This window comes from Lathyrus oleraceus, chromosome 1 (assembly GCF_024323335.1).
Source record: "Lathyrus oleraceus cultivar Zhongwan6 chromosome 1, CAAS_Psat_ZW6_1.0, whole genome shotgun sequence".
In the NCBI taxonomy this organism is placed as follows: domain Eukaryota; kingdom Viridiplantae; phylum Streptophyta; class Magnoliopsida; order Fabales; family Fabaceae; genus Lathyrus; species Lathyrus oleraceus.
In genome coordinates this window covers 458,755,166-458,827,254 of record NC_066579.1, presented here as the reverse complement: position 1 = coordinate 458,827,254, position 72,089 = coordinate 458,755,166, and the positions used below count along the sequence as shown (strand labels likewise).

The 72,089-nt window shown below is 37.9% G+C and overlaps 1 protein-coding gene and 2 non-coding genes across 3 annotated transcripts; 1 reads left to right on the top strand and 2 right to left on the bottom strand.

Moving 5' to 3' along the window:
- Nucleotides 1-27,571: 27,571 nt before the first annotated feature.
- On the bottom strand, nucleotides 27,572-27,645 carry TRNAV-CAC (transfer RNA valine (anticodon CAC)). Its single transcript has one exon. It is a non-coding gene; the product is annotated as a tRNA-Val (tRNA).
- Nucleotides 27,646-33,983: 6,338 nt separating this feature from the next.
- On the bottom strand, nucleotides 33,984-34,055 carry TRNAQ-CUG (transfer RNA glutamine (anticodon CUG)). Its single transcript has one exon. It is a non-coding gene; the product is annotated as a tRNA-Gln (tRNA).
- An 89-nt stretch (nucleotides 34,056-34,144) lies between these two features.
- LOC127115924 (transcription termination factor MTERF2, chloroplastic) lies at nucleotides 34,145-35,260 on the top strand. Its single transcript, XM_051047340.1, has 2 exons — nucleotides 34,145-34,842; nucleotides 34,999-35,260. Exons 1-2 carry the CDS (start codon nucleotides 34,208-34,210, stop codon nucleotides 35,051-35,053), a joined length of 690 nt encoding a protein of 229 aa, XP_050903297.1. The 5' UTR covers nucleotides 34,145-34,207; the 3' UTR covers nucleotides 35,054-35,260.
- Nucleotides 35,261-72,089: the final 36,829 nt, after the last annotated feature.

The window sequence follows — 72,089 nt, the reverse complement described above, 5'->3', positions numbered from 1 at the left end:
TTTGTTTGAGATTTTCTCCCCTGTTTGACCAAAATGTTGACCTTATGTGATGCATGTGCCCATTTGTTTTGTGAAATGCTCATACTTTATTAGATGGACATGAAATTTTACATGAGATAACTAGACATCCTAAGCTTTGCCATGGTTTTAGTCTCATTCATTTATCTTATGCCATCTCTGATTTATGATTTTTCTAAGTTGATGCATGATTGGTTGACTTCTTTGAGCATGTTCAAAATTGCTTTGACTTTCTGATTTTCATTGACTGCCTTCCACTTGTCCAAATGAGATGAGATTTGACATGCTTACCATGCTATGTGTTGTGATTGATCATGATTTATTTGGTGATTTTTGGAAATGTTTGAGTTTGCTTTTGATGCAAGTCTTTCTGTTGACTACTATGAGTTTCTGTTTGCAATGCTTTGACCTAAACTGTTCATGAAATGATGGTGATGATTGATATGAATATGAATCCAATTGGGATTGTTTCTGGATTGTTTAAACATGATTTTGGATACTTGAACTTTGCTGTCTTGATCTTTTCATCCCATTTTGACCCTAGGCTTGCCCTAGTGGTCCTGTTACTCACCTTTGAGCTTATGTTTTCAGGTTGATCAACAAATGACCAATGAGACCAATTCTTTTTGATTGAGTTTGCTTGAATATCATTGATTAACTTGTTTGTTTTGTAGGTGGCTTGGCTCACATGCCTTGAGCCTTGTGCCTTGCACATTCACTTGCTTATGATTAACTGTTGATGTCTGTTTCCTTTTGCTTTGTTTTGAAGTTGCATACTAATGTCTGCTTGACTATTACAGGTGTTTTTAGTTGCTCAGTTCCTTGTGAACTTTTGCTTTGCTTTGCTTGTATAAGCAATTTGCATTGAGGTATACTTCTAATCTTCATGTAGTCTGGAAGACCTGGCCTGTTACTTGGCCAGGCAACTGTCTGAAGTCCTCCTTAAGAGGCAATGTTTGTGTATGTTTAAATCTTGTCCCTGTACATAGTCAAAGACCTCCTAAGTGAAGAGGCAATTGGCAGAACCCAAGGGATATGCAACCTATCCCCTGCTATTCTGTGTGTCATCTGCTTTGCTCACACCACTGTGTTGATGCATTGCAGATACAAACCCAAGATCTTGTACAATTGTACAGTTGAGTCAGTATCAAATGTGTAGAAGGGTTCCCACTTTCTGAACCCACACATTCTTGTCTTGAGCTCTCCCTGACCAGGGATAAGAGCAATGAGGCACACACCTCATCTCCTTTCATCTGCTTCACCTTAGCCCCTCAATGGCAAGGTTAAGAGCTAACACTACCCAGTTCCAGTGGTTTGTTTGTTGAGGTTGATATGACCCCTCGACTAAAACCTAGCCTTGATGTTTGAGCCCCTTGTTGGTGTGTTTATTTCATGCTGTATGTGCTTGTGTGGTGTGATTGTATCCCCTAGGTTTGCTAGACTCCGCGTAGTCTCGTTTGCATGTCAATTAAGGTAGCACGGTTCCTTCGTATAGGACTTCCTTTCTTGCTTGAGCTTTCCTAAAACACAAACAAACATTATCCCCTCTTAAGGATACGTTAACTCCTTCTACTACAGGTGAGTAAGTCTCCAAAGGTCGAGCATCAGGTAGATTGCGCAGTGACGTTGTCCACTTAAAAAACACAAACCAACGGGAATAGTTTAGCCGAACTACGGCAACTCTGATTCTCATGTCCAGATGAGATACGTAGGCACGAGATGCGATGTCTTGTCGAGTTTGACTAACAACTAACACTAATGCTTTTCTCTCGCCCTCGTTGCGATTGAGACCTCCCCTTTCTCTTGCCCTAGTTGCAATCGAGACCCTTGCTTCCTGTGCAAGTTAGGTTTGGTGTGGCTTGCTTCCTGTGCAAGTCATGTTTAGGATAGGCTTGCTTCCTGTGCAAGTTAGCTAGAAACCTTAACTTAGGGACGATTTTGCATGACAACATCTAGGCTCGAGTCGTAGTCTCCCTAGTGTTGTGTCTCCCTCTGTTATCTGGTTAGGCTAGTCCTTTTCCCTGCGTAGGGGAACTACGTCGCCCTGATCCTCATACCAGATGAGGTACGTAGGCAGGAGATGAGCTGATCTCTCCGGGCGCCTTTTTTCTTTTCCGCCCTTTTTCTTTTTCAACCCTTTGTGTCTTAACCACCCTTGTGTGTGTTTGTTGGTTCGGATGCTGATGTAAGTCCAGTGATTGGCATTCGGGCTCCATGTTTGCCTTTGCGTGTGTTTGTTTGTGTGCGTGTCAGCCGAGCTACGAATGCTCTGATTCTCCTTCGTCCAAAGGAGATACGTATGCATAGGATGCGATATCCTAGCGAGCATGTGTCGTTTCCCCAGTCCGAACTACTTCGACTCTGATGTCTATGCCTGATAGACTAAGTAGGCCCAGGATGCGGTATCCTGCCGAGTCAGTTTCAGTCTGTTTTCTTGTGTCTCTTTCAGCCAGTGTGTGTGTGTTTGAGCAGCGTTTTAGCAACCATTTTTCCTTTCTATTGTGCGTGGATCCCGTAGAGTACTACGGATGCGTAGGGGTGCTAATACCTTCCCTTCACATAACCGACTCCCGAACCCATTCTCTTTGGTCGCGAGACCATGTTCTTTCCTAGGTTTACTCTGAGCGTTTCCTTTCCCTCTTTTGGGATAAATAACGCACGGTGGCGGCTCTGTTGTTCTTGTTTTCCCGCCGGTTTTTCGCGTAATGCGACAGCTGGCGACTCTGCTGGGGAAATAGAGAAGTTGACCTCTGCTGGTCCATCTTCCCTAAGCGAGTCTCTCCTAGCGCTCTCTAGGTTAGGGTTTTGGTTGCTTTGTGCTGCTTTATTTATTGCATTCATTTGTATATATTTGCATTTACTGTTTGCATTTATTGTTTGCATTAATGTTTGCATTCATTCATATTCATTTGCTGACTGTGCTGTGTTTCTCTGTTTGGGGTGGGAGTTACTCGAGGTAAAAGGCCCAATACCCAGGCTATGAGTGAAATCTAGGAAACCTAGGAATAAAGTGATTCATGGGAAGCGGGTGGTGTACGCCACTTAGCGGAACATTGATATCACGAGCAGTTCAGACCCTGGTGGGATATTATCGGTGCATACATCGGGTGTGCACAGGATGATATTCTGCGAAAGGTTATTTATGCTGCGTTTCTCTCGACCTTACCCTGGCCTAGATGACACCCGTGAGTGGGGGGGATTGATCATTTTAACAGGTACAGTTGGTGACTCCTGGTACTGATAGTGACTACGAGTTATATTTCTGGACGCCGGAGGTTTGACCCTGGTATTGATCAGAGGGTTCCGTTTATTTCGGATCCCTGGGCTGAATTTGAGGGTACTCGCTCAGATGGTGACTCAGTGCTCCAGACTTGGGTTCAAATGCCAGCTCCTCAGATGACTTTGGGGTTTCAGATGGTTCCTCAGATGCCAGTTCCTGCCGGTCATGTTGCATCATTTGCATCATAGCATGTTTATTTTCAAAAAAAATAATAACGCATGAAAAAAAAAGAAAAAAGTTAACTCGCATACGCATATCCTTTATCAGGATCATTCATGATAAAATAGCATCCGCATCCGCATCATGCATATCATGCACATAACATCCTTGCATTGCAGACATGTTTGGGAGAGACTTCTCACTTTGGTTCCTGACTGAGACAGGATTGCTGATCATCGTCCGCACCGCTACTCAACCAGATTGAATCAACAGAGGAGTATGGATCAGGTTCAAGCAGAATTGGCCGAGATGAGGGCAAACATGGCCCAGTTCATGACAATGATGCAAGTAGTTGTTCAGGGGCAAGAGGAGCTGCGTGCCTTAGCCCAGAGACTGGAAGCCATGATTCCACCAGCCCACCGTGCTTCACCAGTGGGTGTACCCGTTCATGAGAATGCTGCTGTCACTATTCTCGTCGATGATTATGCCGTGAGTGATGAATTGAGGAGGATCAGAATCAGTGAACAGCCTCTTGCTGCAGAGACTGTTAATGTCAGAGCAACCCGCGCTCCGGTTCGCCATCCTGGCTCTTCAAGTTCTTCCAGTTCTAAGAAAACATTCTCTAAGGCACCCAAAAGGGGAGAGAGTGAAACAAATGTTGTGCACCGTCGGAGGAGTGCAAAAAGCGGACAGAATCGTCAGGTTGCTGCTGTGACTATTCCAGCTACTCAACCCCAACAGCAGAGAAGGCCAACTCAGCAATATCAGCATCAACAACATCGTCCTCAGCAGCAGGCTTCCCAGCAAGCCAGTACGAGTAATGAGAGGAAGAAGATCATTTTTGATCCAATCCCCATGTCCTACGCCGAACTGTATCCCTCTCTGTTAGAGCGGAACTTGATTACTCCCAGAGACCCGCCGGCTATACCCGTCAACCCTCGGTGGTGGTATAGGCCTGAACAGCATTGTGTGTATCATTCGGGTGCTCCTGGTCATGATGTGGATAGTTGTTTCCAGCTGAAGATGAAGGTTCAAGACCTCGTGAGGTCAGGTATGCTGAACTTTGAGGACTTGGGTCCCCATGTTAATCAAGCTTGAAGATAACAAGTCCTGGGCTGGCGCCGACTTTTCTTCAGAAGGGTTGTTCAGAAGACAGAAGCTGCTGATGCAAGAGATATTGACAGTTGTCATCCCCGGTGGGATCTATCACAATTGGGTCACTGTGGGCTTTCCTACAGTTGTTCATAAGTCAGAGCAATAATCACTTTGTTTAAAAACCCTTCTCCCATGCCAAAAGGAGAAGTGATGACATTGTTGGCAACATTTTGTGCAATGATATTTTCATTCAAATAAATTCATGTTAAAACATTTGTTTTTCCATTTGTTTTCCCTTTTTGCTTTTTGCATGAAATTGGTGATCACAAAAAACCCTAAAAAACAAGAATTAAAGCAATCTTTTCATCTGCATAACGATTGTCTTGTTTGATTTTCAAAGTGCTTTTTATACTCAAAATCTTTATGCAGGTTGTTTCTCAAACCCATTGAACATAATGATCGGACGTCATCTCCCAATTGTGAATTCCCTGTATTCGAAGCGGAAGAAGATGATGTTGAAGGAATTCCTGACGAGATTTCCCGACTTCTTGAGCAAGAAAAGAAGATCACACTCAGCTGCATCTCGAGAATCAGCAGAACAGCCAACTGGGGCATTAATCAAAAAAAAAAAAAAAAAAAAACAAAGAAAGAGAGGGTGCACAATCAAAAGAAATCAAAAGAAATCAAAAAAAATCAAAAGAAATCAAAAGAAAGAAAAGAAGAAAGAAACAAAAGAAAAATAGCACCCTCAAAGTCCCAAGTTGACTGATGCTGAATGGATTCAGAGTCACTATGACCAAGTGAATCCGATCGAAAGGAAGAGATCAACTGCCATGTGTCATGGTCAGTCATATCAGCAGAGAGTGAAAAAGCATTCGACAAGAAGGTCAAGTCTCGTGTGTTCCGAGAAGGTGACCTTGTGCTCAAGAAGGTCTTGTCTTTCGTGCCCGATTCCAGGGGCAAGTGAACCCCCAAGCTATGAATGTTCATATGTTGTCAAGAGAGCCTTTTCAGGCAATGTTTTGACACTTACAACAATGGATGGAGAAGTTCACTCGTCCTGTGAATTCTGATGCAGTCAAGAAATACTTCGCCTAAGAAAAAAAGCAGAATAGCTCGCTAAGTCGAACACCCGCAAGGGCGACTTAGGCAAAAAGGAGCGTCTCGGTGGATCGAAAACCCGAAAGGGCGATCCAGGCAAAAGTTAGAGACATTTGAAAAAAAAAAGAATTTGCATCCCGCTAGATTGATCACCTCACACTGGGGCAATCTAGGCAAAAATTAGGGATTTGGCAAGTAACTGCATCTTGACAAGACTACGCTCTATATCTGTCATCCGTCAGGGATTCTCGATTCGTCGTCGACTGAAGCTCCGAATACATCGAAAATTCGGAATGGTAGAGGAAAGGTCATTATGTTCAATGTAGCCCTCTCCAATATATATCACTGATTTCAAAACTTGTACAGATCTATGGAGTCTCGCCCTTTGCAGACTACCATTCCATCACATCAATTTGAGCTTTTTATCCAGTTATTTGCACTCTTATTTGTTTCAACTCAACAAATGTTTTGCATGTTTTCATTGATAAAGTATCATTGTTTTCAAAATAAACAAATTTTTCAAAATTGTTCTTAAACAAAGTGAACATTCACGATGATGGAAGGATACTTGGGAGATCCACAGTGCTCTCCCAAGGGCGGTATGATTACCAACGGGTAAGACAATTGTTCGTATCTCGAGCATAACTTTATCTTTCTCCTGTCGAACCTCTTTTGGTTTCTCCTCAGCAAGGTTGCTCAGTGCAGTGTTGGTTGAAGTTGTTTATCTTCACGTTCCCGGCAGTACAACATTCTTCCTCCAAGTCCCTGTTAGCCCTATTGTGGGGCATTTCCAGTATAGGATTGTTCGAGCCCTACCGTGGGGCACTCCCAGCAAGGTTGCTGTTGAAATACTTTTATGGGGCAGTTCCCCAAGCAGAGTGTTTACTGAAGACGTTAGCGTTCCTCTATCCAGCAGAGCAGTCTTCTCCTCTCCCCGCAGGATGGTGTTGTTCCCTGATATCCCGGTTTCCAGCAGATCGCGTTTTCTCTCTGGTGTTTTTGGCCTTCCCTATGGAAGAAGAGTAGTACCGGGTGGTTGATCCCTGGACCTGCGTGTTGAGCATGTCTGTTTGTCAGCATTCATCATACATTTTAGGTAGAATGCATACATGCATAATCATGGCATTTGGATACTCATGTTGCAGCTGTTGCCGTGTATCTGTTGATATTTGCCTCCTGCTATTTGGTAATACAGATCTCCCTAGTAGTTTTTCCCCTAGCAGATGTGGGTGTGTCTGATCTCTCCATGTAGAGCCAACCCCTTAAGCAGAAAGTGTCTATCCTTTCCTGCCATTTCCCCACTGAGATACATCCTCGTGGATGACGGTTGTTTCCGTTCCCTCCCAACACACATTGGGATGGGTTTTCCCTATTGAGTTCTTTCCTCATTAGGATGAGTCTTGTTTCAGTTTGCCTTTTTGGATTGATCCTAAACTGGCTTCCCTGTTGGCTGTCTCCTATGCTTCCCTGGGGCATAAATGAATAGTTGCTCACTAACCGGCACTCATTCATCTTATCCTCAGCGGAATTTGTTGGCTTCTACCTACGAACCGGTAGCTGTAAGTCCTTTCTTTACGGTCTTCTACCCACTACCCGGTAGTTGTAAATCCTTTTTCTCACTCTGTCTCTCAGTAGACTGTTTGTTGGCTTCTACCTACAAACCGGTAGTTGTAAGTCCTATCTTTGTGGTTTTCTACCTACTAGCTGGTAGTTGTAAAATCCCACTTTCCTCCCCTTGTTGGAGTTAACCCTGTGTGCTCATCCTATCGATGACTGGTTACTTTTCCGTGGTTTTCTACCTACGAACCGGTAGATGTAATCCCCTCTTTGCGGTATTGATATTCTTTCCCCTCTGGATACTTGCCTTGATCAAGCAGTATTGTCCCCATTGGGTCTTCCCCTGCCTTTGGGTATTTGCTCCGAGTTAGCAACTTTATCCTCTTTTGATTGGTCATCTTTTGCATACCTAGTCCTGGTACCCTGATGCCTTTCTTTTCGGTCGATTATTCATTTAACAACCTGCAACCTGGTTATGGATAATCTTCCATGCGAGGTTATTATCTACGTTCTGACGGCTATAGATAATATATCTCATGCACTCTTTGGTCAATCTTTCGATTATTATCTCCAGCGGAGTAAGATTCGTATTCCTTGTGGAATCGAATGTTCATCCTTTAACAAGTTTGCCTTCGCTCTCTTCAGGATGTTTTCGGTCGTTTATCCATCTAACAACCTACAACCCGGTTATGGATAATCTTCCATGCGAGTGTATTATCTACGTTTTGACGGCTATAGATAATGTATCTCATGCACTCTTTGGTCAATCTTTCAATTGTTATCTCCAGTCGAGTAAGATTCGTATTCCTTGTGGAATCGAATGACCATCCTTTAACAAGACTGCTTTTCTAGCCCTCTTCAGGATGTTGAGTGTTTTTGAACATAAACTAATTCACATGTGGTCGGTCACCCGTTTCATACCTACAACCCGGTATCTTTGGTGTTCCTTCCTGTTTGCTCGCTGTAGTGACCTTGTTCCCCAGTGAGATCCCCTGCAAGTGTTCAGCCTTGCCCTGTCATCTTGTGGATGTTAGTGTCCCGTCAGCACCCGCGTGTGTTGTTTCTTTGGTGTCGGTAAACACCATCTTTCGGTGATTTCCAGTCATGCGTAAGTGTCTGGTCTTCTTTGGTGTCGGTAAACACCATCCGTCGGTGATTTCCAGTCATGCATAAGTGTCTGGTCTTCTTTGGTGTCGGTAAACACCATCCGTCGGTGATTTCCAGTCATGCGTAAGTGTCTGGTCTTCTTTGGTGTCGGTAAACACCATCCGTCGGTGATTTCCAGTCATGCGTAAGTGTCTGGTCTTCTTTGGTGTCGGTAAACACCATCCGTCGGTGATTTCCAGTCATGCGTAAGTGTCTGGTCTTCTTTGGTGTCGGTAAACACCATCCGTCGGTGATTTCTAGTCATGCGTAAGTGTCTGGTCTTCTTTGGTGTCGGTAAACACCATCCTTCGGTGATTTCCAGTCATGCGTAAGTGTCTGGTCTTCTTTGGTGTCGGTAAACACCATCCGTCGGTGATTTCCAGTCATGCGTAAGTGTCTGGTCTTCTTTGGTGTCGGTAAACACCATCTTTCGGTGATTTCCAGTCATGCGTAAGTGTCTGGTCTTCTTTTGATGTCGGTAAACATCCTCTTTCGATGTTCATAACGTCGCTCTCCCTTCCCTAGTGAAGATTACTCCTCTCCGTTGATGATTTGGTTGTGTTCACTCTCCCCAGTGAAGATTACTCCTCTCCGTTGGTGTCGATAAACGTCGAGTTTTTCCCGATCATCCGTTGATGATTTGGTTGTGTTCACTCTCCCCAGTAGAGTTTCCTCCTCTCCGTTGGTGTCGATAAACGTCAAGTTTTTCCTAGTCATCCGATGATGTCTAGTTGTACCCCTCTCCATGCAGAGTTACCTCTCCGTTGGTTTCGATAAACGTTGAGTTTTTCCCATTACGTCCGTTGACGTATGGTTGTATCTCTTCCAGTCATTCATTAATGTCTGGTTACCTCTCCGTTGGTCTTGGTAAACGTTGAGTTTTTCCCATTACGTCCGTTGACGTATGGTTGTATCTCTTCCAGTCATTCATTAATGTCTGGTTACCTCTCCGTTGGTCTTGGTAAACGTTGAGTTTTTCCTAGTTGTCCGTCGGCATCTAGTTGTGATTTTTATTCCCATTCATCATCGTTGTGATGTCTGGATGTGGCCGTATCCTTAAAAAAAACAAAAAAAACAAAAAAAAAAAAAAACAAAAAAAAAAAAAACCCAGTAATAAGTATCAAATCCCAGTGGACGTTTCCATTATTGGATCCCTGCATTGTGCAAATTCTACGGTTCTTAGTATTCAATCCCTGTTTACCCTGAAAGTCTGATAGCCATTGCTATCATCCATTCGGGTTCCCAGCTGATTGAATAGGGGCAGCTGTAGCACCTCAAATTTGCACCTATCATTGTACATACATTCTCATACTAGGTCATAACATAACATGGTCCACTGCATAGCATTGCATTGTCCCTTTTGCCCAAGTGCAAGCCAGTCAGAAGAATTAGGTCAAACTGATCAGGAGATCAGTCAACCAAGCAAGCAAGTGTGTTTCTCATTGAGCCAAGGCCCTGGGGTTGGTCCAACATGTTCACATGACTTGGGGATCCATTTGAAGTGTTTTGGTCAAGGATTGGACGCTCAGAAGCCATCAGTCAATGCACAATCAGTCAGAAACCCTAAAAAGTCAAACTTGGTCAACTGTGACTGATTTTATGGTTTTGATGGATGGATTTGGTTTGAGAGGGCTTATTCATGTCCAAATAGGCCTCATGTATCATGGCAAACAACATCATTGAAGAATTTGAAGCCAAACAGAAAATTTCCAAAAATAGAAACTGGACCTGTAATTTTAATTGCCAAAAATGGAAACTTCTTGAGCCTAAACTTACATCATGATACAAGCTTCAAATGAATTTTTGCCCAACATGAAAGTTGAAGATCTTGTTCTCCCATTTCCAAAAAGTCCAAGAACTCTCAATTCCCATGTATGGTTGGCAAGATATGATCAATTCATTTTCAAAAATTCTTGAACTTCAAAAGGCCATATCTCTCAAACCATTTGGCCAAATTTGGTGAGGTTTTTTCCAACAAGTCATATTTAACCTCCTCTTTCCAAAAATGTGACTCTCATGCACCAAAACCTCATGGATCAAAATGGACTTTTTTGACTCACTTGAATTATTTTTAAGTGAAGTGAAATTATGAACTTTTGATTTAACCATTTTTAATCCACTTTGCCATTCAAATATGTTCAGACATGTTAAATTGGTTGTGTTACAAGCCCAAATTCGTGGCCTTTACCATTACACCTCACCATTTGAACAAATGTGGCAACTTAGCAATTTGATTCATTAAGCAAAATGGTGATTAACATACATGGATTAAAACTTAAACAGACAATATATACTTATTTTCTGACCATTGTGAAGCCCTAGCTGCCTCCATAACAGAAAAAATATCACTCTCTCAAGATTTGGCATTTTTCTCCCATCTTGAAATTTCTGGAAAAATTGCAAAGAACCACGAGCCAGCTTTGTTGCTTTATCATCTACCATCAATCTTGAGCTCTTTGAAAACCAAAAACACCAACTGGAAGCTCGTTTCCCGTTCTGCTTCTTCAAGCTACATCAATGGCAAGTTTCGATTTAAGCTGGATTTGGGTTTGTTGAGCTAAACTTCTTCAACCATTCATCAATACCAACTATAAGCTTCATCTGTTTCGAGCTTACAACATCCAAACATCACTGTTTCACTAGTTGCCTCAAAAACAAGTAAATTTTTGATCTCCTTATTTCTTCAAATCAATACATGCTTTAGAAAGGTTTTTCCATGCTGAACTTCATGATGGTCTTGCTTTTGAAAATGGTTGATTATTTCTTGAGTTATGCTGTTTTTAAGTTTGATGTATGAACTTGTTCTTGCTCGATTCACTTTGTTTGAGATGATTTAGTGAAAATGGTACTTGGATTCATGATGTGTGTGTTTTGCTGAGTTTAATAGTGTGCTTGATTTCATGTTTCTGTGCAATTTCATTTTCACGATTTCTTGATGGTGAAGAAGACAACACTGTGCACTAAAACCCTAAATTCATTTTGCTGCCCAGAACTGTTCACGTTTTTGCATGGCTTCGCTACTGTTTCATTGGCATGGGCCAATCAGAACATTTCGTTGTTCTGCCTTAAGCGCCGCGTTTTGATAAGTGGCCCTGGTATTTACAAGTTTGCCATTCCCGTGCCCCATGTCCCATTAAATCCATGTTGTTTTATTTATTTATTTCATTTTGATTCAACATCTTACAAAAATCATATCATCATCATCTTTGATCCAAATTTCGTGGGAATTTTTGCATTATCTTCATCATGATCTCTACTTTTTTATCATATTTTTTCCAGAATTTTGTGATCATTGGATTTTATTTGGCATATTGGTTTGTAACATGTATCCATTTCTTGCACATTCCACCAAAACCTTTGTGAAATAGTCATGACTTATCCTATGGACTTGAAACTTTTTGAGCACAAACTAGACACATTCATGTTTATTTTGATGTAGAGTTTGTGAATTTCTCATTTCTGGATTGTGAGTTGTGAATTTTTGAAGTAAGGTGTGACAATTTGTGTCACACCATTGATGTGCAACTTGTTGATTTTTATAGCCATGCCTATTGACCTCCAAATGGATTGATTTTTTGCATGAACCTACTCTTATATGTCTAGTTTGTATGTGATTTTTTGTGGAATTGTTCATGGCATTTTCCATTTGTTTGAGATTTTCTCCCCTGTTTGACCAAAATGTTGACCTTATGTGATGCATGTGCCCATTTGTTTTGTGAAATGCTCATACTTTATTAGATGGACATGAAATTTTACATGAGATAACTAGACATCCTAAGCTTTGCCATGGTTTTAGTCTCATTCATTTATCTTATGCCATCTCTGATTTATGATTTTTCTAAGTTGATGCATGATTGGTTGACTTCTTTGAGCATGTTCAAAATTGCTTTGACTTTCTGATTTTCATTGACTGCCTTCCACTTGTCCAAATGAGATGAGATTTGACATGCTTACCATGCTATGTGTTGTGATTGATCATGATTTATTTGGTGACTTTTGGAAATGTTTGAGTTTGCTTTTGATGCAAGTCTTTCTGTTGACTACTATGAGTTTCTGTTTGCAATGCTTTGACCTAAATTGTTCATGAAATGATGGTGATGATTGATATGAATATGAATCCAATTGGGATTGTTTCTGGATTGTTTAAACATGATTTTGGATACTTGAACTTTGCTGTCTTGATCTTTTCATCCCATTTTGACCCTAGGCTTGCCCTAGTGGTCCTGTTACTCACCTTTGAGCTTATGTTTTCAGGTTGATCAACAAATGACCAATGAGACCAATTCTTTTTGATTGAGTTTGCTTGAATATCATTGATTAACTTGTTTGTTTTGTAGGTGGCTTGGCTCACATGCCTTGAGCCTTGTGCCTTGCACATTCACTTGCTTATGATTAACTGTTGATGTCTGTTTCCTTTTGCTTTGTTTTGAAGTTGCATACTAATGTCTGCTTGACTATTACAGGTGTTTTTAGTTGCTCAGTTCCTTGTGAACTTTTGCTTTGCTTTGCTTGTATAAGCAATTTGCATTGAGGTATACTTCTAATCTTCATGTAGTCTGGAAGACCTGGCCTGTTACTTGGCCAGGCAACTGTCTGAAGTCCTCCTTAAGAGGCAATGTTTGTGTATGTTTAAATCTTGTCCCTGTACATAGTCAAAGACCTCCTAAGTGAAGAGGCAATTGGCAGAACCCAAGGGATATGCAACCTATCCCCTGCTATTCTGTGTGTCATCTGCTTTGCTCACACCACTGTGTTGATGCATTGCAGATACAAACCCAAGATCTTGTACAATTGTACAGTTGAGTCAGTATCAAATGTGTAGAAGGGTTCCCACTTTCTGAACCCACACATTCTTGTCTTGAGCTCTCCCTGACCAGGGATAAGAGCAATGAGGCACACACCTCATCTCCTTTCATCTGCTTCACCTTAGCCCCTCAATGGCAAGGTTAAGAGCTAACACTACCCAGTTCCAGTGGTTTGTTTGTTGAGGTTGATATGACCCCTCGACTAAAACCTAGCCTTGATGTTTGAGCCCCTTGTTGGTGTGTTTATTTCATGCTGTATGTGCTTGTGTGGTGTGATTGTATCCCCTAGGTTTGCTAGACTCCGCGTAGTCTCGTTTGCATGTCAATTAAGGTAGCACGGTTCCTTCGTATAGGACTTCCTTTCTTGCTTGAGCTTTCCTAAAACACAAACAAACATTATCCCCTCTTAAGGATACGTTAACTCCTTCTACTACAGGTGAGTAAGTCTCCAAAGGTCGAGCATCAGGTAGATTGCGCAGTGACGTTGTCCACTTAAAAAACACAAACCAACGGGAATAGTTTAGCCGAACTACGGCAACTCTGATTCTCATGTCCAGATGAGATACGTAGGCACGAGATGCGATGTCTTGTCGAGTTTGACTAACAACTAACACTAATGCTTTTCTCTCGCCCTCGTTGCGATTGAGACCTCCCCTTTCTCTTGCCCTAGTTGCAATCGAGACCCTTGCTTCCTGTGCAAGTTAGGTTTGGTGTGGCTTGCTTCCTGTGCAAGTCATGTTTAGGATAGGCTTGCTTCCTGTGCAAGTTAGCTAGAAACCTTAACTTAGGGACGATTTTGCATGACAACATCTAGGCTCGAGTCGTAGTCTCCCTAGTGTTGTGTCTCCCTCTGTTATCTGGTTAGGCTAGTCCTTTTCCCTGCGTAGGGGAACTACGTCGCCCTGATCCTCATACCAGATGAGGTACGTAGGCAGGAGATGAGCTGATCTCTCCGGGCGCCTTTTTTCTTTTCCGCCCTTTTTCTTTTTCAACCCTTTGTGTCTTAACCACCCTTGTGTGTGTTTGTTGGTTCGGATGCTGATGTAAGTCCAGTGATTGGCATTCGGGCTCCATGTTTGCCTTTGCGTGTGTTTGTTTGTGTGCGTGTCAGCCGAGCTACGAATGCTCTGATTCTCCTTCGTCCAAAGGAGATACGTATGCATAGGATGCGATATCCTAGCGAGCATGTGTCGTTTCCCCAGTCCGAACTACTTCGACTCTGATGTCTATGCCTGATAGACTAAGTAGGCCCAGGATGCGGTATCCTGCCGAGTCAGTTTCAGTCTGTTTTCTTGTGTCTCTTTCAGCCAGTGTGTGTGTGTTTGAGCAGCGTTTTAGCAACCATTTTTCCTTTCTATTGTGCGTGGATCCCGTAGAGTACTACGGATGCGTAAGGGTGCTAATACCTTCCCTTCGCATAACCGACTCCCGAACCCATTCTCTTTGGTCGCGAGACCATGTTCTTTCCTAGGTTTACTCTGAGCGTTTCCTTTCCCTCTTTTGGGATAAATAACGCACGGTGGCGGCTCTGTTGTTCTTGTTTTCCCGCCGGTTTTTCGCGTAATGCGACAATCTGATGATAGCCCGATCTCAAATCAATTTTACTGAACACACAAGCACCCACTAATTGATCCATCAAATCATCTATTCTCGGTAGTGGATACTTATTCTTGATCGTTACTTTATTCAATTGTCTATAATCGATACAAAGCCTCATACTACCATCTTTCTTCTTTACTAGCAACACTGGAGCTCCCCACGGTGACACACTTGGTCTTATAAACTTCTTCTCAAGTAAGTCTTCCAATTGCTTCTTTAATTCACACAATTCAGATGCCGACATTCTATACGGTGCCATCGAAACAGGCCTAGTACCAGGCACCAGATCAATAGTAAATTTAACTTCCCTCTCTGGCGGCACACTAGGAATTTCATCAGGAAAAACCTCAGGGAATTCTTTCACCACTAACAGTTCCTCTATCTTAGCTTTACTCTCAACCGACAACGTCGCCATCAAAGAAAACATCTGAGCTCCCTCTTTCATCAATTTTCGCAATTCTCTGAAAGGTAATAAGTCAACTCCTTCTTCTTCAGGAGTGGAAAACCTCACCGACTTATGATGACAATTTATATGAACATAATTATACTTCAACCAGTTCATACCAAGAATTACATCCATCTCACCCAACGGCAAACATACTAAATCAACATAGAAATCTTTATCGAAGATCGACAAAGGACAATTTAAACATACCAAGGAAGTAGTTATTGATCCCTTAGCTGGGGTCTCAACAATCAATTCACCATCCAAAGCGGACAATTTTAAACCCAGTCTTCGAGCACAGTTAGCCGAAATAAAACAGTGTGTAGCACCGGTATCAATAATAGTAATTAAAGGAGTACCATTTATGAAACATGTACCTCGGATAAGTCTGTCCTCACTGGAGGTTTGAGTTCCGGTCAATGCGAACACTTTTCCAGTTTGAGATTTCTTTGGCTTCTGACACTGACTTCCAATATTCCCTTCTTCGCCACAATTAAAACAAATCATTTCCTTGTGCTTGCAATCAGCTATTGCATGGCCAGTCTTACCACAGCGAAAACACCTCTTTACTTCAGCAGTGCATACATTACTCTTATGACCAGCCTGACCACATTTGAAACAAACTATACCAGCAGGAGCACCTCCCCTACTAGTCCTCTGAGCCGGAGCAGCTCCTTGTTTCCCTTTTCCCACTGGAGCATCATACGGCTTGCCACGATTTTGATGTTGCTTTCCCCTGCGGTCACTGACAATCTTGTAATGAGCATTATTGTCTTCTTCAAATATCCTGCAGCTATCAACCAATTCAGTAAAAATGCGTATCTTCTGATACCCAACAGCCTTCTTAATTTCAGAGCGCAGTCCGTTTTCAAACTTGATGCACTTTGAAAACTCGGCACCAGCACCAGTGTAATGAGGATAAAATTTGGACAGCTCCACAAATTTTGCAGCATAATCAGTGACAGACATGTTTCCTTGCTTCAGTTCAAGGAACTCAATTTCTTTCTTACCACGGACATCTTCCGGATAATACTTTCTCATGAATTCCCTACGGAATACATCCCAAGTAATGACTTCACCTGCCACGGTCAACCTCTCGTGAGTCTCTAGCCACCAGTCATCAGCTTCGACTGCTAGCATGTGAGTACCATACCGAACCTTCTGAGCTGGAGTGCAATCCATAACACGGAAGATTCTCTCGATCTCTTTCAACCATCCCAAGGCTGCATCTGGATCATGCTTCCCTTTAAACACCGGCGGATTCTCTCTTTGAAAAGTCGCCAAGCTACGTGATCCAGCATCTCCACCAGCATTTGGCAAGTTCTGCACAGCTTGTGCCATCGCTTGCATTGCGGCAGCCATTGCAGCGTCATTCCTTCCAGCCATTTCAACTTATCACCACAACACAACTTAAAAGTTAGATTAGTAACAATACACAATTGTTAGACAGTAACGACACGACAACTGGCCGGACAGACCAACCTGCTCTGATACCACTAATGTAACACCCTTCTAAAATACCCCGAGTATATAATTAAAATAACAACATATCAATCAGAGTAAATATGCAATCAAGGGTGTCACACGACTACTTCACACCATAATAACTGTCATGCTCTTTATTTAATCAAAATAACATTTTTGCATAATTCGCAGCGGATAGAAATCAAATCAACCAATCAAAACATATAATATATTACATGTAAATTGGTTCACAACCAACAATAAAACAATTAAAGACATCCCGTCCCGATGTTACATCTATCAGAGCATGACCCACTAAGGAGACTACACTAGACTCCAAGCACTAGCTTCTACTCAATCACTGCTCGTTACCTGAAAAATAGTTGTAAGGGTGAGTTCCTCAATCGATATAATAAGCATTATAAAATATCATGCAATGTCAAGTAATTTAACACGTTTCATCACCCAAATCAGATTACACATTCAGCAACGGCAATATCAACTCAATCATACTCAACATCAACACAACACACAACACACATATAATACTGGAATACATCCATTCATATTATATTCCATACAACAAACCAACAAAATGCAACTCTAATGAGACTCGACTCGTCATGCATGTGGTACCATTCAGAGTAAAACTCCCAACTTAAAATCATTGCCATTTTATTGGGCATCAAGGCATAAGCCTTCAACTTTCAACTTTTGCCAATCCAGGCCAACGTGGTGTGAGCAAAGCTCCGACTTAATGCATATGGATTTACATGACATATCCGACTTAAAAATTTCGACAACATGATAATAATAGCAACACAACAATGGTTTCAACATAAGCAACTTATAATCAACTTTGGTTCACCAAGCCTACAACTCAGTATCCTTAACAATTTTCCGTACACGGAACAACTCAGCAACATACTTGTATCGACACTTCATAACATAAACTCAACAAAATTACTCATCACAATTAACGATAATATCACCCGACTCACCCCGACGAATTTCATTAAATTCTGAGCAAAATTCGATTTATCACTTTTCCAACAGTGTTAACCGGTTAACGCCCTGGGTTAACCGGTTAACGCAGGACAGAACACGCTTTCTGGCCATTTACAACAGTGTTAACCGGTTAACGCCCTGGGTTAACCGGTTAACGCAGACAGAACAACAATTTTCACAATTTACAACAGTGTTAACCGGTTAACACCCTGGGTTAACCGGTTAACGCAAGACAGAAAGCTGTTCCTGCGCTAACACGAAGCAGAATGCAGAATTCTCCGCATTTTCCGCCGTTGGAGGACTTCCGGACCTCCGATTCCAATTCCGTAAGAAGCGATACGTTCGGAAAATCACAATACACTCAAATACAAATTTAAGTACAACTTTAACACACTTATCCAACATAATCTCTCAGCATTCAACATCCCAATTAGGGTCAAATCAACGGTTTATCACTACCCATTACATGTTAATCTATAATACCCATTAAACGACGATAAACCCCCCTTACCTGATTAATCCGGCAAATCTTTGAGCTCCAAGCTTTTCTCTTCTCCAACCTTTGCCCTTGCTCTTCCTCTTTCCACTTTTCAGCCGCTTCTCTGTTTCACGTAGAACTCTTTTTACCAAATGGGATTCCTTTTCCTTATTTCACACTTATATAATTTTCCAATTTATATTATTATCCCAACAATAATAATTCGATAATTCCAAAAATAATAATAATAGTAATCCAATTATCTAATTAAATTAATAAATATATTATTAACTTAATTTAATAATTATCGTATTATTATCGGGGTGTTACAGCATCTTCTTTAACGACCATTGTTGAAACACCGTTTTGGTGTTGACTCGTTGGTTCATGTGACATAAAATTTGTCGCTCCATCAAGGGATGAGTGTTGTTTCCTAGGAGTATTTGAGAAAATTGCTTGTTTTTTACAAAGAGAACCACACGCCTTTACCAGACATGCCATTAATCTTAATTTGATTGAGATAATAGTTCTATAGGACGATAAGCAAACAAGTGACTCCAAATTCTTGATATAAAGAGTGTTACCTTCAAACACTACAACTTTCAAGTCAACGAATGACAAAGAAATTAAAAATATATGATATAAACTATTGTGTACAATTTTCTATAATTTTAAAACTCTTCTATGGGCTTTCAAAGTATATTGACACTAAGACTGAAATCATAATCGTCGATTGCCCATGTGATTGTTGCCTTGTCCAAAACAACAATATAATATTTTTAATATTTCATTTACAAGACCTCAATGTTTAGGGCTCAACATACACAGACCAACACTTGTTAGGGGATTGATCCTACTACTCCTGAGTTTGACTTGACACCTCAACATGAAGGGTATCTTTACCATATTATCCTTTTGTGATTTTTTATGTTTTTAAAACATAACGTGTTTTTTGGATTTAAAGAAATTTTCTGAATTTTTATCAGACTTTTGGAGAATTTTACGAGTTTTTATCGGACTTTTGAGGGTTCTATGAATTTTTACCGGATTTTGGGGGATCTATATGAATTTTTATCGGATTTTACAAAAATCACAATTTTATTAGATTTTACAAAAAGTCTATCAGATTTTGTTGGATTGTTCGAAAAATCTATGAATTTTTATCAGATTTTTCAAATATACTATCGAATTTTTCAAAAATCTATACATTTTTATCAGATTTTCAAATAATCCAGTATTATACTAAATTTTTCAAAAATTCATGTAGTGTTTATTTTGATTTTTTTATCTATTAAAAATGAATTATCGGATTTTTCAAAAAATTCAAAAAATTATACAACTTATCAAATTTATAAAAAAGATCCAAAGTATTAAATTTACTTTTTTTTAAACCGATAAAAATACATACTTTTAAAAATACATTACAAAAAAAATTCAATTCTTACTGGATTTTTCAATTGTCCTACTGGATTTTTCAATTGTCCTGCTGGATTTATCAAATGGGGTTTGGCAAGATAAATCCCCCACTTGGTAATATGTCCTTTTACAAAGTGTTTTTTTTAGCAAGTCCAACTATTGTGTCTTTAATTTCTATAAACTATCTTGACAATGACTCAATTTTAATGGTTTTGAAGCATCCTTATTAGGGTATCTTTCTTCCCATTCCCTTATATTTTTCTATGTGTTGAACTTTCATTGAATGCTAGCTACTAGCCAGTACTACAAGTAGTTGGAGTTCTAGTGTCAAACTCTGACTTTATTGACGCTCCCTTATCATTATTATGCAAGCTTTTAAAGTAACACTAACACACGTTGCTACTTAACTGACCTTACATTTTCTTTAGAAAATAGAATTAATAGGAAAAGTCACACAATGAATATAAAAAAAAAGATATTATAGCAAGTTCAAACTAGTGTCCAATGATATCAAATATTCTTGATGTCGATACAGCTTGATTTCAAATGATTTTAGACCAAGGCACATGATGGTAATCTTCAACTTTGGATTGTAATTTTAGGGAAATGTGTTGAGGTAACTTTGATATAGTGAACAGTTTTGTCACGTAGTTGTTAAAATTTTAATAGTTTGACTTTCATAATTTTAATGGATAAGTTTAAATATGTTATATAATATAATTACTGATTATGTTATCATATATTTATTACATTTTATTTTAGTAAATGTACTTTGGTCTTTTATTATTATTTAGTATTTTTATTTGGGCTAAGGTAGGGGTTGAAACCAATCCATTAGTATGGTAATTCATGGATTTGGATCACGGCCGATTAGATTTGGTCTCGGTTTCCACAAGAGGAAGATCGTTCAATCTCAAAAGGCATTGATATTTATGAAAAGGGTCTCAGTCCCCACAAGAGGAAGATCGTTCAATCTCAAAAGGCATTGATATTCATGAAAAGATTGACGTTGGACCAGTGATATAATGAGTCCATTATCGAACAAAAGGTTATAGAAAAAGGGAAATAAGAATGATGGACAAGTGACTTCAAATACAAGAAAGAATTTTATAAAACAAAGAATATGCAATGGAATAAATAAAGAATCGAAAATTAGAGTAAATAGAAAAAAATATAAAAAGATAAGGGTTGAGAGAAATGCACCAAGATTTATACACGATCGACCTAATCACTTGTTCTATTATTGTCCCTAAGAACTTCTTCTTAAGAGTTTCTACTATATGGGGGATTTTTACATGTTATATCCATGAACGTTCTTACAACCATATCAGGAGTTTTATAATGGATATCCTCCGAACCAAACACAAGATTTTACAATAGAACAACTTGAGAACGAGAGATGGCTTTTACCCCTGGCCGAGCTCAGGAACCAAACTGAGATTTTGATAGAAAATCTCATGAACCAAGCAAGATCTTTTACACTTGACTAATCTCACAAACCAAACAGAGATTTTCACAGATAATCTCAAAAACCAAACAAAATCTATTACTAGTTTAACTCATGAACCAAACAACAACTTCTCACAAGAGATATTACACAAGCGACAAAAGTCCTATTGAGTAAATTACAAGAATAACCAAAATACTAGAACAAAAGCCTTCACTAATATTTTTCACTCTCAAAGCACTAAGGCAATTTAGTGGGAAAAAAAGAGATAGAGAGAGTAGAAAGTAAGAAAGTATATAAAAATGTGTTTTGTGGTGCGTTTTAAAAGTGAGGAGAAGCCCTATGTTTATAGGAGAAAATTTTATCTCAAAATGGAAAAAGATCCATGGGCCTTTAAATGACATAATCGATTAAACTATATGGTTAATCGATTATGAGCTTCAAAATATGACAACCCTTATTCCCAAATAGGAAACCCTATAAAATCTAGTGTCTTATCGATTATGAGTGTTCATAATCGATTAAAAATATTGATGTCCTTCTCTAATAGATTAGCTAAGGTCCTTAATCGATTAAGTAGTGTATAAAGGCTTCTTAAATGACTAAGACCACTTTTGGTCAATCCCACAAGCACTTTGATGGTTCCTATATAGGTTTTAAGGCCTTTTAGAAAATTTAGAGAGGTTTAAAACACTTTTAGATAAGTGTAAGCATTTCCTTAGTACTTTAGGAATTACTCTAATATCTTTACAATACTCCGATCACTCGGAAAAGGATCCGATGAACTTTCACACTTCCTCTCTTTTATAATATTTAAAGTTTCAAGATCACTTGCTAAATTCATCATAGATTCAAAACTTCATAAGGAACTTGGTTTCTTCTAACTGATGAGACATGATTGAGCTTCTTTATAGATACCATAATAAGAGATTTATTAGCAGAGATCGTCAAGGATTCCTCCAAACGTCGCTTTACATTAGGTGTTATCTTTAAGAGATTGGTTTTGACATCTTGATCTCACAAGCAGAACATATTGATCATCTTGATGATTACTTTAGATAAATACTTCACATCGTAGTATTTCATCGTCTAAACATTATGATCATTTGAGTGATGCAACACATATACCTGAAAGCACATAGGTCCACATTCTCCCTCGTTTTTTAGGATGACAACAATTCTCTTAGAGAGGTGGAGAAAACAAAGAAATAGATAACAAATTAGAGTGGTTAAACTCCCCATGACAAATATGAAGGGTATATTATATTCCTTTTGAGAGTATACTTCTTCCCTTTAGTATTAATAAAAATGAAGGAATAATAAACAAAGAAAGAAACATATTCAAGCACATAGATCAAAAATTTCAAATAAGGGATATAAAATATAGATTCAATTTCCATAAACAAATAAGTTATTAAACAAAAGGATAATACTGTTACAGAGGGAAAAGGTACTGAAAGAGAAATCAAAAGACAAGTAAAGAAAACAAGCAAGCAAGCAAGTGAAGATTACTTAGTGTACTCATCATCATCACTGAAAAATTGATGGCAACAAAATTTGAGAGACCTGGTGCACCAGAAATCTAATATTGTTGTTGGTCATTATTTGTTCTTTGATTAGAGTTTGAATGAGAGCTTTGGTCGGAGGAGTTTGAGGGATTTTGTAGTCGAAATCGTCCAGAGTTGAAGGTCCTTTTTCATGAGGTGCTTACTATTGAGCTTGTTGACTTTGAGAGGATCTTATGAATTTGTGAGGATTTTGAGTCAACAATCTATTGTTGATCTCAATATTCATTTTTCCCACTACATCATTTCCTATCATGGCAGAGTTTTCCGAAGATTCCTCATCCTCGACCTTGAAGCCAATATGCTGCAAGATTATTATTATCAAGTGACCATATGGTAACCATATAATCCATTTTATTTTGTTCCCCGTCATGTAATGAATCACTGCATTGGCCTAATTTGTATTAACTTTGTTGACCAATAACCAAGATATGCCAACATCAACTTTTGACAATTGCCCCAAGTTATGTTTTCTTGGAACGAGAATGAGGTTCCCCACATAGTGAATGAGATGAATGTATGGGCGCACATTACCCATAAGAAAATGAGAAGGAACACCACCAGTTGGATATAGCATGAAGGAATGAGAAAGAGTAACAAAAATTTATTCACCTTGATTTAATTCATTATAGAGGGATCTAGAGCAAGGAAGATTGATGATCTTGGAAAATAATTCAAAATATATAGAAATATGATGCTTTCAAACTTTAGAGGTAATAATACCGTATGCATATCTAAGGTTGGCAAAAAAACATCCTTATTAGAGTCAGAAAGATCTCCCCCGACACGTCGTTGATGAAGCTTTTCATATTTACCTCATCGAACATCTTGAAGAACTCACATCCTTTTAAAACACTCACATCCAAAAAGTTTGATGTTAAGATCTCTCTGGTAGCATATTCCCTGTTGAATTTATTTTCTTGCTCTAGAGGTGAGAAGTCTTTGGAGAAATATGCTAGAGCATAAGAACTTGTAGATGTTCTAAATCTTTTTGATGCCATGATGATGAATTAAGAAGAAGATTATTACTCATACGAACTTATAAAAACACAACCACTAGAGATCAAGAAAGAGAAGAAAAGAATGTAGGAAAATATAAGAAGAAGGGAAAGAGAAATACCACTTACATAGGTCCAAAATAATCGGTTATATGGCCTTATAATCGATTAAAGCAATTAATATCGTTAATAATGATGATTGATTGATGGCGTCACACACATATTAAGGTTATAATCGACTAAGCCATTAGGTTAAATCGATTATAGGCATAAATTCTGAATTTTAAAAAGTGCCTAATCAGTTAGATCTTTAGGGCTAATCGATTAAATCACCCTTTTTCATCTTCCTTGGAATTTTGGGCCTTTGATGGAAATAGGCTTGTCTCCTTACTTTTTTGCACCCCTTTCTCACCAAGTTTGTACCTCTTTGCTTGATTTCTCATTTTTTATTCACAAATTTGCTAAAATTGCATATTTATCTTTAAATAGGAATTTTAGTAATAATGAAATAAATTCACTAAGTATATATAAGACCACTTGCTAGAGGATTTGATCAGAGCTTTCTTATTTAATCTTTATCAAGTGTTTTTCCTTGAGACATCTCAAGGAATATTGAGAAACTCACTTATTATAAGGGAGCGATATGATATTGTCGAATCACGAGAGTTATCTCAAATTCTTCATGGGTGACAAGATCATTAAAGATCATTCACCTCAAACTTTCAAGAAGTTCCAAGAACATCTTGATCATCAAAGCCATAATATCTTGATCAAAGACCATTAAGACCACCAAACATCATATTGACAAAAATTATCAAGTCCATCTTTTTTTAGTATACTCAAAGTATACCGATTCTTTGCACAACTTGTCTAAAATTTCAATTAGTCCTTATAAAGCTGCAAAGTATTCATGCAAACTACATTAGTTTTTCATCTTTGGTACCCAAATATTCTTGGTTTTTGGTGCATTAGTGAGTTTAAGAGTTCTAGAGTTATTTACTTTAGACCATCTTGATTAATTTAATTTTGTATAACAAAAAGTTTCCAAATGACTGAGCTTATTACAAAAATTACATTTAAAAGTCAGGCGATTATATTTCTTCCTTGCATGATAGATATTACTAAATCATCTATTCGATTTATAACCTAAGCCATTTTATTGTACGAAGCTCTTTGATAAGAAAGAAATTAAATCTAACTTATCTTTACCCTTAGTAAATTTTTCTACAGTTTCATGCAAACCGATTACCTCATTTCTTAAAGATTCACATGTTTCACACTTAAATCTAACTTATCTTTACCCTTATATGATTTTAAATATTCACAGGTTTCACACTAATATCATCTATTTCTTCACCAAAAATTTTATTTTTATCTTCAACGATATTTCTTTCTAATTTTTCATTATCTTTAGTACGCTTAACACTTAACTAAAACATTTGCTTATAGCTTTCATTTTTTACCATAATATCGTTGTCTTCTTTTGTGGTTTTGATGCACACATGTTCTTCTTTGTTAGATTCCCTTATTTTAGAGGATACTACGTGAGAATCTTATGTACTATCAGGAATATTGTTAAAGACATTTTGCATAAGTTTCTTCATTTTATATCTTGTTCATGTGAATCTCCATATGTTTTGATGATGACCTTTAAAAGATTCTTCTTGATGAAGTATCTTCATCATTTCTTCTCTCATAGATTAAAATATTCTACTGGATGAAGCTTCTTTATTTCTTATCTTAAAGATTAAAATGGATGAAGCTTCTTTATCATTTCCATCGGACGATGACTCTTAGGATGATCATTCATTTATCATGATTGTTCTTTCAAAACACACATTTAAGGTTGATCCTTCAATTATTTCTATTGGTGATGAAGAAGATGAATCTTCTAATGTTCTTGAATCTTTCAAAATCTAGATTAATTTATCGAGCTTCTCAATGATCTAATTCTTCTTGGTTTTCTTTTAAAACTCAATAAACACATTTCTCTCTTTTGAATCAAATATTAGATCATATTCTGACCCCAATTCTTGAATGTGAGATATATGTTAGATAAATCTTTTAACACAACCTCCAAAGATTCCAATATTTGAGCACCATCTATGAAGATGACCTTAATATTCATTTGGTGTTTCATTTTCTTGGATATGTATGTTCATTCTCTCATGTACGATCTTAGGAAAATCTCCATGAATCATCTCAAGAGTCTCTCATGCTTCTTTATCCGAAATACAATTAAAAACATAAAGGTACTCTATGGTGCTTAGAGTATTCATCATCAATTAATTATCTTTAAAACCGAGTTTCACTTTTCACTTATATTCTTCGATCTAAAGAAAATTAGGTTTATTTACTACCTTATTATCAACACAATAAGTAGGAATGCACATACCATTGATAATAAATCCGTCATTACAAAATCATTTGCTTCAACAAAAAATTTCATTATGGCTTTCCATGATTCAAACCTTTCACCATCAAACAGGGGATATGTATTCATGAAAAGATCTTTGTTAAAAACAAAAGTATTTGCATTCATCATTCTTTCGCATGAGATGATTAGTCTTATAACAAGAGTTAAGCTTTGGTGTCACTCATTGAATAAGTGTCTCCAAACCCAAGAGGGGATAAATTGTGTGAGTTTAAAAATGATGTCCAATTAAAAATTATTTGATAAATAAAGATATTCAAAACAATTTTAAAAATAAAAATAAAGAATATGAAGTGAAATAAATAAAGGATAAAGAATCATTTATGTTAGATCTTACTTATAGTGATTTAATGTTTAAACTTAGGTCTGCGATGCATCAAACCTATTGGATCATCAAAATTCCAATTACGCTTTGAATGAAGTTCTATGTAATCAAGGCAAGTTGGCGCGTGCCTCACTTCCCATGTACTAGTAATTCTTAATCTACATTCTTATTACTTTTTTTTGCAAGGAGAGTGGAATTTTAAGAGAAAAATTTAAAAAATTTATAGAATTTATTATTCTATATATTTGGGTAACGTTTTGGGATTATGATTGATTCCTAGAAAATAAGAGATTGACTCATTAATTGAAAATAAAATAAAATATACTTTTATAAATTTAAAGATTTATTTTATTATAACTTCATTTATGATCTCTTAGTGTGATTATATATATATATATATATATATATATATATATATATATATATATATATATATATATATATATATATATATATATATAAAAGATAGGTAAAAAAATAATTATAATTTTATAATAAATATTTTTGTTAGTTTTCTATTTAAAAATAAAAATAAATAATATTTTCATTCTACCACATACACCTCAAATCAAATTAGATCGAATGAAAAATAAAAAATTGAATAAAAATTTTCATCGTGCTCCATTCCATTCAATCAATTTTTTTGTAAATTCAAATGAAATCTCATTAATTACCCTATCATCCATATATTTTAAAAAATTAACACTTAAAAACTATGTCTAATAGAATTCAAATTCAAATTCAAATTTACTAACTATATCCTATTTAATGAGTAAATAAATCTGATACGCATATTCCTTGCACACTCTCGGCCTAAAGTTACCAAGAATGTAGAAATTCAAATTGAGAAAATTCATATATTAAAAGTGTATGAATGTAACAAAAAAAATAGACTACACATAAGCAAGCAAGTAAAGAGAGTTGTAAAAATACTTCTACCATGTAGTACACCTTCAAAAAAAAAACTTTTTTGGATACAACTTCATCCTTCATTTTCTAATATGAAAGTGTACAAATCCTAAGCATAGATAGCAATTAATTGTGATAGATGGTAGTATTCAATTTCACAACCAACTTTTTATTTCAATCAATATATCCTTATCAGCAGCATCTCTTCACCATACAAGGTGTACTTATATAACATCAAATATTGCTTGCTTAATCCATGCCTTTCTCCAACATAGAATCTGCAAAATTACAAAGAAACAAAAATATATCAGAAAAAGTATTATGTCTGAGCCCAGGTTCGAACTGGGGACCTCTAGTGTGTGAGACTAGCGTGATAACCGACTACACCACCCAGACCTTGTTGTTGAAACTTCTTCAAGAAATTTAATACAACCGTAAATTTACTTCAGCAACAAAAAGAAGTAACCTTGGGTAAGGTTCAGTTACCTGGACCGCATCTAATCTGGCACTTTCTCTCACACCTTGCCGTAAGCCTTGCTGCATGTCACATAAATTTTAATTAGTAGTAAGAAAATGAAAATAAAAAACATAGAAGAAGAAAATTAATTAATTAATTAATTAATTAATTAAGTATAAATAAAAGGTTGAGAAGAGTAACAAACAGTCTCTTGAAACGCATGCAGTGGAGCAACCATCTAAGCAATCAGAAGCATCTGGAACAACGTTATCCATTTGAGAAAATACTATAAGAAATACTAAAAGCATCATAGAAACCACTGAATTCTTCTTCATCATTTTCACTTCACGTTCACACCTTTACTTTGTTTCTTGATGAAAATATCTAGGTCTCTTTCTAGGTATTTATTGATTGTTGTTTTAGAAAATGACCATAATGATGAGAGGAAACTACGAAAATGCCAAGTTATGATTAATGCATAGCACATTACACGTGTGCACCAATAACTACGTATATGGCCTTCTATCTACCCCTAAGCCGCCTATGTTGAATTGCATATTTAAGACACAAGAAAATTATCTAGTGTTTCAAAATCTTTATAGCAAAAATGATTGTTCAATAGTTGTTGTGGCGACAGGCATAATCAATGCTAATTTAAAAAACTTGTAATGTAATTCATAAATAAATTGCTACTCCTATCTAGTTTCAACTAATTTTTTTTAAAGTTCACTTATCCCTTTCAAAAGGATGCAAATTCAACGCTTGTATGCATATTATTGATGTAATTTCAAAATGATTATCAAGTATCACCAAATTAGTTAGATAAAATTTATTTGAACAAGATACTTGCACACAAATAAGTCATACAAATGAGCAATCGATTGTTTGTCTCATTAAAACGATTGCTAAGTTTTGAAGGTGCATGTCCACACTAATGTATACTAATTCAATGCAATTGTGATGCTTTATTTTGATAAATTGAGGATTACCTCCACGTTTTGATTTTTCATGAAAAAATATATCATCCATATTTGGAACATGAGGATCACGTTAAATGATAAATAAACTTATATCCTCCAATAAAGGTTCTCATCCATCATTTCTTTGAGTTTGTAATTGTTTTTTTTTTATGTTAACCAAGTACATAACTTTGATGATGTATGGATCTTTCTTTTGCAATGCTTGTGATAACTCATTTTGAAATACCAAAGAGATTTTATCAAATGCTCGAACATACAACAAATTCGTCATCAGACTTTATTAATTTCCGAAGGAAAGGGAAAACATCGATAAAACTCGGGGGAAAGAGATATGCTGAGTAAGAAAGTCGGTTATGTAAGGGGAAGGTATTAGCACCTCTTACATCCATAGGAACCATTTTGATTGTTCTTACTCGAATAGGTGTGATATCTAAAGATACTCGCAAAAGAATAAGGGAAAAGAAAGAGATAGATAAAGTGCTTGGTGAGGATTGGGACCCTCATGCCTACATATCCTCATAGTGCAATGAGGAATTCAGAGTTCCGTAGTTCAAAGAACTAGTAGTGGGAGATGAAAAAGAAGTTGTGATCAAAGTATGGTCTAAAACAAAGGATAATGTTGTTTGAACTCCAACAAGGGGTGAAATATGAACCCAAGAGTAAAACTGGAGTTGACCAATATGTGGACTAGCCGGAAGCGTCTGCCACTATATGGTATAGCCGAAAACAAAGGGAATTAAGTGTTTGGGTACGAGCCAAACAACTCTTGGTTCACAAGGTGACACAAGATGGAGCTCAAAGAGGTAGTGTATTTGGCTCAAAGATAGGGTATATCACATGAAGTGAATGAAGGTAGAATATGGATGCATCATGGAGATGAACATAATGAATGACCAAAGTCAAATAATTGAATAATTTGGTGACAAGTGACTGAAGAGGTATAATTTGAAACCAAATATAAGGATATATATTGGAGTCCATATAAGAAATGGAATTTGTACCATAGAGGGAATGACATCTTAGCCAAAAGAAGGAATTAAATGTTTGTGTACAAGCCAAACAACTATGGATACAAATGCGGATTTGCCAATATATGATCCTAAAAGGGTGTATATGGAATTCCAAAGAAAATGTATCTAATTTCAAATAAATAGTATGTCACTAGGGTGAACGGTTCAATGATCGAAGGTAGGTAATGGACCGTGAAAGATATGAGTGGTGCCCTAAGGCGGAAGGAGGAATAATTAGGAGTATGTTCGCCAAGGATTCACATCCTCGTGCCTACGTATTCTCATTATGCAATGAGAAAGTAAGAGCATTCGTAGTTCGTGGAACTACGAGATCAAAGGGAGATTGAAAATGATGAAAAGTATAACTTTCACCAACAGAATGGTATCAAAGGAACCCATAAAGGGAAAGTGAACTTTGAACCAAAGAGTAAACCGACGTCTTAGCCAAAAAGAATGAATTAAATGTCTGGGTACGATCCAAATAACTCTAGGTTCACAAGGTGGACTTCCGCTATATCGTCCTAAAAGGGTATATACGAGGCCCCAAAAGAAAGTATTATTGTGTACAAGGAACAATAGTATATCAATGGTTGTGGAACAAATAGTTTGAGATCAAAGAAGAATGGTATCTTGGATCCATGGAGGAGATAGACTCTGAACCGAAGAGTAAACATGCGTCTTAGTCGAAAAGAATGAATTAAATGTTTGGGTACAATCCAAACAACTCTTGATCCATGAGGTGGAGTGTTGTTATATCGTCATAAAAGGATGTATATGGAGTCCAAGGAGAAGTATATTTTATCTAAAAAAGATGGTATTGATTGAATGAATGAAGAATGATGGATTAATAAATAGGGTAGCTCGCGAAGAATCTGAATTCTCTTGCCTACGTATTCTCATAGCACAATGAGAAAGTCAGAGCTTTCGTAGTTCAGCCCACTAGGGCTGACCGCAAGATGATCGACACAAAAGAAGTGATTGGTTGATACTGGAATATGAAGATGCTTGACAGTTGATTGATAAGAATCACACTATAGTCTATGCATAAGGGTGAATGCTTTAAATAGCTAGGGCCTACGCCCCGTACACAAAGTCACTCTAGACAAGGGTAGGAGAAACTCCCTCTCATCATTCCTATTACTTAAGGGTCATGGCGTATGATACTTATCATAACTGACAAGTTGTTGGAGAAGAATCCTCATTGTTGCTCCTTGAGTTGATTTTACTTTGTATGAAGAAGACTTGGTAATTTACTCGATTCGTATTGCACTAAAGTCTATGAATAAGGGAGAATGCTTTGAATAGATAGGGCCTAAGCCCCGTACACAAAGTCACTCTAGACGAGGATAGGAGAAACTCCTTCTCATCATTCCTTATTACTTAAGGCTCGTGTCATACGATTTGAATCGTATTTACCAAGTGTTGACCTTTGATTTATCTTGTATAATCCGCTGCTCGATGTGACTGGGATATCTTGCATGAAAGACTGGTCTTGAAGCTTGGAGATCCACAATGTTAGAATTAGTCTTATCAAGTGATCAAGTGACTTTTGATCACTTGAAGGGACTGTGGGGTTATACATGATCAAAGGGTTTAATTGATCAAAATTGTCGTTGATCAATTTGAATCGTATGGTTTGAATTGGCTTGAAACTCATGATTAATCCTAATCTAAAGGTTAGAATTATATTCACAGACTATTGCTAAGGGAGCATGCAATTGTTAATCAATGATTGATTAAAAATTCTAAGACAAAATTCCTAAAGGAGCATGTTATTTACAATTAAACCCCATGGTTAAAATTGACAGATTATATGGGTGATCAATTAGAAAATAAATTTTAAAATTAAACTAATTGTTTCTAATTTTGTAACTAACACAATTAATTCTAATCATGTTGATATCCTAATTCTAATATCCCTGAAATTTTAATCAAGTTAAAACCTAATTAAAACTCTAATTAGCCCAATTAACAACAATTAAAAGGCTAAAACAATAACTAACCAATTAAAACAATTAACAAAAGAACTAAAATAAAAGAATGGGCCCTGTTTTAGGGGTATGGCCCTGAACCTAGGGGGCAGCAAGCAGATCAGGGCCTGCTTGAGCAAATGGGGCGCATGCCCTATTGCAAGGCCCAATATTCCCTTTCAGGGCAGACAATGGGTGCAATGGGAATGATATGAGATCCGCTTGGGCTCAAGCCCAACCCAAGTCCAAGTTAAGACCAAGTCATCTTAGAACCAAACTCCAGCGCTCATGAAGCTCGACACTCGCTCACAAAACATGACCGAAACATAAAACTCTTCGTTGCACCGAAAATCGCATCTGGCGACAATAGAGGCTCAAAATCCCTAATCTAAACTTCAAATTACTCGTCTCATTATGCTCTAACAAATCCCCAAACGCACTCACTCAGATTCCCCTCAAAAAGTCCAAATCAATGCGATTACAGGAAGAACCCTAGGAGCGAAGAAACGGAAACTAGATTCTTATATGGAGGAACCAAGACCTATATTCTTAAGGATTTGCTTCACGTGACCAAACCTCGCATAATTCAACGAGATTCAATACTCAAGGAGGAAGAACAAAGACTTACCTGCCTGAGATAATGAGTTTCCCAATTCGCTCGTAGTGTGATTTGAAGGAGATGACGTACACGGATCAAGCAACTTTAGGAGGACCTGAAATTCGTAAGTGCTTTCGATTCCTCCATGTTTCTGATTTCTTTTACTCTTCTTTTTCTACTCCGGTTCTGTAGTTTGTAGGAAGGTGTGGTTCTCCTTGCGTTACCATTGCTTGTGTGAGCAGATTGAGGTCAGCAATAGAGAGGTCTAGCTCTTATCGTTTCAGAGCTTCAACACGAACTTCTGAGCGACAATGGAGATAGAGAGCTTTAGGTGAGGGGTAGGATTTTGGTGAAGCCGTGACTGGTTGAGCAATAGTGAGAGTATTAGACTAAGTTGAGATAATTTCTAGCAGTCAAAATTCAGGACCTTGTGATGAATAATGCAACTCTGGATTTATAGGCTTTCCAAATACATAATCACTCACAATGTTTACTCCTTCATGGCAGACTTAGTTGGATGTTAACTAACTCTATTAGTTATCAATAATTGTGCCAAATTCATGTCATCAATGAACACCCACCATTGTTTAACTATAGTACGCCCCAGGAACCATTGCTTCGTTTCTAAAACGACTCAATGGCCCAATTTGGGAAACTATACTGTCCCCAATTCACCCAACCCCAACACCCTAACTACGATGACATGGGCACCGAACTCCATTACGGAAGCGCCGTTGGTCAGAGCCCCTCCGAATATTGGGAGCAAATGATGACACATCTGTCAAATACCGCTGGAACTTCCGCCGGACCTTCCAACCAGCCATCGCTCGATCAGGTCAGCACCCAAAGACCACAAACACCTCAAGAAAATCGTGGGAGACCTCGGAGACAAACTAACGCACCGGGATGTGGAATGGGGGACGTTATAATCGGGTCGGTCATTAGTTTATTGTCAGTTCAATGTAATCAATTATTAATCTTCAATGAATTTATTTATTTTTATTACTATTTCTTAATTATTAAATAATAAAAATTAAATATTAATAATTAAAAAAATTAAAAAATTAAAAAGAAAAATAAGAGGGGGTGTATACGCCAGATGAATTGGCGCATACACCAACCAAGTGCACCTAGGCGCCACTAGCATTGACGCTTCCTCATGAGGCCCAATGTAGGCGCCACTAGCATTGGCGTCTCCTCATGAGGAGCCCAATGCATGCGCCAATGCTATTGGCGCCTCCTCTTAGTGCATTGGGGGTGCGCCAATTTATCTGGCGCATCCTCTACAAAACCTGATTATTATGGTAATTTTTTTGAATAATTGGTTATTTTGAAAAAAAAATGAAAAAATGGTTATTTTGAAAAAAAAATCTAAAATAGTTCTACAAAATTAATAAAATATGAAATATTTTTAAAATGATAAAATAGTTCTACAATTAATTAAAAACAAATTTTTGCTTTAAAGGATATTGTACAATGCTAATATATATTCCTTTTTGTGTATATTGACCCATAAATTTGAAATTTAGTATTAAAGATCAATTTTTATATTCAAATAAATTTTAATGACAATTTTATTCTTTTTAAACAATCTTTAATTTGATTTGACGTAAATAAGAGAATTATTAAAACTAAAATTGAGACTTAATACTTTTCAAATAAATATTCTCTCATTGTTTTGAATGAAAGATGAATTAATAAAACCATAAAAATATTAAAAGGTCCCACCGAGAATTGAACTCGGGTTACCAGATTCAGAGTCTGATGTCCTAACCGCTAGACCATGGGACCTTGATGTTGTTGATCCTTCAATATTATTTATTTAACAATAAATATTTATCTTTGTAAATATAGTTCCTCTTCTTCGTAAACATAACCAGAACTGTGGCATCTGTTAACTCTTATCCATTGTTAATTCCTATCACCATTTTCACTTCAAGAAAATGCTTCTTTCATGTCAAAACCACACTCTTTACCTTCCTTCTTCTTCCATCCATTCCGTCAAGAATTCGAAACCCAACATTATAATCAATTGCCAAACCCCAAACGAACAAAACCAACCCATTCCCAGAAGACACAATTCAAAATCCACTTCATTTCTCATCCCCTACCTTTCACACAAAAACAGCGACAATCATCACTCTTCACCCACTGAGCTACAAGACCCAATACCGCATGAAGAAAAAGTGAAGCTTTTAGAACTTTCCTTAGTGAGGAAAAGAACCCCACAATTTCCTGGTTCAATTTATGCTCAATCCCCTAGTGACTCTGATGTGGGTTCTTCTCTTCCTCCTCTTCGTACGCTTTTTAGATCGCGTGATGAAGAAGAAGAGGTCTTAATCATGAAAGCTCTTGAAATTTGTAGGAAGGTTACGGAAGAGGTTTTCAAAGAACAAATGAGAAAGGGTAAATTTGGAATTACTTATACAGACAATTTGGTTTCTAAGTTGGGTGGTTTTGTTGATTATGTTATGATTGAAGTTGCTAACTTGAAAAGATTGCCTCAATATTCTCACTCTACTTTCAACTTACACGCCAAAACTGTTATTGAAGATTCCCAAGTTGTACAACTTATTAGGTATGTTGTTAGTTTTTACTGTTTTCAAGTTGCTGATAAGCTGTTTGATTTATTGTTCATGTGAAAATGAAACAAACCAATTTGTTGTGTGTGTTATTGTTAGTTTTTCTTCATAAGTGTTTGTATTCTGATTGTGTTTTTTCTTCATTTCTATAGATGGTTGAAGCATAATTCTCTATCGTATCCACTGCTTTATATTCTGCAGGATTGATGCTATGTTAACATGGTTGAACGGTTAGCCATATGGACCTTGTTTGGCATGCTTGGCTCTCACCTTGGCATGGCTTACTTATTGCAGGAAGGTTCAATGGACATGCTAGTCATGGATGTATTGTGGGGGATGAATACTATGACATGTTATTGATGTAATGTATGGTGATAATTGAAGAATGGCTTAAGACTTAGGATTGTCCATGGTTGGATTTTATGTAAATTCGGAAAAGCGACATTGTATTAGTTTAAATGTAAGGTTATGTATAGCCATGTGATTTGGAATGTAATTGGATGAAAATATGTATTAACTTGTGTATGGAATTGAACTTTGTCAAAATGTAAGATGTATTGGAATTTTAATGTAATATTGTTTTGGTGTAATTTTCATTGAGATGGAGTTAGAATTTATTGTATGTATGTGTGGTGAATGTGATGTTTAAATTTGGATGAAATGTCATTCGAAACTTGGATTGTTTATGGCTTATGAAGGAATTATGGAAGTGAAATTAGTTTGAAGATGGAAATGAAAGTTTGATCATTAAATGGAAAGTACATTGAATCGGAAGGAGATTGTATTGAATTGAATTTTAATAATATTGAATTGGTTTGTAAATGAAAGGTGTAACACCCTTCTAAAATACCCCAATAATTAATTAATTCAACAAAACATAAATCAGAGTAGATATGCAATTTGAGGGTGTCACACTTGACACTTCACACCATTCACCATAATAACTTGTCATGCTCATTTATTAATCAAAATAAAACATTGCACAATTCGCAGCGGATAGAGATCTAATCAATCATGCAAACCATGTAACACATTACATGTAAAGTTGTTCAACAACCAAAAGGAAAACAAAGTAAACATCCCGTCCCGATGTTACATAGACCAGAGCATGACCCACTAAGGAACTACACTAGACTCCAAGCACTAGCTTCTACTCAATCACTGCTCGTTACCTGAAACATAGTTGTAAGGGTGAGTTCCTCAATCGATATAATAAGCATTATAAAATATCATGTAATGCTAAGTAAATTAACACATTTCATCACCCAAATCAGATCACACATTCAGCAACGGCAACATCAACTCAAAATCATAATCATACTCAACCCAACACAAAACACACGTATAATATTGGAATACATCCATTCGTATTATACGCCATACATATATTACGCAATGAGACTCCATGCATGCGGTACCGACTATTCGTGAACACATAGTTCAACCTCACCGATCAAACCCAGATACGGCTACCAAGCTCACTAGTCCCACTCATTTGAGACCTAGTGACTCACTCACTAATTCCTCACCATGGGAATTAGCTACCACCCCAAGGGCTATGCTATGCACGCTAAATCACCTAGCATGCAAACATCAACAACAATCCACAATAACTCACTCACTAATTCCTCACCATGGGAATTAGCTACCACCATAAAGGCCATACTATACACGCTAAATCACCTAGCATGCAACATCAACAACAATCCACAATGGACATATGCTCACACTCTAAGCCATAAACAGTCCATTCACAATTGCATACATAACAGATACATTCACAGTATTATGCATACCATCATACATCATCAGCATATTTATCACAGAATCATATTCATATCATACCAAATAATAAATCACAGTATTAGCACACTCTACTAATACCCCTACTGCTCGAAACAACGGGAAATGGTCCCTACTATATCATACACCAATATAGGCCAATCATCAACTATGTACACAATATTTGAATATCAAATTTTCACTTTCCCAACAGTGTTAACCGGTTAACGCCCTGGGTTAACCGGTTAACGCAACACAGAACACGCTTCCTGGCACATTTTAACAGTGTTAACCGGTTAACGCCCTGGGTTAACCGGTTAACGCAAGACAGACAACAATTTCTCATAATTCATAACAGTGTTAACCGGTTAACACCCTAGGTTAACCGGTTAACGCAAGACAGAAAGCTGTTCCTACGCTAACACGAAAACAGAATGCAGATTTCCCGCATTTTCCGCCGTTGGAGGACTTCCGGACCTCCGATTCCGATTCCGTAAAAAGCTACACGTCCAGCAAATTACGACTCACCCACATATAGATTCAATTACAGTTTTTAACATAACTTATTCATCACAATTGCAACATTCTTCATCCCAATTAGGGTCAATTCAATGGCTTATTACTACCCATTACATGTTAACCCATAATACCCATTAAACGACGATAAACCCCCCTTACCTGAGTTAATCCGGCAATCCTTTAGCTTCAAGCTTTTCCCTTCTTCAACCCTTGCTCTCTTGCTCTTCCTCTTTGCCCTTTTCTCACTTTCTGTCGCTTCTCTGGTTTTCACGTGAAAAAAAACCCTTTTTACCAAATGGAACTCTTTATATATATATTCCAACTTTATTATTCCAATAATAATAATCCAATAATATTCCAATTATTTAATTAAATTAATAAATATACTATTAACTTAAATTAAATAATTATCATATTTTATCGGGGTGTTACAAAAGGCATGACATTTGTAGGATAGTTGTATTGAATTGGTATGACACTTTGCACAATTGGAAATTGGTTGATTAATGGCTCATGATGAAATCAAGTGAAAGGAAATTACCTTAATTTAAAAATAGAGAAAAATGTTGGATATTGAATGGAAAATACAATGAATCATATTCAAAGATGATCAAGGTTTAGAATGAATCATAGCGTTTGAAATGGTCATGGGTTAAAGATGAATGGTTTGAAAATGACTTATGGAAAATGTTTGACTTTGGTAAATTAGTTGACCAAAAAGTCAATAGTTGACCCAAGTCAATTGTAGATATCAAATTAGGGTTTTCTTGTATGGGCTTGTGTAAGTGGGCATGAATCTTGGTTAAACACAAATTAATTTATAATGATGACTTAGGGATGGCTTAAAGCCTCGATGTACCAAAGGCGAGCCAAATCCCAAAGAATTAATGCATTGGTGCAAGCATGAGCCCAAGAACCAATGACCAATGAAACACACACCAAATGAATATGAGACATGATCTTATAACAGCCAGGAAGATGTGGGTATGATAAACAAGATGTTTGGCAAGAAAATTCCCCAAATGGACTAGGGTTTCAGTCAAACCAACACGTCCCAGTCAATCCCTTACTTACATAGGCATTCAAGCATTTGAAACTAGGGTTTTAAAAGCATATCTTTCAGTTAAAGCCTTTGGACGAATTATGATGCTTTTCAACCAATTATTCAACATATATGATCCCCCATTAGGGTTTAGAATCCAAGATTATACCCAGGGAACAAACATAAATCCTCCCCACCAAATCATCAGCACATTAGGGTTTGAACCCTTTGAAGAATACCATAACGGAACTTTGTTGAATTCAAGCTTTAAAGATCAAGCCACTAGGGTTTTGCATCCCCTATGATCAGATGAATATTCAAGAAAAACCTATAGGGTTTCATCCATACCAAAAACCTATAGGGTTTCATCCATACCAAAAACCTTAGTTTTGCAAGCCGAGGACTTTGAATCCATAATGATCAACCACTAGATATGAATGATGAGTGATGCATATGAATAGAGCATGAGGGTGTGTAAATGGTTCTTAAGTCAAGGTTTGAATGGAACGGTGAAAAGGGGAGGGCAAATTTTGGGGTAAACCAACCAAGTACATAACTTTGATGATGTATAGATCTTTCTTTTGCAATGCTTGTGGCAACTCATTTTGAAATACCAAATAGATTTTATCAAATGCAAAGTGTGTGCAAAATCAAAATTATCCATTAAAAGTAAAAGATCATTTGTTTCGCCTCTTGCATCTTTAGCGAATACATATTCTTTCAACATTACAAGAACACCGGTAACAGAACTATACATCAATATGAAATTCACCAAAGTAGCATAGTGAGAACTCTAACGAGTATCAACGGGTCGCTTGAGACTGGTTTCTTGATTCTAACATTTTCCACTAACAATTTTTACACTTTCCAATGCATCACAGACCTTAATCATTTGTCTTTCATGCAACATGTAACTCCTTTTGCAAGATTCCCCAAAAACATTTATTAATGTGGATATTAAGTTAAAAAGAGAGTGAACTTAAAGGTGATCTTTAGAAATAAAAAGTAATGTAAGTTATGAACTTTTCCTTAATATTAAACTCTTAAGACAAGAAATACCACCTTGCATGTTGTTAGCACCATCATAACCTTATCCTCAGATTCTTGAAGTAGTAAATCCATGTTTATATAAAATATCATTTATGTACATTTTTAGTGATAGGGAGGTTGTAGTTTTAACATGAGTAATACCCAAAAACTGTTCAATTATACTTTCATATTTGTTAACATAACGTAAAACAACAACCATTTGATCTTTATTAGATATATTCTTGGATTCATCAACAAGAATATGAAATTTTTTTCATCTCCAAGGTCATCAATAATTGCTTTAGAAGTTTGCAAATCAACAACTTTAGCAATATCTCTTTGAATTGATGTAGAATTCATTTTTAGATTTTTCAAAAGCATTTTCTAATTGATTCATGATGACCATCGAAGTGTTTCAAGAAAGTTCTCTTGATTTTAATATTATACTGATTCATGATGACCACGAAAAGTCAATCCTTACTTCAATAGATAGTAAAGACAAACATGTGAAGTTGCTGACCGCCTTCGATATAAGTCACGAGTTTTGTTAGATTGTTTAGATATAACAATTTTAATATATTTATTTCGATTCATCAAATCTTCACATTTCTTTCAATCAATATTATGAGCACATTAGGGTCTTTAATATTTGATGTGAGTTTAGCTTTTTTATTCCAACTTGTGAAGCTCTCTGTTATATATGTATTTGTAACAAGAACAAGAACAAGAACAAGAAAAAACAAGAATAAGAACAACAAGAACAAGAACAAGAACACCAACACCAACACCAACAACAATAACAATAACAACAACAACACAACAACAACAAAAACTAAATTAATACTATCGTTAAGTATCAAATTTCAACAACAACAATAATAAAAATAACAACAAGAAAGAAACAACAACAATAACAAAAAGAAAATCAATAAAATCGTTAAACATTAAATCTCAAAAACAAAAACAACGTTTAACATTTTATCTGACACAACAACAACTACAACAACTAACATTGCTAACTTGAATCCATATTTTCCTTGTCTTGTTCAAGTTGGAGAAGAAATGATGAAGTTCCAAAACTTGTTAATGAAAGAAATTATACTTTCGAGTTTCGTTGAAGAAAGAAATGACGTTTTCGAGAAGTGGAATTTCGTAAATGGAAGATGGAGTTTGGAGGTAAAAGATAAAGTTTGTCTAAGTTCGTCTAGGGAAAAAGTGAATGAACATGGAGTGTTATATATCTTGGAAGTGTAATTTATTTTTAATTTTAAAAAATAAAAAAATAGGAAGGCGCCACTTTTCACCACTGTTGTAATTTTAACCGTGTTGAAAAGTGACTTAAAAATAAATAAAAAGTAAAACTGCTAGTGCTAGGATTCAAAGTCATGACCAGACGCCACTTTTTACCACCGATGGAAATTTCAACCGTGGTTGAAAGTGGCTTAAAAATAAAAAGCATAATTATTGGTGCGGGGATTCAAACCTGTGACCAAATGCCACTTTTTACCACGGTTGGAAACTTTAACCTTGGTAAAAAGTGACTTAAAATGAAAATAAAATAAAAGCATCTAACTAAATATATTTTACCACGGTGGACACTATGGCCGAGGTGAAAGTATATTACAAAATGTATATTTTGTAGTAGTGTTAGGGACATGAGTGATCTAGATGGAATTTGATCATCTTGCATAACAAGACAAATGTCTAAGGGTCCAATATTGAACTAGACAAGAATGACATAATCTATATCTTTTATTCAATATAAACATGAGGGAAAAAGGGTAATTATACAAACAAACATTATCACATAAATGTTATTTCAAATAACATGACATTTTTATGACTTGGGTAGCAGTGATGTATTGCTAGATATCACTCAATATTTATTATATTAAATGTGTGATTGATTATAATTGCCAATATCACCATAACCTACAGGGTCACATACATAATGGTAAACTGATGAGAGATAGAATAAATAAGTAAAATACAGAACACCATAAGATGCAATATACTTAAGATAATTATGAAACACCTTAAGGTACAATGCACTTAAGTCAATTGTAGAACACCGTAAGGTAAGGTACACTTAAGTGGAATCAAAATGTCGTAAAGTATCATGTAATCAAGTGAAATACAGTACACCATAGGGTATGATGCAATTAAGTGAGCATTTTCATCTTTATACTTGTGAAAAAGCTTTTACACTTGACGAAATTCGGTTTTGAACCCTAGTTGTACTTGTGGAACCTTGTTTAGTAATGTGATATACTTTTAAGCAAGAACATATACTTTTGATGATGACAACCATGCTAACATCTATGATGATAACTAGTGTATTGTGATAAGTCAAGATGAACGATTAAGCGGATAAAGATGCAAACCATATCATTGGTATTTGATAAACTTTACTATCTGATAATGACAAAGAAAAAATGCAACTAAAGCTCATCTCAAAGCCACTTAAGCATGTGTCAACATAAAGAGAAGCATTCTTAAAAGTCTTGAAGTAATATGGTGATATCCTAACTTAGTGATAGTGATCTCTTATTTTAGTAATGAGTGAAATGACTATAAGGCAAAATGACTTTATCATAAAAGTATAAGGCTAAAGCATGCACAGACACACATTAAACCATTTTAAAATCACTTTACCAAAAGAAAATATTTTGAAAAACATTTGGAAGTTGGGTCAGATGAATTCGGAGCAGTTATAATAACTATAAGCAAACTTTTGACTTTCCTAATCAATTAGAACATTTGTCTAGTCAATTAGAAATGTGAAAACTTAAGACCCAAGATATTTTGAAGGCGCCTTGATTCTGTGCAACGATTGGATATCTTAAACTTCCTTTTTGAGAATTTGCAAACAATTATTTCTATCTTCTAATCGATTAAGAATAAGTGTTAATGGATTAGATTATTAGAAAATGATTTTATTGAAATTTCCTTTTTGATCCAACCTCAGACCTATAAATAGAGGTTCTATTTTTCATTTCAAATCATTCAGAATAATGTTTTCACACCTCTCTCTCTCTCTCTCTCTCTCTCTCTCTCTCTCTCTCTCTCTCTCTCTCTCTCTCTCTCTCTCTCTCTCTCTCTCTATATATATATATATATATATATATATATATATATATATATATATATATATATTATATATATATATATATATATATATATATATATATATATATATATATATATATATATATATATATATATATATATATATATATATATATATATATATATATATATATATATATATATATATATATATATATATATATATATATATATATAAACTTGTTTTTAAATTTCTGTGACTCATATTTTAGCCTAAGTGCTTTTGTGAGTGAGGATACTTTTGTAATTCTGGAAAGGGTAGAATTGTAAATTCACCAAGGAAATCTTTTATATATACCTTTGTTGAATATTATCCATTTAGGGATTTATTTGGGTTAGAAACTAAGCTCGTTAAAAGCTTTAGTTTAGGATTGTGTGATTCAGTCCTAGTTTAGGTGAAGATTAACCTCTGTTAAAATCTCCAAGGTTCTTGGTCAACCCGGACTTAAAATCAAGATTGGTTAAAGCTTAGTCTGGTATTAAATGCTTCATAGGCCCGAGATCATTCTGGTGTTAAAATCTCACAGTTTATTGCTTATCCCGTGCAAACCAAAGTTTTAAGCTCAAAGGTTGTGGAACTTGAAAACTAACTGCTCCAAGGTTCATGTTTATGGAAAGAAGACTAACCACTTTAATCCACCATTGAGAAGGAATATTTCTCACTTCACTCTCAATACTATTTTAAAGAAAACTCTCAAACTCTTATATCTATCGTCTTGTACTATTTGGTTGAAGATCAACCATCATTCCTTGTATAATGGGTTCATGAGTCTTTTCTACTAAAAGCTTCCAACGTTTATTAGTAACTCTCAAGATCAATTCTTGGGGACATGACTAAGTCATTGTTGGCTGAACATGTATACTTCTTGGTGTTCTTCTTCTTCCCTTAAATCTTTTATTTCCACAATTTATTTTTCGCTGCTAAGTTTTCAAAATGTTTTTAAACTCTGAATTTATTTCACAAAGTTTTTCAAAACCACGTTTTTCCAAACGACGCAATTCAACCCCCTCCTCCTCCCATTGTGTGTGAAGTCATAAGTCCAACAAGTGGCATTAGAGTCTAACTCCGATTTAAGGAATAATTATCTTAGGAGGAAGATGACTTCCAACATAATATCTTTTCTAAATACACCACTATTTTTTTTTAAATAACAGTTTTAATATTTGGCAAGCTAGATTCAATTTTTTTCTTCAAAGTATAAATCATGATTTGTGGAGAACTATAGTGAATGGTCCGATTTACCTTACTCATCAAGTAAATGATGAAGTGATGGTAAAACCCTATTCTTTTTGGACCAAATAGGAAAAGAGGAAGATATATATATATATATATATATATATATATATATATATATATATATATATATATATATATATATATATATATATATATATATATATATATATATATATATATATATATATATATATATATATATAAAGATCTTAAAATCAAGAACTTTATATAGAAATATATTGTATATTTCATTGTGATAGGAACTATTACATTGTAAGGTATAAATAGGATACAACAAGTTGTACTAACTTGTTAATAAACAGAGAAATAACTCCCTATAATTGCTGCTACCTAAATAAGGAAATAATAATAATAGAGAATAAATCTATTTACACCACTGTTTTGTAACACCTTAACAAATCATAATCAAATGATTATGATTTGATATGTTCTAATCTTCAACACTCCCCCTCAATTTGGGTGGTAGATGTCTATCATACTCTAATTGGATTTGATATTTTCATAAGTATTCCTTGGAAGAGCCTTGGTTAAGATATCTGCAGTTTGCTTGCATGATGGGACATGATCAATATTTATAATCTTCTGATCAATTTTTTCTTTAATGAAGTGTCGGTCAATTTCCACATGTTTTGTTCTATCATGTTGGACTGGGTTCTTTGCAATGCTTATAGCAGCTTTGTTATCACATAGTAACCTCACAGAATGGTTCACATGAATTTTGATTTCATCTAGCATGCTCTTAAGCCACATTCCTTCACAAATACCTAGGTCCATAGCTCTAAATTCTGCTTCTGCACTACTCCTCGCCACTATAGATTGTTTCTTGCTTCTCCAAGTTACTAGGTTCCCCCACACAAATGAACAATAGCCTATAGTCGATTTTCTGCCTGTGGAGCATCCTGCCCAATCTGAATCTGTATAAACTTCAATGTCCCTGTTTGAATTCCTCTTGAAGTGGAGGCCTCAGCCTGATGTGCCTTTGAGATATTGGAGGATTCTATTCGCCATTTTCATGTTAGACTCAGTTGGATTTGACATGTAGCGACTAGCCAAGCTTACAGCGAACCCAATGTCGGGCCTAGTGTGAGATAGGTAGATTAGTTTCCCAACTAAACTTTGATATCTATCTTTGTCGGCTGGTGGACTTTCATCTTCTCTTCCTTTTATTTGTTCTATTGGTGTATTAGCTGCCTTGCACCCAAGCATTCCAGTTTCTTGAAGTAAGTCAAAGGTGTATTTCCTTTGTGATACATAGATACCATCCTTTGTTCGAGCAACTTCCATCCCTAAAAAATACTTCAGTTATCCCAAGTCCTTAACTTCAAATTCCTTTGCCAAGAGTCCCTTTAAATGATCAATTTGATCATAATCATTTTCTGTAATAACGATATCATCAACATAAACAATAAACAAAGCTACATTTCCTTCCATGGAGTGTTTAACAAACATAGTGTGATCTGATTGGCATTGGTTGAACCCGTCTTTCTTTACAACTCGAGTCAATCTATCAAACCACGCCCTTGGAGACTGCTTGAGGCCATAAAGGGATTTTCGGAGCCTGCACACCATATTTGCGGTGCTGGATGATTCAAGTCCAGGAGGAATCTGCATATAAACTTCCTCTTCTAGGTCACCATTTAAGAAGGCATTCTTGATATCTAGTTGATGGAGTGGCCAATCTAAATTTGCAACCAAAGAGAGAATAACTCTAACTGAGTTCAGTTTGGCCACCGGTGCAAAAGTCTCTTCATAGTCTACTCCATATGATTGAGTAAATCCCTTTGCTACAAGTCGAGCTTTGTACCGATTTACACTCCCATCTGCATTATACTTCATGGAGAATATCCATTTGCATCCTACAGGCTTCTTCCCTGATGGTAGGCTTGTGATCTCCCAAGTGCCATTCTTAATTAAGGCCTGAACCTCTTCAGTTACGGCTGCCGCCCATTCAGAATTTTGGAGTGCCTCATGGATGTTGCTTGGAATATGTGTATTGTCAAGGGCTGTTACAAACGTCTTGTAACTCTGGGACAATTTTCCATAAGATACAAATCTTTCAATGGGATGTTTAGTACACGATCTTACATTTTTTCTCAAAGCAATAGGAATATTAATGTCATCAACATTCACAGAGTTAGAAGCAGTATTACCTGAGGGAACATCATTTTCTAGAGTCTTGGAGGTTTCTTGGTTCTGCCTTGGAGCTGTGCAGGACTCTATTCCCTTCTTGCTCTTCCTGGAGTACACTTTCACGTTGTTTTCTGGTGCAGTTTCTGTTGTAGGGGCTGTAGTTTCTACTGCAATTTCCTCTACATTTTCTAACGTAGTTTCTTCTGGTCCATGTGTAGGTTCTGCAGTTTCTGTTGCATTTTCATTTGGTTCAGGTGTAGGTTTTGATGCCTCTGCAGTGAGTTTGGGTTCAGTTAGCTCAAGTTCCAAAAGTTGGGATTCTACTACTTCAATTGGATAAATGTTCTCCCGCTGAATGCCAACTTTGGGATAATATGGTTGATTCTCAAAAAAAGTTACATCCATGGTGTGGTAGAATTTTTTATTTTGAGGTGAATAACATTTGTATCCCTTTTGGTGAGGAGAGTAGCCGAGGAATATGCATTTAATGGATTCCGGGTCAAGTTTAATGCGTTCGGGATCAAGATTATGGACAAAGGTTGTGCATCCAAATATTTTCAAAGGAATAGATATAAGGATGCGATTGGTTGGGTATAAGGTTTGGAGAGTGGAGTAAGGCGTATGAAAGTTAAGGATTCGGGAAGGCATTCTGTTTATTAGATAGGTTGCAGAGAGGACAACTTCTCCCCAAAAATGGTTAGGGACAATTGTAGCTAGCATGAGAGATCGGGTTACTTCTAGGAGGTGTCTATTCTTTCTCTCGGCAACCCCGTTCTGCTGAGGTGTATCCACACATGAGGTTTGGTGTATTATTCCATGTTGCATAAAGTATGAGCTTAGTGCAGAATTATAGTACTCACGACCATTATCACTCCTAAGCACTCTAATCTTGCTTTGAAATTGTGTTTGCACCATGGTATGGAAACATTCAAATATTCTACCAACTTCCGATTTGTCTTTCATAAGGTAGACCCAAGTGATCCGTGTGTGGTCATCAATAAAGGTGACAAACCATCTTGATCCAGTTACATTTCTGACTCGTGATGGTCCCCATACATCACTATGAATAACATAAAAAGGTTGGGAAGGTTTATAGGGTTGAGGTGGGTGGGGGTTGCGTGTATGTTTGGACAATTGACAAATTTCACATTGAAACAACTTCTGGTTTTTATTGAATACTTTAGGAAGCATTTTTTTCAAGTACATAAAATTTGGGTGGCCTAGTCTATAGTGCCATAGCATTGCAGAATTTTCACTACATGCAGAAACTACAGCGCAAGAGGTTGCCTCGGATTCTAGTTTAGATGCTTCAGCCTGAAGGATATAGAGTCCAACACATTCTTTAGCATTGCCAATCGTCCTCCCTGACTCCAAAATCTGAAATTCACACAGGTTAGGAAAGAATTTAGTGATACACTTCAAATCCTTTGTAAGTTTACTGATGGACAGCAAGTTACAATCAAGTTTAGGCACATACAATACTGAACTAAGAGTAATATTTTGTGAAATAATGACTGAACCTTTACCCATGATCTTAGAAAGGGTACCATCAACAATTCAAACAGTCGAATTATTTTGACATGGAGAATAACTATCAAAGACAGTCAAATCTCCAGTCATGTGATCAGATGCTCCTGAATCAATAATCCATGAATTTTGTTTTCCCATGTTAGTGTTTAGAGCATGAAAAAGATTACCTTTTTGTGCCACAGTAGCTGTACCAATTGTTTGTTGAAGCATTTGTTATAAGGCTTCCATTTGCTCCTTGTTGAATGGTGATGAGTGAGAATTTATCTCAGCTGTGTTCCCCCTGATGTCCCGATTTTTAGTCCATTTTAGCTCTGATGGCTTTCCATGAATGGTCCATCATGTCTCCTTGGTATGACCCGGTTTCTTGCAGTGGTCGCACCAAGGCCGAGTTTTCTTTTGGAAAGAACGTTGATCTCCCCTTTCTGCCATTGCAGATCCTTCTATAGATGGGACTGCACTGGATTTTCCAAGCATCACTTTTCTCCTGCTCTCCTCTCTTCTTATTTCCGAGAATGCTTCTCGAATTTTTGAAAGAGGTTTGGTTCCAAGGATTCTCCCACGAACTTCATTAAGTTCTGTGTTCAAACCTAATAGAAATTTGTAGACTCTATCTTTCTCCACCAATTCTTTGTACTTCTTTTTGTCCTCCGTGCAACTCCATTCAACTTCATCATATACATGCAGTTGCTGCTAGTGACGATTGAGAGTATTAAAATACTCTGTGACTGAGCGATCATCTTGACGCAAATCATGGAGTATGCTCTTGATTTCAAATATTGCAGATGTATTGTCGACATTAGAGTAGGTTTCCTTTACGGCATCCCACATCTCTTTGGCAGTGTCATAGTACATGAAATTTTCTCCAATTTCATTTGTCATGGTGTTTAGCAGCCATGACATTACTAGACTGTTTTCTAGTTGCCATTTTTCAAGGTTTGAATCCCCCTTTTTTGGACACTTGGAGTCTCCTGTGATATAACCTTCCTTCCCTGTTTCTTGAAGGTAGACTTTGACTGAGCGCACCCATTGATTGTAATTCTTTCCATTCAATTTGTGACCAGTGATAGGAAGAGCATGTCCTTCAGCCAAATTGTTGGCTGAATTTTCTGCTTTAGTATCTGCCATGGGTGGTGCTAAAGATTTAGGGATGGTTCAGATCTTGTGCTCTGATACCATATAGAAATATATTGTATATTTCATTGTGATAGGAACTATTACATTGTAAGGTATAAATAGGATACAATAAGTTGTACTAACTTGTTAATAAACAGAGAAATAACTCCCTATAATTGCTGCTACCTAAATAAGGAAATAATAATAATAGAGAATAAATCTATTTACACCACTGTTTTGTAACAGCTTAACAAATCATAATCAAATGATTATGATTTGATATGTGCTAATCTTCAACACTTTATAATAACGTCTCTAGATGACAGTAAAAAAATTTATGTTCACCATTTAAAAAGAATTTCTCCAAATATTTCACCTCACAAGCCCAAGACACCAACTTTAACCTCTACTACTCCAACAGAGAAATATTTGCCTCTCACTATCTAGATGAAGATATCTTAAAGAATTTCTCTTTCATGGAAGCATTCACATCTATAGAGCTAAGGAATTTTGTTTTTGAGAAACCCTAAGAGAGGTACCATATTTGGTAAAAATATTTTACAAAAATCTCTCATACACAGATGGAATCATTAACTATGAAGTTAAGAAACATCCTATCACCTTGTTCCTTGAAGACTTCGCTCATATTTGCAACCTGTCATATATAAAGTAAGACTATGATCAAATGGATCTTGAAGGCAACAAATTCAAATTTGTCAGTCTTGCTCACTCACTCCTCATTGATCCCACTTCCTCCATTCCAACTCCCTTCAATGTTGGAATTATTCGCCCAAACATTAGATTAATCCACTACACAACAACCCATGTTTTGTTCCTAATAAATGGCAACTATATCACCCTTTCAAAATTAGAAATTCATGTTGTATGGTTTTTAGAAAACCAAGTCCCAACAAATTGGGCAGATGCAGTTCTTCATCATATGCTAAATAGAAAAAGGAAAAACAACATCCTACCTTATGCCAAACTAATCACAAAAATCATTCACTACTCTGGTTATCCCTTTGTAGAAGAAGAGCCTATGTATGTACAAATTGTCATAGAGCGAAAAATACTTGTGCCTACAAACACTCGAAATTCAACAAGAGTCGTCACCGAAGATTTTTTAAAAAGAGAAACGTCGATAAAACCCTTAAAGAACTAAAACATAGTCATCACAACCAAATTTAACTTCAGGAGTCGGTTATGCGTGGGGAAGATATTAGCAACCCCACACATATGTTGTAGCCAATGGGAATCGTTTAGTTAGTTTTGCAAATGTGAGTGTTAGTTTAAAGTTTTTTTTATTTCTTCTGATTACTACAACATATTTACAAAAAGAAATAAAGAGGGGAAAATTAGTTTTTTTATTAGGGTGTTTGACGAGACGTTGAATCTCACTCCCATGTATCCCCGTGTGCAATGGGGAAATCAAAGTTATGTTGTTCCTTGTAGAAAAAGTTTGTTGTTTGATTTTAGTGAATGATGTTTAGGTCACATTCTAGCGGTTTAAGCGTTTCTTGCTTGTCACACATGGGCAAAATGAAGCGTTTGCTTATTTATCATGTCAGAATGGATAAAACATTATTCGTTTATGAAACGTTTATAGGTCGTGCCAATGCGGAAAAAGTAGGTTTTATTGGTTAAATTTGTTTTTAGGTGGATGACGAGTATCTGAAAGGCCAAGCTATGCGACTTGTATCTAAACATTCGGGGATCACATGGATATACATCCAATATATCATTTTTTATACAATTTTATTTTTAAGTATTTGGTATGAATCGAATCAAAGTCCCTTTTAGAATACAAGTAATCGAAAGGCAAGCTATACAGTTGGTATCCAAGTATTTGGGGGGAAAATGGGCATATGCTCAATTAATCCTTTTTCATATGGATTTATTGTGAAAAAGATTTTGAGAGGATGCCAAGTATTCAAAAGGAAAGCCATGCGACTTGTATCCAACTACTCGGGGATCACATGGATATACATCCAATAAACCCTTTTTCATATGTTAAGAAACGAGTTGAATTATTAATTTTTGAGCGGATGATGAATATCCGAAAGTATTTTGAGAGAATCAGGAGTATTCGAAAGGCAAGCCATACATCTAGGATCCAAATACTCGGGAAAAAAGGGCATACACCCAATTGATCATTTTCATCCGATTTTATTACGAAAATGATTTTGGTTTACTTGTGAAAATAGTCTGGTTTTATTGTGGAAGAGTTTCATTTTATTTGAAAATGAATGTGGGGTTTTTTATTTGGGGGTGTATGTGTAATAATCTGGATGGGCCTAAACCCAATGAGGAACTAGCCCAATAATAGCAATGCGTTTTTCTAAACCTAATTTTATTTTTAAATAACAATAAAATTAGAAATAAAAAAAGGTTTAACAACAAAAGTCTCCTTGACTTTTTCAAACAAATAAAAAAAAGAAAGGAAATGCATTTGGAACCATACGCAACACATCAGATCTCACTTTCTCTCTCAATGATTCCGTACCCAGGAACACTTTGAACAAAAACAAAAAAACTCGTTCTCTCACTTTGAGATATTTCCCTCATTTCCTCTTACCAAACTGAAATTAAACTTCAATCTTTCTCAAATGCAGAAATAGTAAAACATCATATACCTCATTCAAAACAACTAAAGCAATTGATGGAAACAAAATAAGAATGGAGAAAAAAGAATCTACCGATGATGCAGTGAAAAAAAGAGGGTGCTCCGACGGTGTGATGCGTTAATCCGATGGTAATGGAAACAGGAACACGATAGAGGAGCAGATGTTATGGCGGAGGGGGTGGCGCGATCAGAGAAGGGCAACACAGTAAGCTTTGAGTTATTTCCGGCGACGATTTTGAAGGTCACAGAGGTTGCATTTTACGTTGCATTTTTGCAATGGAGGTTTGCGGTGGTGGTCGTCAACGGCTTATGCATAGGGAGGGAAGCAACAATAGATTCAAAATAGTTTGAATCTCCTTTTTTCTTTTCCGTTTTTTAAATTTGTATGGTGTTGTTATTGTTGGAACACTATTTCTTTGTCCCATATCCGTTAAGTTTTGATGATAACAAAGTATTTAAAGAACAATTATATATACTAATATTTGTTCAAGTGTGTAGGACCATAGACTTAAATTTCATGAACAAACCAAGTATTGGTTATGACTATTAACATCTTAAGAAAAACTTAAAGACCAGAATCTAATGGATCAGAAGATGAAGACCAGACTCTGAAGAAGTCAACTTAGCCAATTTAGCATTCGTGCTTGTGGTTAACGGCGAAGGCTTGATTCAGTTTGGTTTGAACTCCTAGTCCTTAGACTAGTGACCAACTGGAAAAAGCTGAGTTGCATAATCGGGTACTATGGCACGAGGGAGGGGGATACCAAAAAAGACCAAGGATCAATCACCCTCGAACTTAGCCACACTCTTGCAACAAAGTTTCAGAAGAGATGATTCGGAGAGGGGATCACTGATAGGTACAAAATCCAACTTAGGGAAGAGTTTCAAGGAAAAGAAAGAAACCCTAGAAGACAAATCGGAGATTGCCATTCTGGTGAACAAAGCGGAAACCACGAAGGGGAACCAGGAAGATATATAACCCAAATTATGGGTAATGTCATCAGTGGCAACAAGTTACCAGCGAATGGATCTCCAATTGAATTTGTTGAGCCAAACCTAGTGGAAAGGGAAATTGAAGTAGCCCTTGAAGAAGATGACATTGAATATGAGGTGAAATTTTGGGACTCAGCTTTAATCATGTACGTAATCGGAAAGGAGCTTAGTGTGAATGATATAAAGCAATATATGGTTAAGTTCTGGAATATGGTACAACTCTCTGATCTTTACTACCATGATGATGGATACTTTCTACTGAAATTTAGATCCCAAATAGATAAGGATCTAATAGTTATGAGAGGGCCATACACCATACAAAATATGTCAATGATGTTGAGAGATTGGAACCCCGAATTTGACTTTAAAAGGGATATGTTGCGAACCTTCCCAGTTTGGGTAAAGTTACCTAATCTCCCTTTACATCTGTGGGGTGATAGAAGTCTAGGAAATATTGGCAATGCCCTAGAGAATCCTCTATTCACAGATGAATGCACTGCAAATAAGTCGGGGATGTTATATGCTAGAATACTAGTGGAAATTGATGTTACACATAAATAACGAGATTGCATTACTATCAAGGATACTTTTGAAAATAAAAAGAATCAAACAGTTGAGTATGAGTCGAAACAAACTTTTTGTTAAACATGTCAAAAGGTTGGGAATCAACGCAAACCCAAGGCTAAAAAGCAATGGCAACCTAAGCCTACTCAGAACCTGCATAGCCAAGCTAAAATAAAAGATAACAAGGAGGAGAAAGAGACAACTGGATGGGAAAATGTCAAAGGGAATGGAAGGAACAAACAAAGGCAATGAGACTATGGTTCAGAATAGCCAGGAGGACATTGCCTACAGGATTGGGTTTGAGGCCCTTAGGATTGGGGATCCTGGGGTTCGAATGCAGGCCCACCATGATTGTTTCTTGGAATGTTAGAGGAATAAATAGCGTAGGAAAGTGTCATGAGGTTATCTCACGCCTTAAAAAGATGAATTCTGATATGGCTATTTTGATTGAAACAAGAGTTAAGCCTAATAATGCTAAGAAGGTGCTTAACAAATTTAGTAAAAAATGGAAGTTGATAGACAACTATGTGAATCACAATAGTGGTAGAATATGGATTTTGTGGGATGAAACTAAAATAAAAATTATCAAACATGGCAGTTCTCCTCAGTACATTCACTGTAGTATTCATTACCATAATGGTGATTTGAAGAATTGGTTCATAACTATTTATGCTCTTAATTGATTAGAGCATATAAAAAAGCTTTGGGCAGACATAAAGCACATTCACAATAACATCCGAGATCCTTGGTTCCTAATCGGAGAATTCAATAATATCTTGGGAGCTCAGGATAAAATAGGTGGTAATGTGGTGCATGAAAATGAGTATAAGGACCTCAAAGCCATGATGGAGCAAGTGAGTCTATTTGAGAAAGACACTATGGGTGATCATTTCACATGGACCAATAACCAACGAAATTGGATGATCTTATCTAGAATAGACAGGGTTTTGGGCAACATTAGTTAGCAGCAGCAAAACATGGACACCATTCTATCCATTATGAATCATGGAGTCTTTGATCATGCCCTGTTTTGTATACAAGAGGTTTCCCCCAGAAGAATCAATAGAACTCCCTTCAAATTCCAAAATATAGTGAAGGCTAAGATGGACTACAATATTAAGGTGATGCATAGCTGGAATGAGTCTCTTGTGGGAAGGCTTATGTTTGTCATTTGGAATAAGCTCCGGAGATTGCAACCTATCATTAGGGGCTTGTGTAAAACTTTTAATGGCATAAATAAGTATTTAGGGGATGCTAGATCTGACCTAGCTTTAGCTCAATTGAACTTAGTGAAGGATAAAATGAATGTCTGATTGATTGACAAGGTGAAAAAGTGTACTAAAGAGGTTCTTAGACTTATCAACATTGAGGAGCAGGCCTTGAAGCAAAAGTCCATGGTGGATTGGCTTAGATCAGGGGACTGCAATAATGCATATTTATTGGCCTCCCTAAAGTCTAAGAGATGTAAAACTCAATTTACCAGCCTGAAGGATGAAGTGGGAAATACTCTGTACACCCAGTTGGAGTTTGAGCCGGAGATAACTAGGTATTACAAAAACCTCATTGGTACCCGCCAAAGTAATCTCACTAGTATAGATATTGTTGCTCTGAGAAAGGGCCCACAACTCAAGGGTGATCAAAGGGAAGCTCTGATTGCTCCCATAAGAGAGAGTGAACTCCTTTCTAGTCTTAAAGGGATAAAGTATATTTTTGCTTCAGGCATAGATGGGTATAATGAAAAATTCTTCAAAAGCTCTTGGGATACTATCAAACAGGACCTCATAAAGGCTGTTAAATAGTTCTTTGAAAATGAGAAGTTGTATAAGGTTATTAATTGTGCCCTGGTGATTCTTATTCCCAAGACAAACACAGTTGACTTGGTTAAAGATTTCAGACCAATATCCTGTTGCACTGTCATTTACAAGATTATTTCCAGAATCCAGTCGAAGAGACTAGGAAAAGTCCTTGGCTCCATCATTCATAGCAACCAAGATGCTTTTATGCCAGGGAAGAAGATCCATGACCATATTCGGCTAGCCTTTGAGCTGATTATAGGGTACAATGTTAAGAGTGAAGCTCCTAGATGTATTATCCAATGGATCTCTAGAAGGCTTATGATACAGTGGATTGGGGAGATTTGGAGAACATCATGAGGGAGTTTAGCTTTCCCCACCAATTCATCAAGTGGACCATGTTGGCAGTTAGGATTGTGTTTTACAAGTTTCAAATCAATGGTGTGCACTCCAAAGTAGTGGCAGCTAAAAGGGGCCTTAGACTAAGGGATCCCCTCTCACCTTTGTTACTTGTTGTTGTTATGGAATACCTTGTCGCATTACGCGAAAAACCGACGGGAAAACAGAACAACAGAGCCGCCACCGTGCGTTATTTATCCCAAAAGAGGGAAAGGAAACGCTCGAAGTAAACTTGGGAAAGACATGGTCTCGCGACCAAAGAGAATGGGACCGGGAGTCGGTTATGCGAAGGGAAGGTATTAGCACCCCTACGCATCCGTCGTACTCGACGGGATCCACGCACAAAAGGAAGGAAAATGGTTTCTAAAACACTGCTCACAAACAAACAAACACTGGCTGAAAGAGACACAAGAAAACAAACGAAACTGACTCGGCAGGATATCGCATCCTGGGCCTACTTAGTCTATCAAGCATAGACATCAGAGTCGAAGTAGTTCGGACTGGGGGAAAACGTGCTCGCTAGGATGTCGCATCCTATGCATACGTATCTTCTTGGACTAAGAAGAATCAGAGCACTCGTAGCTCGGCTAAAGCACGCAAGACAAAACAACACAGGAAATCGACTGCCAATCGCTGGACTTACGTCAAACTCCACACAAAAAGGCAAACATGGAAACCGAATGCCAATCGCTGGACTTACATCAGACTCCAAACCAAACACACGCACACTGGAAACCAAATGCCAATCGTTGGACTTACATCGGACTCCAAGCACACAGCAAGAGGATACGGGATGCCAATCGCTGGGCTTACATCCATCTCCTAACACACACAAAGACAAAACAAAAAGGGCGCCCAGAGAGATCAGCTCATCTCCTGCCTACGTACCTCATCTGGTATGAGGATCAGGGCGACGTAGTTCCCCTACGCAGGGACATAGGACTAGCCTAACCAGATAACAGAGGGAGATACAACTAGGGAGACTAACTCGAGCCTAGATGTTATCATGCAAATCATCCCTAAGTTAAGGTTGCTATCTAACTTGCACAGGGAGCAAGCTATCCTAAACAACACAAACAAAGCAAACAATCCCAAATAGCACACACTATATACACACAAAATGGGCTCACACAAGGGTTAGGTTGTACAACACAAGCCATCTGTAATCAGGTGATGTTAGCTCTTAACCTTAACATTGAGAGTTAAGGTGAAGCCAGATGAAGTAGGAAGTGAGGGGTGTGCCTCACAGCTCTTATCCCTGGCCTGGGAGAGCTTCAGACAAATGAAGTGTGGGTTCAGAAAGTGGGAACCTTTCTACACTTATGACACTGACTCAACTGTACCACTGTACAAGGATCTTGGGTTAATATCCACAATGCATCAACATCAGTTGTGTGAGCAAAGGGATGACTCAACAAGAATAGCAGGAGATGGATTGCACATCTCTTGTATCTGCCAATTGCCTTATCAAAGGTCTTTTCCTGCTTGGGGACAAAAATAAACAAGCACAAGCATTGCCTCTTAAGGAGGACTTCAGACAGGTGCCTGGCCAAGTAACAGGCCAGGTCTTCCAGACTACATGGAGTTAGAGACATTATACCTCAATGCTCAAGCTATCAAGCAAAGCAAAAGAAAGTTCACAAAGGAACTATAGCAACTATGGTACCTGAAAACAATCCAACACAGTCAGTATACAACTCAAACAAAAGTCAAACAGACAGTTACAAGTCAACAGACAACTGTACATAAACAGACAAACAAGCATCAATGCACAAAGGTGCAAGCCACAAAGCCTAGGCTTAAGTCTCAAAGCCTACAAAACAAACTCAAAGTTAGTCATAAACAAGCAATAAACCAACTCCAATTGAGTGCACATCATCAAGTATAAGCAATTGTGCTCTTTGACCTGAAACAAAGCTCAAATGTGAGATGCAAACCTCTAGGACAAGGCCTAGGGTCAAAATGAGAGCAATAAACCAAAACAGAACATGAAAATTATCAAAAACCAATATCAATCAAATGAGAATCAAATCCACGTGGTCTCATATTCATATCATCAACCAATATCATTTCATAAGGCAAAGAGTGCAAAGCATGCAATTTAGAACCTCATTGGACCAAACAGAAAGATCCAATTCAAATCAACTCAAAAACATTTCAATAAATCCCCAAAAAGTTCATGGCTAAACAGAATTCATTCAAGGATCATCACACCAAATTTCAAGTCATTTGGACCAAGGGAAGCAAGTCAATTAAATTCATCAAGTCAAGGCATGTTCACACAAGCTCATACAAGGCACCAAATCATGCATCAACTTCAAGCAAGCATAAAACAGAAACTACACATGACAAATGAACCAAATCAAAGCCATGACAAACTTCAAGGTTTCTAGAATACACATGCAAAAGTTCAGCTCCATCCAATAAACATCAAGAATTTCACAAATCATATGAGATCATGACTCATAAAAGATCCACAATTGGTTAAACAGAAGAGAAAATCTCAAACAAATTGGAAATGCACTCAAAAAATCCACAAAAATTCACACTCAATCCTAACATCCAGAAGTAGCATCATGCAAAAGATCTCATCGATTGGCATTGAAATAGCATGGCAAATAAAATTAGAAAGTCAAGCAAGCAATGGTGTGACACACATTGTCACACCTCTATTCAAAAAATCACATCTCATCAACCAGAAATTCAAAAATAGCAAACTCTATACCAAAATGACCATGAACATGTCTAGTTTAAGCACAAAAAATTTGAGAGGCATTGGATTAAGCATCATCATTTCACAAGCAAAATGGCAAGGCATAGCAAGATAACACATGTATGAACATTCCCTAGCCAAAATAAAAATCCACACGTGCACAAATTCTGGAAAAATCACCATAAAATTCTAGAGATCATGAGGAACATCATGGAAAAAACCTCACATTATTTGGACAAATATTGAATGACTTATGATTTTTGTAAGATTGAAGATGAAAATGAAATTAAAATTGAAATGGAAATGGATTAAATGATTTAAATGAAATAATGGCAACATTGTAAATAAAATGAACTCTGGCCAAGGTAAAACGATGCGTTTCACTTAAGTGAAACGCAGGCCCAATCCGGTGGCGACAAGTGGACCAACACATGGGCGAAAAACACAAAAATGCATGCACATACACGTTCAGCAAGGATCTGGAAAAATCTGGGCAGCGAAACCCTAAGTGTTCATCACATCTTCATACGCATTCATCATCAAGAACAGTTTGTCACAGAAACTCACAAATGATATATCAATGGATTCCTCTTCTCATGCACATCATTAATCCAACGTTGATTAAACCTAATTCGTGCTAACATGCTTGGATCGGGCAGAAGAAGTTTTGGCTATCAAACTTAAAATCACAAGAACTCATTCAATTCTCAATGAAAATCAACGATTCAAAGCGCAGTACACTCAGCATGGCAAGATCTATAGAAAGCACATCAATATTTCAAGAATTATAGGATTCGAGATCTGACCTCTATGAAGATGCAGATGTGAAATCACAGCTTTCAAGTCTTCAAAGGCAAAAACAGATGATCCTTAGTGTCATACGGTGAACTGACTTGGGGTATTTTGCTTTTTATCGCAATGTCGCGGATAGCAAGAGTCGCCACCGACTTTTCTTTTATCCAATAAGGAAAGGTGGAAAAGAACAGGAAAGACCTCAATAGATTTTGGGTTCGGGAGGTACATTATACAAAGGGAAGGTATTAGCACCCTTTGTATCCATGGTTATCCATGGGCTCTTAATTGCTGGATCACTTATATTTTTGTCTGAAAAGTGTTGGTGAATTGTTTAAAAATGTTTCGAAAAGAGAGTTTAACTTTGTAATGATTCTCGTATGAATGTATACAAAGTATTTATCTCGTTTGATTTTGAAAAACAGTTTAGAAAAATATAACTTGGTAATGATTCTAGTATGAATGTATACCAAGTGGTAATTTTCTAGGACTTGCAAAGTGTGAGGGGTGGAAAATGTTTTAGGTTATGATCCAGTAATTGAGAGTTATACCTTCCTAAGGTCGTTATGGGCATTTCCTATCCTTATGAGGGTAAAACTGTCCTTACTATTGAGAAGTAAGTAGTTTTATCCTTTGGATGTAAAAGGGTCATTGTAGGGTCATCGATAGGTCATTGAAGGCAACAGTTGTAAGGATACCTTAGCATTCGAAGGGACGATCATCATTTAACCGTAGGCTACACCGAAGGGTCATCGAGGGACAAAATTGTATTTTCGAAGGCAACATCCGAGGGACCATGATTTATTTTATGATGATTTAACCGAAGGGTCTTTGCTAAGTGTATCCCTACATTCGCGGGACACGACCGTTATACCGTAATACCGTAGGGCAGCAAAGAGAGGTCCAAGATCACATATTTAAAGGCCGTATTTTACAATCAATTAGGCAATTAGGATGAATCTCCACATTAAAATCAATACATTAAAATCAGCTAAGTAATTGAGGGTGGATCTCCACATTAAAATTAATACATTAAAATTAATTAGGTAATTTAGGGTGAAACTCCACAAAGGGCATCCCAAAAATAAAGTGGAATACCTATCTAGCTAGCTTTCCCAGCGATGTGTGAACCTTTGCAAAACTCAGCAAACATGTCAGAATACCAAATCAGGGTGCAATCGAGAATTACACCATAAAAGAAACCAGAACAGCAGTAGGGTCAGATAAACAATGCATGGCTATGATAGAAACATGACAGGTGGGCAAAAGTCAGAACAGAAAAGTCGGCTGCTGTCGCGTTCGCTCCTGCTTCGCCTAGCGAAGTCTTAGCGAACACTCGTTGCATGCTCGCTTAGCGATGTGCTAGCGAGCGGCTGCGGATTCCGGTTTTAATAACGATATAATGGCAGCAAGCTTCACACCTTATAGCATTCATTACAGAGATTATGTGGTTAGACATTCAGATGTTCATGCATACTTAAATTCATATGTAAAACTTAAGATAGTTTCATAAATTCAATCATGATACCATGTGCAAATTAAGAACATAAGGTAGTAATAGCAATGCCAACTTGTTTGTAATCGAATTGTAACCTTGAACTGGCCGATCGGATCGAATTGAGCGGAAGTGACCTTGCTGCCGCCGGCTTTTCCTTCAGGGTTTCCTTTAGGGTTACTCGGAATTCTCAGGGTTAGCCTCCAGGGTTTTCCGTCTGTGAGCGCTAGGGTTTGCTTGCTAGGGTCCTCCTTTCGTCCTTTTTCGTCCTCCCTTTTTCTGACTGGAGTTGTGGTATTTATAATGCCTTTTTTTCATGACCTAATGGGCTCAGAGTGAAGCCCAGAATTTTCTGTTATCTGCCAGCTTCGCTAGGCGAGCGTGTAGCGAACGTTCGCTAGGCGAGCGTGCAGCGAACGTTCGCTAGGCGAAGGATTTGCTCGCCTAGCGAGCAGGCCAGTTTGGGCCATTTTCTGGATTGGGCCACTCGTGAGCTGGGCCTTTGTTCCTTTAAGATCAGTGTCATAAAAATGAGTCGGAGTGCCCTGAAAAATGTCTTGAAATATTAATGGGCAAATTTTGGGGTATGACAGCTGCCCCTGTTCAATATTCTTGAACCGAGAGAGTCAGAATGGTATGTACGCCATTCGTGGTCTGGAGGTGGAAGATTATTGAACACTTAGGATGCCCCAAAAATTTGCACTTGTCAATTAGTTAGTCTTAATGGAGATGGGTTTAAAGATGCCATCTAGGAAGTTTGATGATGAGAGCTTCAGAGTACGTCGTACGTTAGAAGATATCTGAAGTCATGGGTGTCACTGGGTCATACGCTAGACCGTATAGTGAGTCATTCATTAGGCCGTCGACTTCACTGGGGAGTTAGAATGGGTCATACGCCGCTGAGGATAACAGATCAGAATGGATCATACGCTAGATCGTATCTGAGTTGCAGAATGGGCCGTCTGTTAGGCTGTATCTGACGAAAAGTAGTCGTACGCTAGACTACACCTCGGGATGTACCGTACGCTAGGTAGTATCTGAGGAATGAAGATCCGAATGGGTCGTACGCTAGACCGTATTGTTGGAGGAGTAATATGTTGTGCCGAATCAAAATGAGATAAGAATCCGAATGAGTCATACACTGCTGGGGATAAAGTATCAGAATGGATCGTACGCTAGATCGTATCTGAGTTGCGGAACGAGCCGTCCGTTAGGCTGTATCGTTACTGGGGGTGAAGGATCAGAATGGATCGTATGCTAGATCGTATCTGAGTTGTAGACTGAGCCGTCCGTTAGGCTGTACCTGATGATGAAGGGGGTAGTCATACGCCAGACTACACTTCAGAATGTACCGTACGCTAGGTAGCATTTGAGGCCTTGAAGGTCCAAATGGGTCGTATGCTAGACCGTATTGGAGTTGTTGAAGGTCGGAATGGATCGTACGTTAGATCGCATCTGAGTTGAAAGAGTCATATGTTGAGCTGAATCAGAATGAACCGTACGCTAGGCTATATCTGATAGTATTTGTATATGTTGTATTTGCAATAAATGTCTGGGATGGGCTTATAGATGCCATCGTTAGGAGGATGTCAGAATGAATGTTGACATGGAGTATATCTAAAAGATGTAGTTGAATCCTGAACGTAATTGATGAGGATGTCCGTCTGAATGGACCTTTGTTTTGACTGTATCAGGGGAATAATTAACCTGAAAAATAAAGTTAGCTTCATGCCATGTCATGATGCATGAGATGTTTTATGCTTTCGAAAATAACTGCGAACGATGTATGCATGCGTATGCTGTGAAATGATGTAATGAATGAATTATGCATCTGAAAAGTTCTTCCAGAGGACTCTACTGGGGAAAACAAATCTCAATCTCCTGGTTGGGAGATACTGGTATCGATGACCCTTTCTTAGCCGGGGATGCTTGATTTCTATCTGATGGTAGAAATGTTCAACAGAAGCCTGGCTGGGGGTGGAAGAGATGACCCATTTGTCTAGTAATACCACTCTCTTCTAGGAATGACTGGCTTTGCTGGGGGATAGGATTAGCAACGGATTCATTGGAAAGCATGATTAGACCTTCTCCTCGATCCTGAAGTCTAGTAGTAATCGCTATTTCTATTTTATGCACGCATTTTTGGTAAACATCGATCATATCCAAATGCATATATTAATTCGAATTAAATCAATGGACGCTTATGCAAACAAAACAGAGAAAGTAAAACAAAAGCATTTTTTTTGAAACTAAAATTATATTGATTTCGAAAGAGGGCCTATAAACAGGCAATTTATGTACAAGGAGACAGAAATCCTAGTAAGAGGAAATTGTCAAGAAAACAAAGAGAAAGCTATGCCGAAAACGTCCTATTGACTTTAATTCCCCTACTGCCATTATGTCTTCAAGCCTCTCATCTCCTGCTGTCGGATAGAAGTGATTAGCTTGTTCAGTCCTTTGAACTTGGATGAAGCTGTCTGAGAACGGGACATAGTCATACGCTTTGATCCCTAATTTTTGCCTGGACCGCCTTTTCAGGTTTTCAATCCACCAGGATACCCCTTTTTGCCCAAGCCGCCTTTTCAGGTTTTCGACTTGCCGGGTGCACATTTTTTTATGTTTATCCCTAATTTTTGCCCGAACCTTTTTGGTTTGCCGGGATGCCCTTACTTTTGCCTAGGTACGTCGACCTAGCAGGTCTCTTTTATGCGTAGTATTTTTTGACTATGTCTGCGTTCACGGGATGCGGGAAGTCTTCGCCGTCCATTGTAGCTAGTATCATGGCTCCACCAGAGAATACCTTCTTAACTACAAACGGCCCTTCGTACGTGGGAATCCATTTGCCTCTGGGATCACCCTGTGGTAGAATGATACGCTTTATTACCAAATCGCCAATTCGATATACCTGTCTCTTGACTCTTTTGTTAAATGCCTGGGTCATGCCCTTCTGATATATCTGTCCATGACACACAGCCGCAAGTCTCTTCTCATCGATCAAGTTTATCTGGTCGAGTCGAGTCTGAATCCATTCATCTTCATCTAAGCCCGCCTCTTTTATGATTCTTAGAGAGGGAATCTGGACTTCCACTGGTAAAACGGCTTCCATTCCGTAGACTAAAGAGAAAGGAGTTGCTCCTGTCGAAGTGCGTACTGAAGTGCGATAACCGTGAAGAGCAAACGGTAACATCTCATGCCAGTCTTTGTACGTCACCGTCATCTTTTGTATGATCTTCTTGATATTCTTATTAGCAGCCTCCACGACACCGTTCATCTTTGGCCGGTACGGAGAAGAGTTATGGTGTTTTATTTTGAACTGCGTGCAGAGTTCAGTAATCATCTTGTTGTTCAAATTAGTACCATTGTCAGTAATAATTCTTTCAGGGATGCCATATCGACAAATGAGATTATTCTTGATGAATCGTGCCACCACATTCTTGGTGACAGAAGCGAATGAGGCGGCCTCTACCCACTTTGTAAAGTAATCAATAGCAACAAGGATGAAACGATGCCCGTTAGAAGCAGTAGGTTTAATCTCTCCAATCATATCAATGCCCCACATTGCAAAGGGCCAAGGTGCTGTCAACACGTTCAATGGAGCAGGAGGCACATGTACTTTATCCGCATATATCTGGCACTTGTGACAGGTTCTGGAGTGATGATGGCAATCAGCTTCCATGGTAGACCAATAATACCCTGATCTCAGAATCTTCTTGGCCATCGTATGCCCACTAGAATGAGTCCCAAAAATACCATCATGCATGTCTTCCATAATCTTTTCTGCTTCCTTTTTATCCACACAGCGAAGCAAAGTCGAATCATGATTACGTTTGTATAATAATCCATTACTCAAAAAGAATTTAGCGGAGAACTTCCTCAGAAATTTTCTGTCATTGATAGATGCCTCTTCAGGGTATTCCTGAGTTTCCAAATATCTTTTTACTTCGTGGAACCAAGGTTTCTCCTCTACTCCATCAGCGTTAAGTTCATAATAATACGCTGGTTCATCTAACCGTTCAATGGTGATCATGGGAGCTTCGCTGCCCCATCTGACTCTGAACATAGATGACATGGTAGCCAATGCGTCTGCCAACTGATTCTCTTCTCGTGGAATGTGTTCGAATGTAATCTCTTCGAAGTATGGGATTAATGTTAACACCCGCTCTCGATAAGGGATGAGATTCAGATGTTTAGTGTCCCATTCTCCTTTGATCTGACTGACTACTAGGGCCGAGTCTCCATACACCCTCAAAGACTTGATTCTCAGGTCTATAGCAGCCTTAAGTCCCAAAATACATGCTTCATACTCAGCCATATTGTTGGTGCAATCAAAGCATAGTCTGGCAGTGAAGGGCGTATGGCAACCCCGGGGAGATATAATTACAACACCAACACCGTTGCCCAATGCATTAGAAGATCCATCGAAAACCATAGTCCATCGGGATCCAAGTTCGGGTCTTTCATCCGGTCCATGTTCTTCCTGATCAGTAACAAGCATGACATCTTCATCCGGGAACTCAAAATTCATAGATTGGTAATCATTCACCGCTTGATGAGCCAAATGATCGGCTAGCACGCTTCCTTTGATTGCTTTCTGGGTAGTATACTGGATGTCATACTCTGTTAAAATCATCTGCCATCTTGCTATTTTTCCGGAGAGGGCAGGTTTCTCAAATATGTATTTGATAGGATCCATCTTAGAAATCAATAAAGTGGTATGATTCAACATGTATTGTCTTAGTCGGCGAGCAGCCCAGGCCAAAGCACATCAAGTTTTCTCGAGCAGTGAGTATCTTGTTTCACAGTCGGTAAACTTTTTGCTAAGGTAGTATATGGCATGCTCTTTTCGGCCAGACTCGTCATGTTGTCCCAACACACACCCCATTGAATTTTCTAACACGGTCAAATACATGATTAAAGGTCTTCCTTCAACTGGTGGCATCAGAATGGGAGGTTTTTGAAGATACTCCTTGATTTTGTCGAAAGCTTCTTGACATTCATCATTCCATCTCATCTCTTGATTTTTCCTCAGTAGTTTGAAGAGGGGTTTGCAGGTAGCAGTCAAGTGGGAGATAAATCGGGCAATATAATTCAAACGTCCCAAGAAACCTCTGACCTCTTTATCTGTACGGGGAACTGGCATTTCTTGAATAGCCCTCACCTTAGCCGGGTCAACCTCAATCCCTTTACCACTGACAATAAAGCCCAAGAGTTTGCCGGATCTTACTCCAAAGGTGCATTTGTTCGGGTTCAACCTCAACTTGTATTTCTTCAACCTCTCGAACAGTTTGTATAAATGATCGAGATGCTCTCCCTCAGTATGAGATCTGGCTATCATGTCATCCACATACACTTCTATTTCATGATGGATCATATCATGGAACAAAACCACCATAGCACGCTGGTACGTTGCCCCTGCATTCTTTAAACCAAATGGCATTACTTTATAACAAAACGTGCCCCATTGCGTTACAAACGTAGTTTTCTCCATGTCCTCAGGCGCCATCTTAATCTGGTTATAACCTGAGAATCCATCCATGAATGAGAATACCTTGTGTTGAGCGGTGTTATCTACCAGAACATCAATGTGCGGAAGTGGAAAGTCGTCTTTGGGACTCGCTTTATTCAAATCTCTGTAGTCTACACACATTCGCACCTTGCCATCCTTCTTCGGCACTGGTACCACATTAGCAACCCATTGAGGATAAGAAGTAACAGCCAGAAAACCTGCATCAAATTGTTTCATAACCTCGGCTTTGATTTTCTCAGACATTTCAGGACGCATGCGACGAACCTTTTGCTTAACAGGACGACAATCTTCCCTCGTTGGCAGCCGATGTACTACTATATCAGTATCCAGTCCTGGCATGTCGTCATAAGACCAAGCAAAAATCTCTACATAGTCATGTAACATCTGAATCAACCTTCTTTTGACACTGTTTTCCAAGCCTGCTCCTATTTTGACTTCTTTCTTGTCTACTTCGGTACCCAGATTTACAATCTCAACTGACTCCTCGTGCGGCTGTATAGTCCTCTCTTCCTGCAGTAACAGTCTGGCAAGTTCTCCAGGTACTTCACAATCTTCCACACTTCCATCCTCGGCTTGGTAGATCGGATTTTCAAAGTCATAATGAACAGTAGTAGAACTATTATCAACAGGATCCAGAGTGGGTATGGATCTGCAATTCGTTACGTGAGTGTGTGTAAGAAAACATAGCTTGTTTGGAAGATGACAGAAAAGACAAAGAGCGCAATATTTGAATGCAAAAAGTCCATTGATTTATTGAATATGAATATGCTTATGAAAATGACAAAACCCTTAACAAATTAGCTATTGTGCCCCGGGCATAGACACAACGCTTGGAGAAGTTCAATTGTAAAAAAAACAAAAATTTGCAACACCAAAATAGACAATAACAATTACTCCTGACTAAAGGAAATCGGGATAGTGTCTTCAGCCTTCCAATTATTGAGTCCGTCGCCAATTGTTGGGAAAATCCAGCTATCCAGGTCGCAATCGCTGTCAGCGTCTTCTACAGCATTAATTTGACTCTTGGCTACCTTCTCAGAGCTAAACCCCAGGCCAAATTTGTCAGACTTGTACGGTACGTCGATCAGTTGATCCCAGCCAGTACAACCACCATCTTCAACCACAGCTTGAGCGTCCTTTAGGGAAATCATAGCAGGAGGAGTCCGAATAACCTTGGGCACACCGGAAGTTGGCTTAAGGACAGGATTGGTCGGAGGAACTACTTCAAATGACTGACAAGGAGTCTCAATGAATTCACCATCCATCTCGACGTATCTGAAGGCATGCACACTACTGACAATGTACTCTTCTTCTCCACACACGGTGACAATTTTGCCCTCTGTGGGATACCTCAGCTTTTGATGGAGAGACGAAGCTACAACACCTGACCCATGAATCCAAGGGCGTCCCAGTAAGCAGGAATAGGCAGGACGAATGTTCATTACATGGAAGGTAGTATTGAAGACTTGAGGTCCTATCTTGATAGGGAGGACTACTTCGCCATGGACAACACTCTTCGCACCATCGTAAGCACGTACCACAATGTCACTAGGTTTCAGTTCGATGCTTTTACAGTCCAGCTTATCCAGCACAGCTGTTGGCAGCACATTCAAGGAAGAGCCATTATCGATCAACACATGAGACAAAGTGATTCCCCTACACTCAATGGAGATATGCAGGGCTTTATTGTGATTCTTTCCCGCTGGTGTCAGGTCAGCATCGGAAAAGCCTAGGCCATTGTCAACAACCAAGTGAGCAACATAATTTTCGAACTGATCGACAGATGTTTCCTGAGGCACATGAGCAGTCTTCAAGAATTTTATCAATGCATTGGCATGAGATTCAGAAGATAACAGCAAGGATAACATCGAGATCTTAGACGGGGTATGCCCCAACTGTTCTACCACATCGAAATCACTCTTGCGGATGATTTTCAGCACTTCTTCCATTTCCTGTTTGGCAACATCTTTGGGAGTAACTTCGACCGGTGTCTCTGACTGAGAAGGATTGACTGGTTCCTTTCCTCGAGTTTCAAGGACAGGAGGTGAGATTTTTGGAGAGAAGATCCTTCCACTTCGAGTAATTTTACTAGTCCCAACGATGCCATTAGGATTAGTAGAATTGTCAATTTGCTTTACGCCATGGACGTAAACATCACCGCCATAATTCCACGGAATAGCTTTGCTTGAGGAATACGGGATCGGGCCAGGTGCAGTAATGATTAGGGGAGCTACCCTGGGCTCAACAGTAATCTTCACAGGCGCCCTAGTAGCGGTAATCTTCATTGGAACTTTGGACCTAGCAATCACAAATATTTCTTCAATAGGGTTTTCCGCCTTAGGAATCTTTTCGAAGAGAACTATACGATCATCCATCAGCCGTTGAATACCATTCTTCAATTCCCAACAATCATCTGGTTGGAATATACAGAGATTGCAATCTTCAGCACAACCTGGAAATAAACCAGCTTGCAATAAATTCCTTTTTATGATCGGGAGAGGAGATGTTAAGTCCGCCACATTGGAAACGTGATCGTCGTCATCCACGGCATTAACCGTCTTGTCATGATTAGGCATAGGAGCAGTGATGACATTAGGGGTCTCCGGAGGCTCAAACTCAATTTCTCCAGCTTCGATCATATCCTGAATCTTATTCTTCAATGACCAGCAATCGTTTGTATCATGCCCGGGGCTATCGGAGTGATATGCACACCTGGCATTAGGGTTATAACGAGAAGAAGTAGTGTTGGGATTCGTAGGAGGATCTCTGAGGGTGATCAAATTTGCCTTTAGCATTCCCTGCAGTGCCTGTGCCAAGGTCATATTGATCCTGGTAAACTGCCTTCTTGGTCTGTCTTGTTTGGGCTGGAAGTTTTGAGATGGTGGTGCTGCAATCGTAACAGCTCTGATGTCATGGTCACGGTTTTTCTTGTTACGACCCTTTTGACCGTACACAGCATTTGATTCATTCCTCCCCTGATAGGACCTTTTGGTGCTTGCAGAGGCAGCCGCCTGTATCTTTCCACTTCGGATGCCGCTTTCAACACGTTCACCTATCAATATAAGTTCAGTGAAACCTGATGAAGAACTTCCCAGTAGATGGCTGTAGAATGGGCCGGTCAGTGTGCCCATGAACATATCCACCAATTCTCTGTCAGTCATAGGGGGTTTGACTCTGCCAGCCAAATCTCTCCACTTTTGAGCATATTCTTTAAAGCTTTCTTTAGATCCCATAGTCATATTCTGCAGCTGTAGCCGGGTAGGCGCTAGTTCAGAGTTATACTGGTACTGTTTATAGAAAGTTGTTGCTAAATCAGTCCAGGTGCGGATGTCAGAGCTCTCGAGCTGATAATACCATTCCAACTGTGTGCCAGACAGGCTCTCTTGGAAGAAATGGATCCATAGCTTCCTGTCAGTGGTATGCGGCTGAATCTTTCTCACATAAGCTCTCAGATGCATTTGAGGACAGGACGCACCATCGTACTTAGTGAAAGTGGGGATTTTGAATTTGCGAGGAATGGTCACATCGGAGACCAGACCCAAACTTTCGAAATCCAGACCGGGCGCCTTCTGACCCTCCATAGCTAGCATACGTTCTTCCAGCAACTTGTACTTATCATCTCTTGGAGAGTACTGTTCATTTTCATAATCTTCATCGTCGTCCTCAGGGTTGAAGAGATCGACATTCTCCTCTTCTGAATCATTCTCTGTCTCCTCTTCTGGACCATTCGGGATCCCAAACTTGACTCCTGCGGCCTGTCCTTTACGCCTTCTTCCCGGGTTAATGAAACTCACAGCTTTCTTGTCTTTCTTCTTTTCGAGCAAAAGAGCCTTCAGTTCCTCCTGCCCCTTGGATAAGCTTAGCATCATCTCCTTGAATTGAGCATTCTGAGTCTGGAGATCTTTGACAGTTTGTTCGAGATCCATTTTTCTGTTTAGAAGGAAGACCGTGAGAACATTGAACTTGTAGAATACCTGTTATGCAGTGTTATGTTATGCTATGCAATGTATGAAATGTTTTCAAGGACTTTTGGAATTTAACTTTGCGTAAATCACCAACAAGAGAGAAATGTTTATTGCTAATTTCTTTGACCAATGTTCATTACAAAAGGAATAATAATAAAAATACAATGAAAGCTCAAGTCTCCCAGGGGCGGCTTCTTTTTGGGCGAAGATACGCATTGAGTCTTCGTTCCTCATTAAGCTGACTGGTAAGTTCTAACACTTTCTTCCTTTCTGCGACGAACTGAGTCTCGAAAGTATCCCTTTCTTCTCTCAACTGGATCCAGGATCTCTTTAGTTCCTCAACATTGGTAGGCATATCTGGATAAGGAATGATCTGAGGAGCACCTCCTTCAGCTTCAGGTTCGACAATCTGAGGTCCGATTACAAGATATGGCATGACAAGTTCACGAGCTCTGGCGCGTACCCATCTGAGATAAGGTTCCATAGGAATAGAATTTTTCTGTCCTAACCTACCTCTCTTCACCATGCCCTAAGCTCGTACAAATCTTTGACGGAGGCCTTGGGAATCGTTGTCATAGTCGAACACAATGCCTTCGATGATCATTTCATGTGGACCATCTCTTCGAGCACAACCAAACTGTCGCAGAGCTAAAGCAGGATTATAAGTAATACCTCATCTTATTCCTAGGAGTGGTACATTAGGGAACTCGCCACAACGGTCAATGATGGTAACATTTTCCTTGAACTGAGGACACCAACAGATGTCTGGGTGGGAGAGCGACATTATCCTTTGAGACCATTTCAAATTCTGCTCGTTCTTCAAGACCGATTGAGGAAGGTGCGAAATAAACCACCTAGACAACAAAGGTATGTAGCACATGAGAGTCCCTTGCTTCTTCATGGTACGAGTGTGGAGGGAATGCAAAATGTCTCCCAGCAAGGTAGGTACAGGGTTATGAGTGAGAAATATCTTAATAGCATTCATGTCTATGAATTGGTCTGGATTAGGGAATAACACCAAGCCATAGATTAACAATGCCAGGATGTCTTCGAAAGCACGGACATTCATACCTTTTAAGAATTCTCGGGCCTTATTTGTCAGGAATTTGGCAAGTAAACCCTTAACTCCACTCCTTGTTACCCAATTAGCTTCAATGTCGGACTTCGTCATGTGTAAAGCTGCGGCAACTTCTTCAGACTTCGGAACCTTTTCTAAACCACTGAACGGTAGTTGATCAAGGATAGGTATCCCAAGCAGTCTGGAGAATTCTTCCAATGTGGGTACCAACTGATAATCTGGGAATGTGAAGCAATGATGTTTAGGGTCGAAGAACTGGAATAAAACTCTCATCATATCTTCTTTGAACCCAGTGGTAACTAAATTGAGAAGAGAACCATGTCTCTTGATGAACTGCGCATGATCGGAAAGTTCTGACACTAAGTTCTTGAGTTGAGGAGAGATTGCTACAAGATTAATCCGGATGGTCTTCCTGGGAGCCATAGCTTTACAAAACAGAGCAAAGTTAAATCCCTAAGTCCTTGAAATGGTTATAATGTCATGATATTATGATGTTATGATGTTATTATGTTATGATGTTATGTAAACAAACACAAGCAAGTCACACAACAATCACTCCTAAGTTTTAAGGCTTGCATGAGTTCCATAGGTAAGTACCCTCCCTACTGAAGTTTGGTTGGTTCAACCTGTCCTAGAATAGTAACCGGGTTCTAAAAGGATCTCCAATCATTGACCTTCCTTCAAGTCCACTTCAGTGCAACACCAAGTGGTTGACCGAAGCTTCCCTAAAGTCCAATCTCAAGGAGTGTAGTATCGAGTCTCAACCAACCCCAGTCGGAACCGAAGTCAGTTATCTCACTACTTTCTAATGGCCAGGATGAGTCAATTAGGGTTCTAAAGGTCTGGTTAATGCTTTAATGACACCACGCAGATGCCAAATTTTTCCTCAAGTAAACATGAGGAACATCAGGACATCCAAAGTGTCACATTAACCGTAGCCATCATTTTAACCATTCCAGTATACGCCGGATAGTCGCGATGATCTATTGCTACTTACCTAAGGTACACTAGATCCGGGTGTAGGATCTTTCACTCAAGAATACCCAAGCAATCCCTTAAAAGTAAATCAGACAATTTTAAATAAGTGATCTTGTTTTTTAAGGTAACCTCTCTTGTAATTATCCCCAGCAGAGTCGCCAGTTCTGTCATACGGTGAACTGACTTGGGGTATTTTGCTTTTTATCGCAATGTCGCGGATAGCAAGAGTCGCCACCGACTTTTCTTTTATCCAATAAGGAAAGGTGGAAAAGAACAGGAAAGACCTCAATAGATTTTGGGTTCGGGAGGTACATTATACAAAGGGAAGGTATTAACACCCTTTGTATCCATGGTTATCCATGGGCTCTTAATTGCTGGATCACTTATATTTTTGTCTGAAAAGTGTTGGTGAATTGTTTAAAAATGTTTCGAAAAGAGAGTTTAACTTTGTAATGATTCTCGTATGAATGTATACAAAGTATTTATCTCGTTTGATTTTGAAAAACAGTTTAGAAAAATATAACTTGGTAATGATTCTAGTATGAATGTATACCAAGTGGTGATTTTCTAGGACTTGCAAAGTGTGAGGGGTGGAAAATGTTTTAGGTTATGATCCAGTAATTGAGAGTTATACCTTCCTAAGGTCGTTATGGGCATTTCCTATCCTTATGAGGGTAAAACTGTCCTTACTATTGAGAAGTAAGTAGTTTTATCCTTTGGATGTAAAAGGGTCATTGTAGGGTCATCGATAGGTCATTGAAGGCAACAGTTGTAAGGATACCTTAGCATTC

Bases quoted from the DNA above. Each gene is read 5' to 3' on its own strand.
- LOC127115924 (XM_051047340.1), top strand. From the start codon at position 34,208: ATGCTTCTTTCATGTCAAAACCACACTCTTTACCTTCCTTCTTCTTCC. The intron at 34,843-34,998 runs GTATGTTGTTAG...TCATTTCTATAG, and splicing joins CAAGTTGTACAACTTATTAG to ATGGTTGAAGCATAATTCTC.